General features: G+C 41.5%; 1 protein-coding gene across 1 annotated transcript; it reads right to left on the bottom strand.

The window, feature by feature from the left end:
• Positions 1-26,826: 26,826 nt before the first annotated feature.
• LOC118968537 (tyrosine-protein kinase Lyn-like) lies at positions 26,827-50,592 on the bottom strand. Its single transcript, XM_073220349.1, is given in 11 exon segments — positions 26,827-26,938; positions 27,156-27,239; positions 29,136-29,316; positions 40,489-40,641; positions 41,709-41,723; positions 41,726-41,836; positions 42,343-42,446; positions 42,570-42,668; positions 44,143-44,248; positions 46,637-46,651; positions 50,502-50,592. Coding segments are annotated over 11 exon segments (1,071 nt in total).
• Positions 50,593-72,089: the final 21,497 nt, after the last annotated feature.

Raw genomic sequence — 72,089 nt, 5'->3', positions numbered from 1 at the left:
TCTGGCTGCAATGTTACAAATGGGCTCTGGAGGCAGCAAGAGCTGACGCACAGGACTGACCTATCCTGAAAGCGTGTCCCATGTCCCACTTGAGTGAGCACGACAGCAGTGTGGAGGAATCGGGAGCATGCAGCCAACCAGGTTTGCTGAAAGATTGGATGTGCAATGCAAGAGAAAAGAGTCAAGAATGACTTCCAGGTTGGGTCCTGATGACTAGGATGGAGTTAGTGGAACAGGAGAAGACTTTGGGATGGAGGGTGGTTTTTGAAGGGGAAAAGATAGGCACTCAGATTGGGAAGCACTGAATTTGATGTGCCTGATTCACATCCACGTGCATATGCTGTGTAAGCAGTCAGCTCAGGGCAGCAGTTCAAGGCAGAGACGGAACTTCAGAGTGGTCAGGGTCCAGACAGCTGTACTGGGATCAAACTGTCTACCCCCTCAAATTCATGACCACTGGACACTCAGAATGCTATCTTATTTGGAAATAGAGTCTTTGCAGATTTAAATATCTAAGGAGCTCAAGAGGAAATCACATCCTGGACTTAAGGTGGGCCCTAAAAATAATGACCAGTGTCTTTATAAGAGAACAGCAGAGGTGGAGCCAATATGGCGGCGTAAGTAGAGCAGCGGAAATCTCCTCCCCAAACCACATATATTTATGAAAATATAAAAAACACAACTCTTCCTAGAATAGAGACCAGAGGACACAAGACAACAGCCAGACCACATCCACACCTGTGAGAACCCAGCAACTCGCGAAGGGGGTAAGATACAAGTCACAGCCCAGCGGGACCTGTGCACCCCTCCCCCCAGCTCCCAACAGGAGGAGAGGAGTCAGAGTGGGGAGGGAGAGGGAGCCCAGGACTGCTAAACACCCAGCCCCAGCAATTCGGACGAGAGCACAGACACAGTGCATGCGTGGGGTCCTGGATACTAGGAAAACAGGGCAGCAAGACCTGTGAGCGGGTCCCGGAGGCTGGTGCCTGGGGACATAGAAAAGTGAGTGGCTTTTTTTTTTTAATTATTTAATTTTTTTTTCTTTTTGCGAGTGCTTTTTGGAAGTCTTAAAGGGACAGGGACCTCAAAACTGGATGGAAGTGTCCCGGGACACTTAGTCCAGCAGCAGGGAATCTGGGGATCTCTGGGCACTCTAACCCCCAGGGCAGCAGGGAGCATGGAGGCCCCTCATGGAGATAAATAGCCTCCCGGCCGCTCCCCCTCCAACGCGGCTCCACCATACTGGAGCAGCAGCCCGAGGCAAGCAACGCCCACTGCAACAGCGGAGATAAACTCCATAGCAGCCGGGCAGAAATCAGAAGCCCCGTCTGCGTGCACCTGCCCAGCACAAGCCACTAGAGGTCGCTGTTCTCCCAGGAGAGGAAGGCCACAAACCAACAAGAAGGGATGTTCTCCCAGCCGTCACTTGTGCCAGCTCTGCAAACTATCTCTATCACCATGAAAAGGCAAAATTACAGGCAGACCAAGATCACAGAGTCAACACCTGAGAAGGAGACAGACCTAACCAGTCTTCCTGAAAAAGAATTCAAAATAAAAATCATAAACATGCTGATGGAGATGCAGAGAAATATACAAGAGCTAAGGGATGAAGTCTGGAGGGAGATTACAGATGCCAGGAAAGAGATTGCAGAAGTGAAACAAACTCTGGAAGGATTTATGAGCAGAATGGATAAGATGCAAGAGGCCATTGATGGAACAGAAACCAGAGAACAGGAACGCATAGAAGCTGACATAGAGAGAGATAAAAAGATCTCCAGGAAGGAAACAATATTAAGAGAACTATGTGACCAATCCAAAAGGAACAATATCTGTATTATAGGGGTTCCAGAAGAAGAAGAGAGAGAAAAAGGGATAGAAAGTGTCTTTGAAGAAATAATTGCTGACAAGTTCCCCAAACTGGGGGAGGAAATAATCAAACAGACCAAGGAAATACACAGAAATCCCAAGAGAAAGGACCCAAGGAGGGCAACACCAAGACACATAATAATTAAAATGGCAAAGATCAAGGACAAGGAAAGAGTTTTAAAGGCAGCTACAGAGAAAAAGGTCACCTATAAAGGAAAACCCATCAGGCTAACATCAGACTTCTCGACAGAAACCTTACAGGCCAGAAGAGAATGGCATGATATATTTAATGCAATGAAACAGAAGGGCCTTGAACCAAGGATACTGTATCCAGCACGATTATCATTTAAGTATGATGGAGGGATTAAGCAATTCCCAGACAAGCAAAAGTTAAGGGAATTTGCCTCCCACAAACCACCTCTACAGGGCATCTTACAGGGACTTCTCTAGATGGGAGCACTCCTAAAAAGAGCACAGAACAAAACACCCAACATATGAAAAATGGAGGAGGAAGAATAAGAAGGGAAAGAAGAAAAGAATCTCCAGACAGTGTATATAACAGCTCAATAAGCAAGCTAAGTTAGGCAGTAAGATACTAAAGAGGCTAACCTTGAACCTTTCATAACCATGAATCTAAAGCCTGCAATGGCAATAAGTACATATCTTTCAATAGTCACCCTAAATATAAATGGACTGAATGCACCAATCAAAAGACACAGAGTAATAGAATGGATAAAAAAGCAAGACCCATCTATATACTACTTACAAGAAACTCACCTCAAACCCAAAGACATGCACGGACTGAAAGTCAAGGGATGGAAAAACATATTTCAGGCAAACAACAGAGAGAAGAAAGCAGGGGTTGCAGTACTAATATCAGACAAAATAGACTTCAAAACAAAGAAAGTAACAAGAGATAAAGAAGGACACTACATAATGATAAAGGGCTCAGTCCAACAAGAGAATATAACCATTCTAAATATATATGCACCCAACAAAGGAGCACCAGCATATGTGAAACACATACTAACATAACTAAAGGGGGAAGTAGACTGCAATGCATTCATTTTAGGAGACTTCAACATGCCACTCACCCCAAAGGATAGATCCACCGGGCAGAAAATAAGTAAGGACATGGAGGCACTGAACAACACAGTAGAACAGATGGACCTAATAGATATCTATGGAACACTACATCCGAAAGCAACAGGATATACATTCTTCCCAAGTGCACATGGAATATTCCCCGGAATAGACCACATACTAGCCCACAGAAAGAGCCTCAGTAAATTCCAAAATATTGAAATTCTACCAACCAACTTTTCAGACCACAAAGGCATAAAACTAGAAATAAATTCTACAAAGAAAACTAAAAGGCTCACAAACAAATGGAGGCTTAACAACATGCTCCTAAATAATCAATGAATCAACGAACAAGTTAAAATAGGGATCAAGGAATATATGGAAACAAATGACAACAACACAAAGCCCCCACTTCTATGGGATACAGTGACAGCAGTCTTAAGAGGAAAGTATATAGCAATCCAGGCACACTTGAAGAAGGAAGAACAATCCCAAATGAATAGTCTAGCATCACAATTATCAAAAGAATGGAATTCTTTTGGATGAACCTTTCCAATGGAAAAAAGAAGAACAAATGAGGCCTAAAGTCAGCAGAAGGAGGGACATAATAAAGATCAGAGAAGAAATAAAAAAAATTGAGAAGAATAAAACAATAGCAAAAATCAATGAAACCAAGAGCTGGTTCTTTGAGAAAATAAACAATATAGATAAGCCTTTAGCCAAACTTATTAAGAGAAAAAGAGAATCAACACAAATCAACAGAATCAGAAATGAGAATGGAAAAGTCACGACAGAGTCCACAGAAATACAAAGAATTATTAAAGACTACTATGAAAACCTATATGCCAACAAGCTGGAAAACCTAGAAGAAATGGACAACTTCCTAGAAAAATACAACCTTCCAAGACTGATCAAGGAAGAAACACAAAAGTTAAACAAACCAATTATGAGCAAAGAAATTGAAACTGTAATAAAAAAACTACTCAAGAAGAAAATCCCAGGGCCGGACGGATTTACCTCAGAATTTTATCAGACACACAGAGAAGACATATTACCCACTCTCCTTAAAGTTCTCCAAAAAATAGAAGAGGAGGGAATACTTCCAAACTCATTCTATGAAGCCAACATCACCCTAATACCAAAATCAGGCAAAGACCCCACCAAAAAAGAAAATTACAGACCAATATCCCTGATGAACATAGATGCAAAAATACTCAATAAAACATTAGCAAACCGAATTCAAAAATATATCAAAAGGATCATATTCCATAACCAAGTGGGATTCATCCCAGGGATGCAAGGATGGTACAACATTCGAAAATCCATCAACATCATCCATCATATCAACAAAAAGAAAGACAAAAACCACATGGTCATCTCCATAGATGCTGAAGAAGCATTTGACAAAATTCAGCATCCATTCATGATAAAAACTCTCAGCAAAATGGGTATAGAGGGCAAGTACCTCAACATAATAAAGGCCATATATGGTAAACCCACAGCCAACATTACACTGAACAGCGAGAAGCTGAAAGCTTTTCCTCTGAGATCGGGAACCAGACAGGGATGCCCACTCTCCCCACTGTTATTTAACATAGTACTGGAGGTCCTAGCAACGGCAATCAGACAAAACAAAGAAATACAAGGAATCCAGATTAGTAAAGAAGAAGTTAAACTGTCACTATTTGCAGATGATATGATACTGTACATAAAAAAACCCTAAAGACTCCACTCCAAAACTACTAGAACTGATATTGGAATACAGCAAAGTTGCAGGATACAAAATTAACACACAGAAATCTGTAGCTTTCCTATACACTAACAATGAACCAATAGAAAGAGAAATCAAGAAAACAACTCCATTCACAATTGCATCAAAAAGAAGAAAATACCTAGGAATAAACCTTACCAAAGAAGTGAAAGACCTATATCCTGACAAGTATAAGACACTCTTAAGAGAAGTTAAAGAGGACATTAACAAATGGAAACTCATCCCATGCTCTTGGTTAGGAAGAATTAATATCATCAAAATGGCCATCCTGCCCAAAGCAATATACAGATTTGATGCAATCCCTATCAAATTACCAGCAACATTCTTCAACGAACTGGAACAAATAGTTCAAAAATTCATACGGAAATACCAAAGACCCTGAATCGCCAAAGCAATCCTGAGAAAGAAGAATAAAGTAGGGGGGAATCTCACTCCCCAACTTCAAGCTCTTCTACAAAGTCCTAGTAATCAAGACAATTTGGCACAAGAACAGAGCCACAGACCAGTGGAACAGATTAGAGACTCCAGACATTAACCCAAACATATATGGTCAATTAATATTTGATAAAGGAGCCATGGACATACAATGGCGAAACGACCGTCTCTTCAACAGATGGTGCTGGCAAAACTGGACAGCTACATGTAGGAGAATGAAACTGGACCATTGTCTAACCCCATACATAAAAGTAAATTCAAAATGGATCAAAGACCTGAATGTAAGTCATGAAACCATAAAACTCTTAGAAATAAACATAGGCAAAAACCTCTTAGACATAAACATGAGTGACCTCTTCTTGAACATATCTCCCCGGGCAAGGAAAACAACAGCAAAAATGAACAAGTGGGGCTATATTAAGGTGAAAAGCTTCTGTACAGTGAAAGACACCATCAATAGAACAAAAAGGAACCCTACAGTATGGGAGAATATATTTGTAAATGACAGATCCTATAAAGGGTTGACATCCAAAATATATAAAGAGCTCACCCACCTCAACAAACAAAAAACAAATAATCCAATTAAAAAATGGGCAGAGGAACTGAACAGACAGTTCTCCAAAAAAGAAATACAGATGGCCAACAGACACATGAAAAGATGCTCCACATCGCTAATTATCAAAGAAATGCAAATTAAAACCACAATGAGATATCACCTCACACCAGTAAGGATGGCTGCCATCCAAAAGACAAACAATAACAAATGTTGGCAAAGTTGTGGAGAAAGGGGAACCCTCCTACACTGCTGTTGGGAATGTAAATTAGTTCAACCATTGTGGAAAGAAGTATGGAGGTTCCTCAAAATGCTCAAAATAGACTTACCATTTGACCCAGTAATTCCACTCCTAGGAATATACCCTAAGAATGCAGCACTTCAGTTTGGAAAACACAGATGCTCCCCTATGTTTATCGCAGCACTATTTACAATAGCCAAGAACTGGAAGCAACCTAAGTGTCCATCAGTAGATGAATGGATAAAGAAGATGTGTACATATACACAATGGAATATTATTCAGCCACAAGAGGAAAACAAATCCTACCATTTGCAACAACATGGATGGAGCTAGAGGGTATTATGCTCAGTGAAATAAGCCGGGCAGAAAGACAAGTACCAAATGATTTCACTCATCTGTGGAGTATAAGAACAAAGGAAAAACTGAAGAAACAAAACAGCAGCAGAATCACAGAACCCAAGAATGGACTAACAGTTACCAAAGGGAAAGGGACTGGGGAGGATGGGTGGGTAGGGAGGGATAAGGTGGGGGAGGAAGAAAGGGGGTATTATGATTAGCATGCATAATGGGGGGTGTGCGGGAAAGGGGAGGGCTGTACAACACAGAAGACAAGTAGTGATTATACAACATTTTGCTATGCTGATGGACAGTGAATGTAAAGGGGTTTGTGAGGGGGACCTGGTATAGGGGAGAGCCTAGTAAACATAATGTTCTTCATGTAATTGTAGATTAATGATAAAAAAAAGAAAGAAAATGGGGATTACTCTCTGATAGGATAAAACTTACTGCAAATCACCGATTAATGCTTGCTTTAAATATCCCTAATTTTGATCATTTAAAGGGTGTCAGATGATCAGCTATAGAAGTACATTTTTCTGATAATATTCCTTTCTCTTAAAAAAAAAAAGAAAAAAAAAGGCAGTTCCTGTGTGGTGATCTCCAACAGGTTCTTCACAATGGTATAAAGGGCATATCAAAGTGTGGGCAGGGTGTTTGTTTGTGTTTATACAGAGGATCGAAGCCTAATTTGGCTACCCAGGAAATGAATTAAGATAGGATATGAAGAACTTCCAACATCAACATTCTGTGGAAGAGTCAGTCCAGAAGATGATCATCAAAAAACCTCAACAAAGATCCTGGTGCTGTTGCAGTTGTAGCTGCATTCATTCCACCGGTTCCTGGACTTGCCATTGGAATGAAGAAGGAGATATCTAAGCTGGCCTGTGCATACAGTAAAACAACAAATTTGACTGGATCTATACTGTCAGAACTCAACCAAGAATTAGGAGAAGTGCAAGTTGCAGCGCTCTAAAATCTTGCGACTATAGACTATCTACTGTTAAAAGAACATATGGGATGTGAACAGTTCTCAGGAATGTGTTGTTTTAATTTGTCTGATTTTTCTCAAAATATTCAAATTCAGTTAGAGAATATCCATCATATTGATAAGTTTTCACAAATGCCTAGGGTGTCTAACTGGTTTTCTTGGTTTCACTGGATATGGCTGGTAATTGTAGGTCTGCTTTGGTTATGTAGCTATATTCCTATTATGTTAATGTGTGTGCACAATTTAATTAGTAATTTAAAACCTATACACGCTTATGTTACACTACAAGAAGATATCTCAAATAAATAATCAATCTTCCCATGTTTTCTTCCATCTGCTACTTCTATAGCTTCTCTTCTTATTTCATAATTACAACCCCTAAGTAGAATTCATGCCTCATATCAAAATTACCGAGTATCATAATTCTTCCAAGTGGTAAAGATACCTCAAGACAAATGCTGGGCATAGAAGCCACAGGGCATAAATCTGCAAAAAAGTAAAAAGCTAACCTTTTCAAACAATATTGCTTCTCTCTCACTTGCCAACTTTACATTTCCCTGTATGGCCCCAGAAGATGACTGATTAGCCAGAGACGGGTAAGATTCCTCAAGGGAGGAACAACCTAAGACAGGCACAGGTGAGGCTTAGAACCTCATCCAGCCCTGTTTTGAGAGAAATCTTCTGCATCCGTGGATGTTTTGTTGCCCTTGTCTAGCTTGGATTAATACTTAGTCTATAGGCACACACCTGATCATCTACATTTGCCCTCTTACAGCACAAAACTATGTTTCCTACCTTTATCTTGCATCTAGCTACCACTTCAGCAATTTATTTAAAATAATAATAATAATAATAAGGGAGAAATGTGGGATTCACATATAAATCAACTATAAAAATCAAATGAATAATCATAATTGACCTGATTGTTTATAGTTCATGATGCGTGATCAAAACCGAAAGTTTCTGTGATATGACTGCCCTTGCACTGTTCACCATGTAAGAACTATTCACTATGTAAGAACTTGTTCACCATGTAAAAACTTGTTCATTATGCTTCAGAAGATTGGAGCCTGTTGAGAATTAGGAATGGGGTTGATCGATGGTTGTGCATTGAGTCCCCTATATAGAATTTTATTGTTGTTAACAACCATATGATCAATAAGTATGAGAGATGCCTTCTAAAAAAAAAATCGCATAGAGCTACACACACAAAGCAAGTATATGTGTAATGTGAAATCTGCATATATTAATGTTATTTTCCTAGGTCAATACTGTAGCATAGTTAGGCAAGATAGAAACATGGGAAACTCAGAGAGGGTACACGAACTCCCTGTACACTTTTTGGAACTTCCTGTGCATCTGTAATTCCAAAACAACTTTTTTAAAAGTAATTTTATTTAATAAAAGTTTTAATAAAAGTTTATTGCAAAAGAAAAAAAAAGAGAACGGCAGAGGGGGTGAGTCATACAGATACACAGCCAGGTGGAGTAGGAGGCAGGTACTGGGGCGATGCTGCCACACGCTAGGGCGCTCAGGGGCACCGGGCAGGAGGGGCAAGGCAGGATTCTCTTCTAGAGTTTTTGGAGGGAGCGTAGCCCTGATGATGATAACTTAACTTGGCACTCTGGGCTCCAGAACTCTGAGAGAATAAATTCCTGTTGTTTTAAGGCAGTTTGCAGCAATTTGTTATGGCAGCCCTAGGAAAGGAGCGATGCTTTGGCTGAGGACAGTGTGGAGACAGCGGAGGTCCAAGAACTAAGCTCTGGGACCTTCCCACGTTCAAATGTTGGTAGGTGAGAAGGGAGCGGCGATGAGATGGGAGAAAACCAGAGGATGGTGTCCCAGAAGCCAAGTGAAGGGAGCATGTCTGGGAGGAGGGAGAGATCAACTGCACCACACACTGCCGGGGGCCCCCGAGGATGGCCTGAGGGACGGCCCTGGGCTGGGTCCTGGGGCTCTGGTGACCCCCTGAGGATGGGCTGAGGGATGGCCCTGGGCTGGGTCCAGGGGCTCAGGTGACCCCCTGAGGATGGGCTGAGGGACGGCCCTGGGCTGGGTCCAGGGGCGCAGGGTCCTCCCTGAGGATGGGCTGAGGGACGGCCCTGGGCTGGGTCCAGGGGCTCAGGGGCCCCCAAGGATGGGCTGAGGGACAGCCCTGGGCTGGGTCCTGGGGCTCAGGGCACCCCCCTCACGAGGAGAGACTGAGGGACAGCCCTGGGCTGGGTCCTGGGGCTCAACCCATCACTTGTCAAGATCTGCTGGGTTGAGGGATGGGGAGCCCCAAGCAGGATGGGAGGAACCGGGAAAAGTGAGTATAGCCCTTCCAGGATGTTGGATATAAGGGGAGGAGAAAAATGGAGGCGTTGGTAGTTGGAGCGGGATGTGGAGGAAAGGGACAGGGTTCTTACAGTTGCTGTGGGAGCAGGGCAGGAGAGGGGAAAATGCCAGCTCGGAGTTCCTAGAGCAGTGCCTTGAATGGTGAGGGCGCAGTGCAGGGCGACTGTCACATTGGTGAAGAGGGGTGTGGGGGTCTCTGGGCTGGTGCTTCCCCTTTCCCAGTAGAGACAGTGCGGAAAGCACTGAGCAGAAAGGGCAGGAGGACTTAAGGTTTGAGGACCAAGAAGGAGAAGGAGAGGAATAATTATCTTGGAGAGTGTGGTAGGGTTAGGAGGCACCTTGGTTCCTGGTCTGACTCAGAAATGCAAAAAGCCAGCACACAGCATCAGCACCCGGCGCAGCTGCTGTGGGGGTGTGGGGGCAAAACAGGTAGAGCTGGACTCCAATGGGGTACAGATGACAAGGGCAGAGGGCAGTGGGTCTACAGGAGCCGGGTAAGGAGGGAAGAGAGACACGGGTGGGTGGAGGTGCGGGAAAAGGTGGGTTTGAAGGGCCGGAAGTGCTGGGAAGGGGCTGGGATGGGTAGAGGTGGAGGGTGAGCCAGACAGGTGGGCGCTGGGACTGGAACGGGGGTTAGGAGGGGTAGAGCTCTTGGCCGCAACCAGGCTCTGGGGACAACACAGTCCTGGAGGAGAGTCAGTCAGGAAACAGAGAGGCCTGAGTTTCAAAGTCTACTGCATGGATCCCTGTGAAGAACGGTAAGGTCTCCAGGGCTGGAGACAGAGTGAGCCGGAGCAGGAAGGCTGCAGGGTAAAGTGTCAGGGATCTGAGGACACAAAGGCAGGAGCCACAGCGGCCCAGCGGGCCTCAACGCTGGAGTCCTGGCGGGGATGTGGGGGCGGGGTCAGGGGAGATGGAAGGTCTGACTCTTCCATGGATAGAAGGTATGAATATGCTCTTCATCAATAAATGTGCAGGTAACATACAGCATCGCCCAGATAATTACTCTGTAGATGCTGAAGGAGAGGTGAATAGAATAATTAACAGGAGCTGGAAATCCCGACTTTTGAGGAAGAATCTGCCAGCCCAGTGGCCTTGAATCCCAGTATTATTGCTTCTGCCAGCAAGTGCAGGTGCAGATCAGGAGGCTTCCCCAGACCCAGGGAGAGGCCACGAAGGGCCTGAATGACACCGTGGGAGGAAACACCTGTGCAGTCTTTCCCCCCAAATTAAATGCATCCACTGCTGGTGTCACCGTTAAATATTTTATTTATAGTTTCTTATTCCTCCTGGCATTCCTTAGCCTGCAGAGAATGCAAAACAAAGCGGCTCTCTGTCTTTTCATAAAGACCCTGATACTTATATTCTACTTCCTTCTTCTTTGCTCACTTTCATTTAGACCGATAAGGTAAGCTTTGTGCAGGAAAGTAGTCACAGAGGAAGGGGAAGAAGAAATGTATCAGGAAAATACTTTATGGTTAAATACACCTGAATTGTGACCCAGAAAACATTATAAAACACATGTTCTTCTCATTACTTGTTCAGAGTTGTATGAAGCTAAGAATTTACTGTTTTAAACTGAATACAGTCAGTCCCCACTTTGGTCCTTATAGTCATTCACCAAATATTACTAGCACCTACTATATACATGGTGCTCTGCCAAGTGCTGGGGATACAAAGGTAAACAAGGATTTACCAAAATATCCAAACTGCAGGACCGGTTATGAAAGAATCAGGCAGGAGCCAATATAGGGAAGAAGGCAGTGGGTGGTGACTTGGAATGGAATTATTTTAGGAGAGATGGTCGGGGAAGGTGTCCTTGCGCAGGCGGTGGGGCAAGGCATGGGGTAGAAGTTTGTTTCTAGCGGTGGGCTTGGAAGAGGCACTAAGATAGGAAGGAGAAGGTTTCAAAGAAGGCAGATGTTGGGGAGTTGTGCCCACAAGTCATCAGGACAATTTGCAGGTGTGATGGGAATCCTTTGAAGGTCCAAGTCATCCAACTGGTGAGATCACAGGCATAGAGACAGAGAGTAGAACATGGGCTGCTAGGGGCTGGGGAGTCAGTGTTTAGCGGGTGGGGACTTTCAGTCTGGGAAGATGAATATTGGGGCCGGGTGCACAGCAGTGTGAATGTATTTAGTGCCACTGAACTGTACATTTAAAAATAGCTAAAGTGCTAAATTTTTATGTTACTTATAAGTGACCACAATAATGCAAAGGATAGATTTACGCAGTTGGCTCTGGCCACCTGTGGAGCTTGGAAAGAAAAAAGCCAAGGAGATGTGGGTAGGGCGGTGAAGAGGAAGGTTGCCTGACAAAATACAAAGGGAGCACTTCCACTGGTGAATCATTTGTTGTTTATCCAAAATTCAAAGGTAACCCGGCACTCAGAATTTCTACTGGCCCAATCCAGCAACACCAGTTAAGGGGCACAGGGTTTGCTTGCCAGTTGCCCATGGCAGAGGGTGCTCAAGGAGATGCTCACCTCCTGGGGGCTGCAACCTGCTGGCGGATGGACAGGCCCCTGCACCTGTGGGCTCGTGTGGTGCCCGGGCAGGGCTCTGGGGCCTGGAGGATGAGCAACACCTAGGAAGGGGTCTTGGTGTGGGGAAGGGAAAAGTGGCACTGTGGCAGGGGCCCCAGGGGGCCTTGGGCACCCTTAGCCACCATCTGGTGGCCCATGGTCGCTATGGTGTCCCTTGGTCCCTTGGCCAGGACCTCAGGCTGGCTGCTGAGCAAGAGTGGAGATGCCTCGCATGCCGCAGCTGGGAGGTCAGACACCAAGTCACAGAGGAGGACACCTAACATGCTCCATCTGCGGGGCGGAGGCTGTGAGCCCACCACAATGACACCAGGGAAAATGCGTTCCAGGCACCACAGGGCCCCGGAAAACTCTGAAGGCCACAACAAACAAGGCTTACATTGGGGAGGAGGTACTTTCGACGACTCAGTTTAAACCATGATTAATGTTGTCTGTATAAAACCCCATAAGCAATGTAACAATACAAATGTCTTAAAGCACATGTGCCAAGGATGGGGGAAAAAAGTGTTCTTCTACGGAACTGTATTTTTTAAAAGACCATTTAAAAGTCAGTCTTCAGGCAATTTTATTTCATTTTTTTCTTACACAGAAAAAAAATCAGTATGAATTTGCTTTTAAAAATGAGGACTATACAATTCCAGTCATAATAATAGAAATAAGTTGCCTGAGGTGTGTTGTAGGGAAGGACGGAGCGGGAAAGAGGAAAGAGGAAAGGGGGAAAGGGGTGCAGAGCCAGCCGGCACGGGGAGCAGGGGAGCAGAGCTGAAACCAGGAAGGGAAACAAGCCAAGCGTTTGGCTTCCACCTAAAACCTTCACCCTGCAAACGGCCCAACCAAGCTCTCCAAGGCTTCCCTCTTGCAAAACCCCAAAGGAAGCTCCTCTGCACCGACCAGATGCTACCCCTTACTCACAGAGCCGACCCCAGGACAGGTTCCCCGTGCTCCAGGCTGGCCTTCCTGGGTTCTGCACCCCCCCCCCCAATCCCCCACCCCCGTCCTCTCCAGGAAGTCACCAAGCCCCCACTGCAGGGACTCTCCCGAGCCAGCCTCCCAAACTCAAGTCCCCCTTCCAGGCCCCAGACCCCGAAATGAAAACACGTGACCCCCTAGGGTGTCTCCGCCTGGGTGTCCAATGCGTGTCACACCCAGCACAATAAAAACGATTTTGTCAGTCAATAGCCCACCCACTGACCTGATGCTCACAATGCCAATCTCCCTGCTGCTCAATCCAAGCATCTGGGTACCATTCTCCACGTTCTGTTCCACTACACAGTTTTATGATGCGGAGCGCCAACTCCGTTCGGCCCATCCTCTCTCCCCGGGACCACCGGCCGCTTGCTTTGCCCCTTGCTTTGCCCCCTCCTCGTCGTGTTTGCACACTGCAGCCAGGGCAATACTGGAAGTACAGATCTCACCATAGCACCTTCCTGCTTAGACGTTCAATTGCTCCCCATTATTCTCAGGAAATACGGAAAACCCCCACCAAGCAATCGGCCACAGATTCATGACTGAGCCTCTCACACCTGCTCTGTGGGCAACACGGGGAAGCCACTTGGTTGAGAGGTTTGATTCTCTCCAGACCCAGTGTGGACTCCCTCAGCTTTCAGTCCCCCACCAAGGCACTCTGCGGCTTTGGGGAGGGGGAACACGGGCTGCTGAGGAATCTAACTCCGGACTGAAAAATTTTATAAAGAGTCCGTCTGTCTCAGGGTATCCTTTAAAGGTGAGCTGTGGGCCGGAACAGACTCTGCTGCTCCTACTGCATTCTGCCCTCCCTAGTCTCAGGTTTGGGAAACTAAACAGCAGTGAAACAAAAGTGTGGGCGTAGAGAAGCAGAGAGCCCCATGGTTCCCCATAGAGTCTGAATGGGCCCCTTCCTACAGGGAGCACCTCGATGTGCGCAGGCTGGCTGGGGAGGCACCGACACACATCACAGTCAATGTGCACAGTCCCCACTGATCACCCATGAGTGGCAGCCAGCTGAGAAAGTACAACTCTCACTCCTGTGATTCTCTCTGCTGAGCATGACCATTTTTTGTTTTTCTCAAACACATTTTTTTCAGAGTTCTCTATAACACAGTTAACTGTTCCTCCTGTGTCATAAGTGTTGGCTATACATCTAGTTTCCTTAATGCTCATGTCTGTGTCTTCCCTCCCATTCTCTCCACACACCCCTACTTGCACCTCCTTGCCCCCTTTTCTGTGTCTTTATGCACCAAATTCCCTCGAAGACTCCTGCCTATATGCAACCCCTTCTCAGGCTAGCAGGGCTAACCTGGCTCTTAGGTCTCACCTTCTAGGAAGCCTGAAAGGGGGATGTTCTGGAGAAGTTCCTAGAGTACTTTCCAGTACCATCAGATGAGAATCCCCTCATTCGCTCTTTGTAAAGAACCTAAGAAATAGTTAGGTTCCCATTTTCCAGCTCATTTTCTATCCTCCATCCCACCCCCATAATATCATAATGAAGCAACTAAACTTTTATTAATCAGCATCAGCTCAGATTGTTTTATGGACTTAATGCATTATTTCTTTCAGTGCTGCCGTTTTCCTCCTCTGAGAAGGTTTCAATGCTTGTAAGAAGAATTAGGAATGCAGGGCCTCAACACAGAGTCCTGCATGCGAATGGCCGTGTGAGAGGTGAGATTAAACTTGCAGTGCAGAGAGCATGTGGTGAAGTGCACACAGAGCCTGTTTGATCTGAGGTTTCCACTTATCACTGAACCTGATCCAATAACTCAACACAATTCTTCCTCCAGTTTAAGGAAACTGAATGTGATTGACTCAAGGATTGAGCGTAATCATTAGATGCATGTGACAGAAGCATCTTGGCATGGCAATAGAGATTTTTTGGAAAAAATAAAAGTGGAGGCTTTCATTAATTTCTGATAAGCAAAATCATAAAGGGGGAAAAATGCATCTCATCATAGTGTCAGGTACAAAATGATCACAGGAGAAATTCTAATCCTGGAATGACTGTGGGGTGCAGAGGAGAGAATCAGTTATCTAGACTCAGAAGACCCAGGATCGAATCCAGAAGTTCCACCTATTAGCTCTGTAATCTTGGACAAATCCAAGGTCATTTTGTCATTTGCAAAATGTATTAAACAACTATCAAAGTGCTTTCAAGGTTGTTGGGTTCAAATTAGATGATGGAGTAGAGGTGCTTTACCAAATGGAGGAGTTAAAGAAATGTTACTTGTTACTGTGATTTTAACAACACTGGTTTTTCAGTTTTTATTGAAATTTTACTCACTCATAATAGTCCATTTTATTTTCGGTACTTTATGCACTTCATGGATGTGGCCACCAAAGAGCAAGAAAGCTTTGATTTACTTGGCCTGAATTACAAGATGATTTATCTGACCTCCATATTGCAACTGGGCATTTCTCATTCTTTTTTCTTCAGTATTGCAAATCTGTGACTCCATTTCCACTTCAGATGAAGGAAATGTCCACAAATTTTAACCCCTTATCTTTCCAAGTTCATCTTTCATTTCTCACATGAGGCCAGGCTGGAAGGGAATGGTGCAAGGTCTCTGTGCTCTGGGAATAACAAACTTCCTTTGCAAAGGGGTCATTTCCCCATTTTAGCACAAAGAGCACAAAATTGCTTCATTTATTACAAAAGGAAAAGCAATGAGTAAAGCTGTTGTAGTTGAGATTATCTGATCTCTGCTAGTTAAGTGGAGAGGAGGGTGAGTGGGCTGAGAGAGGGGTTGGAAAGGGTGAATTACTCCTGGACTCAGAGGAGCCTTTAGAACTCATCCTGAGACAGGAAGTGATGAAATTAGCTCTCAGACGAGCTGAGAGTGTCATGTGCACCCACACCACCTCCTGCCTCAGCTGGCATAAGGGGGAACTGGTGACGAGACAGTAGAGCATGGGGAAGTAGGTCATGGGGAGTGGGAAGCAGAGGCTGGAGAGAGATGGGGGAAAAGCCCCACTGCTGCCCCTCACCCTGTTCCCATATTCCTCTGGGGCTGGGATGAAACACACTGGCTACTTCTACTCTCCATCTCCCATTGTGAAAAACTGCTGAAATTAACTATATCCTCTGTGAACACTCAACTTCCCAACTCAATTCTACTCACAGTGCTAACAGAAGAAGGAAGGTATGAAACATTTTATCACCCGGAGTTCAACTACCAGATGGACGTATATAATTCCTCCACTTTACCCTGGACTCCCCTAAGTAGTCCAGTGGAGGAAAGGTACAGAAAAGGCTAGAGTATTCAGTATCTGGCACCAGGTATCCTCTGTCACCTTGGGCCAGCTTTCATAATGTTTACTGATCTCATGTTCTTCACAATGGAAAAGTGACAAAGTTAATTAGTGGCACATGATAGACAGGAAAAGGGGATAAAATTCAGAGATGACTTTTTTTTGTATAGGGAGAGAATTTTACATGTGACAAAATAAAGTCTTTCTCCAGGTATAGTTCACACCCTGATGGGCATGACCTCTACCCTACAGACCTGTAGGCACAGATCGGGCCCACGGACAGAATGGAACTGTGACCATACAGGCCGTCAGGCCACCAGTCCCTCTGTCCAGGCCCTGGTCAGCTCCTTTCCCTTCCTGAGAAGCAGGTGTGCAAAGCTGTACTGCTCTCCTCAAGTCTCCTGTCTGATAGGGGATGCCCAGTCACAGCTCTGAATAGAGGGCCTCGTTTACCTGTGGCAAGTGTGACATAGTTTATCAGACTTCTGCTTTCTCCATGTCCTGACTACCTAAGTGGGATGCAGAGCTGCACGTGTCCAAGTCACCTTGCCTCCGACAGGTTTTCACCCAGGGGGCCGGCACCCTGTTTGTCCCATTGAGCCTCTCAGGGCAGCTGAGACAGTGTGAGTAGAAGGTCAAAAAGTTAGGGCTGTTGGACTCCTCCCCTCCCCCAAGTTCCATCACAGCAGTTCTGCTTCTTTCCATAGTAGCATAGGGGTTCCAGAACACATTTGAATTTCCCTCTCAGAAAAGGAACTTGCCAAGTTCTGGGAAATGAGATGAGGGCTGAGCAGGGTGACACCACTTCACACCTTTACTGGAATGCTGGGCACTGTCACCCCACTGCTTTCTCAGCCTCCACCCGCAGGCCCTGAAGTGCTGTGTCCATGCCAGTTTGTGTGACCTGACCCTCAACAGCATCTCCGTAAAGTAGGAATTACCATTCTTTTTTTTTTTTTTATTTTTTTTTTGAGAGGGCATCTCTCATATTTATTGATCAAATGGTTGTTAACAACAATAAAATTCAGTATAGGGGGGTCAATGCTCAATGTACAATCATTAATCCATCTCAAGCCTAATTCTCGTCAGTCTCCAATCTTCTGAAGCATAACGAACAAGTTCTTACATGGTGAACGAATTCTTACAGAGTGAATAAATTCTTACATGGTGAACAGTACAAGGGCATTCATCACAGAAACTTTTGGTTTTGATCATGCAATATGACCTATAAACCATCAGGTCAAATATGAATATTCATTTGATTTTTGTACTTGATTTATATGTTGATCCCACATTTCCCCTATTATTATTATTATTTTTATTTTTAATAAAATGCTGAAGTGGTAGGTAGATGCAAGATAAAGGTAGAAAACATAGTTTAGTGCTGTAAGAAGGCAAATGTAGATGATCAGATGATCAGGTGTGTGCCTATGGACTAAGTATTAATCCAGGCTAGACAAGGGCAGCAAGACATCCACGGATGCAGAAGATTTCTCTCAAAGCAGGGGGGGTGAGGTTCTGAGCCTCACCTCTGTTGATCCCCAAATTCTCACCTGATGGCCCCCCTGCGACTGTGCCTGTCTTAGGTTGTTCCTCCCTTGAGGAATCTTACCCGTCTCTGGCTAACCAGTCATCTTCCGGGGCCATACAGGGAAATGTAAAGTTGGTAAGTGAGAGAGAAGCCATATTGTTTGCAAAGGTTAGCTTTTTACTTCTTTGCAGATTTATGCCCTGTGGCTTCTATGCCCAGCACTTGTCTCGAGGTATCTTTACCACCTGGAGGAATTATGATACTCGGTAAATTCGATATGAAGCACGAATTCTATTTAAGGGTTGTAATTAGGAAGGAAGAAGAAAAGCTATAGATGTAGCATATGAAGGAAACTTGGGAGGATTGATTATTTCTTTGACATATCTTCTTGTATAGTACCTTAAGTATGTATAGGTTTTAAACTACTAATTTGCACACACATATTAACATAATAGGAATACGGTGACATAAACAAAGCAAATCTATAATTACCAGCCATCTCCAGTGAAGCCAAGAAAACCATTTAGGCACCCTAGGCATTTGTGAAAATTTATCTATGATATGATGGATATTTTCCAACTGTACTTGAACCATCAGACAAATTAAAGCAGCCCATTTCTGGGATCTGTTCACATGCCATATGTTCTTTTAACCATAGATAGTCTATAGTCATGAGATTTTGGGGTGCTACAACTTGCACCCCTCCCAACTCCTGGTTGAGTTCCAACAGTACAGATCCAGTCAAATTCGTTGTCTCACTGTATGCACATGCCAGCCTAGACATCTCCCTCCTCCTTCTTATGGCAAGTCCAGGAGACGGTGGGCTGGATGCAGCCACAACCGCAGCATCGTCCGGATCCCTGTGGAGGCTTTTTGATGATCATCCCCCGGCACGAGTCCTCCAGAGAGTGCTGATGCCGGAAGCTCCTCCTCATATCGTATCTTAGTTCATTTTCTGGGTATCCAAGCTAGGCCTTGATCTTCTGCGTAGAAACAAACAGACCCTTTGCCCACACTTTGACATGCCCTCTATACCACTGTGCAGAACTCATTGGAGGTCAGCACACAGTAACTGCTTTTTTTTTTTTTTTTTTTAATTAAGAGAAAGGAATATTATCAGAAAAGAGTACCTCCATAGCTGATCATCTGACACCCTTTAAGTGATCAACATTAAGGATATTTAAAGCATGCGTTGATCTTTGATTTACCAATAGTTTTATCCTGTTAAGGAGTAATCCCCCTTTTCTTTCTTTCTTTCTTTTTTTTTTAAAATTTTTAATCTACACTTACCTGAAGAATACTATGTTTACTATGCTCTCCCCTATATCAGGTCCCCCCTAACAACCACATTACGGTTACTGTCCATCAGCTTAGCAAAATGTGGTAGAGTCACTACTTGTCCTCTCTGTGTTGTGCAGCCCACCCTCCCCTTTCTCCCTCCCCCCCATGCATGCTAATCTTAATACCCCCTTCTTCTCCCCCCCCACCTTATCCCTTCCTGCCCACCCATCCTCCCCAGTTCCTTTCCCTTTGGTACCTGTTAGTCCATTTTTGGGTTCTGTAATTCTGCTGCTGTTTTGTTCCTTCAGTTTTTCCTTTGTTCCTATACTCCTCAGATGAGTGAAATCATTTGGTATTTCTCTTTCTCCGCTTGGCTTATTTCACTGAGCATAATACTCTCCAGCTCCATCCATGTTGCTGCAAATGGTTGGATTTTTCCACTTCTTATGGCTGAGTAGTATTCCATTGTGTATATGTACCACATCTTCTTTATCCATTCATCTACAGATGGACATTTAGGTTGCTTCCAATTCTTGGCTATTGTAAATAGTGCTGCGATAAACATAGGGGTGCATCTGTCTTTCTCAAACTTGATTGCTGCGTTCTTAGGGTAAATTCCTAGGAGTGGAATTCCTGGGTCAAATGGTAGGTCTGTTTTGAGCATTTTGATGAACCTCCAAACTGCTTTCCACAATGGTTGAACTAATTTACATTCCCACCAGCAGTGTAGGAGGGTTCCCCTTTCTCCACAGCCTCGCCAACATTTGTTGTTGTTTGTCTTTTGGATGGCAGCTATCCTTACTGGTGTGAGGTGATACCTCATTGTAGTTTTAATTTGCATTTCTCTGATAATTAGCGATGTGGAGCATCTTTTCATGTGTCTCTTGGCCATCTGTATTTCTTTTTTGGAGAACTGTCTGTTCAGTTCCTCTGCCCATTTTTTAATTGGGTTATTTGTTTTTTGTTTGTTGAGGCGTGTGAGCTCTTTATATATTCTGGACGTCAAGCCTTTATCAGATCTGTCATTTTCAAATATATTCTCCCATACTGTAGGGTTCCTTTTTGTTCTATTGATGGTGTCTTTCGCTGTACAGAAGCTTTTCAGCTTAATGTAGTCCCACTTGCTCATTTTTGCTGTTGTTTTCCTTGCCCGGGGAGATATGTTCAAGAAGAGATCACTCATGTTTATATCTAAGAGGTTTTTGCCTATGTTTTTTTCCAAGAGTTTAATGGTTTCGTGACTTACATTCAGGTCTTTGATCCATTTTGAGTTTACCTTTGTATATGGGGTTAGACAATGGTCCAGTTTCATTCTCCTACATGTAGCTGTCCAGTTTTGCCAGCACCATCTGTTGAAGAGACTGTCATTTTGCCATTGTATGTCCATGGCTCCTTTATCAAATATTAATTGACCATATATGTTTGGGTTAATTTCTGGGGTCTCTAATCTGTTCCACTGGTCTGTGGCTCTGTTCTTGTGCCAGTACCAAATTGTCTTGATTACTATGGCTTTGTAGTAGAGCTTGAAGTTGGGGAGTGAGATCCCTCCTACTTTATTCTTCTTTTTCAGGATTGCTTTGGCTATTCGGGGTCTTTGGTGTTTCCATATGAATTTTTGAATTATTTCTTCCAATTCATTGAAGAATGTTGCTGGTAATTTGAGAGGGATTGCATCAAATTTGTATATTGCTTTCGGCAGGATGGCCATTTTGACGATATTAATTCTTCCTAGCCATGAGCATGGGATGAGTTTCCATTTATTAGTGTCCCCTTTAATTTCTCTTAAGAGTGACTTGTAGTTTTCAGAGTATAAGTCTTTCACTTCCTTGGTTAGGTTTATTCCTAGGTATTTTATTCTTTTTGATGCAATGGTGAATGGAATTGTTTTCCTGATTTCTCTTTCTATTGATTCGTTGTTAGTGTATAGGAAAGCTACAGATTTCTGTGTGTTGATTTTGTATCCTGCAACTTTGCTGTATTCCGATATCAGTTCTAGTAGTTTTGGAGTGGAGTCTTTAGGGTTTTTTATGTACAGTATCATATCATCTGCAAATAGTGACAGTTTAACTTCTTCTTTACCAATCTGGATTCCTTGTATTTCTTTGTTTTGTCTGATTGCCGTGGCTAGGACCTCCAGTACTATGTTAAATAACAGTGGGGAGAGTGGGCATCCCTGTCTGGTTCCCGATCTCAGTGGAAATGCTTTCAGCTTCTCGCTGTTCAGTATAATGCTGGCTGTGGGTTTATCATATATGGCCTTTATTATGTTGAGGTACTTGCCCTCTATTCCCATTTTGCTGAGAGTTTTTATCATGAATGGATGTTGAATTTTGTCAAATGCTTTTTCAGCATCTATGGAGATGATCATGTGGTTTTTGTCTTTCTTTTTGTTGATGTGGTGGATGATGTTGATGGATTTTCGAATGTTGTACCATCCTTGCATCCCTGGGATGAACCCCACTTGGTCATGGTGTATGATCCTTTTGATATACTGTTGAATTCTGTTTGCTAATATTTTATTGAGTATTTTTGCATCTACATTCATCAGGGATATTGGTCTGTAATTTTCTTTTTTGGTGGGGTCTTTTCCTGGTTTTGGTATTAGGGTGATGTTGGCTTCATAGAATGAGTTTGGGAGTATTCCCTCTTCTTCTATTTTGTGGAACACTTTAAGGAGAATGGGTATTATGTCTTCTCTGTGTGTCTGATAAAATTCCGAGGTAAATCCGTCCGGCCCCGGGGTTTTGTTCTTGGGTAGTTTTTTGATTACTGTTTCAATTTCTTTGCTTGTAATTGGTTTGTTTAACTTTTGTGTTTCTTCCTTGGTCAGTCTTGGGAGGTTGTATTTTTCTAGGAAGTTGTCCATTTCTTCTAGGTTTTCCAGCTTGTTGGCATATAGGTTTTCATAGTAGTCTTTAATAATTCTTTGTATTTCTGTGGAGTCTGTCGTGATTTTTCCATTCTCATTTTTGATTATGTTGATTTGTGTTGACTCTCTTTTTCTCTTAATAAGTTGGGCTAGAGGCTTATCTATTTTGTTTATTTTCTCAAAGAACCAGCTCTTGGTTTCGTTGATTTTTGCTATTGTTTTATTCTTCTCAATTTTGTTTATTTCTTCTCTGATCTTTATTATGTCCCTCCTTCTGCTGACTTTAGGCCTCATTTGTTCTTCTTTTTCCAGTTTTAATAATTGTGATGTTAGACTATTCATTTGGGATTGTTCTTCCTTCTTCAAGTGTGCCTGGATTGCTATATACTTTCCTCTTAAGACTGCTTTCGCTGCATCCCACAGAAGTTGGGGCTTAGTGTTGTTGTTGTCATTTGTTTCTATATATTCCTTGATCTCTATTTTGATTTGTTCATTGATCCATTGATTATTTAGTAGCATGTTGTTAAGCCTCCATGTGTTTGTGAGCCTTTTTGTTTTCTTTGTAGAATTTATTTCTACTTTCATACCTTTGTGGTCTGAAAAATTGGTTGGTAGAATTTCAATATTGTGGAATTTACTGAGGCTCTTTTTGTGAGCTAGTATGTGGTCTATTCTGGAGAATGTTCCATGTGCACTTGAGAAGAATGTATATCCTGTTGCTTTTGGATGTAAAGTTCTATAGATGTCTATTAGGTCCATCTGTTCTAGTGTGTTGTTCAGTGCCTGTGTGTCTTTACTTATTTTCTGCCCGGTGGATCTATCCTTTGGGGTGAGTGGTGTGTTGAAGTCTCCTACAATGAATGCATTGCAGTCTATTTCCCTCTTTAGTTCTGTTAGTATTTGCTTCACATATGCTGGTGCTCCTGTATTGGGTGCATATATATTTAGAATGGTTATATCCTCTTGTTGGACTAAGCCCTTTATCATTATGTAGTGGCCTTCTTTATCTCTTGTTACTTTCTTTGTTTTGAAGTCTATTTTGTCTGATATTAGTACTGCAACCCCTGCTTTCTTCTCACTGTTGTTTGCCTGAAATATGTTTTTCCATCCCTTGACTTTTAGTCTATGCTTATCTTTGGGTTTAAGGTGAGTTTCTTGTAAGCAGCATATAGATGGGTCTTGCTTTTTTATCCATTCTATTACTCTATGTCTTTTGATTGGTGCATTAAGTCCATTTACATTTAGGGTGACTATTGAAAGATATGTACTTATTGCCATTGCAGGCTTTAGATTCGTGGTTACCAAAGGTTCAAGGTTAGCTTCTTTAGTATCTTACTGCCTAACTTAGCTCGCTTATTGAGCTGTTATATACACTGTCTGGAGAGTCTTTTCTTCTCTCCCTTCTTATTCCTCCTCCTCCATTCTTCATATGTTGTGTGTTTTGTTCTGTGCTCTTTTTAGGGGTGCTCCCATCTAGAGCAGTCCCTGTAGGATGCCCTGTAGAGGTGGTTTGTGGGAAGCAAATTCCCTCAGCTTTTGCTTGTCTGGGAATTGTTTGATCCCACCATCATATTTAAATGATAGTCGTGCTGGATACAGTATCCTTGGTTCAAGGCCCTTCTGTTTCATTGCATTAAGTATATCATGCCATTCTCTTCTGGCCTGTAGGGTTTCTGTTGAGAAGTCTGATGTTAGCCTGATTGGTTTTCCTTTATAGGTGACCTTTTTCTCTCTAGCTGCCTTTAAAACTCTTTCCTTGTCCTTGATCCTTGCCATTTTAATTATTATGTGTCTTGGTGTTGTCCTCCTTGGATCCTTTCTGTTGGGGGTTCTGTATAATTCCATGGTCTGTTCGATTATTTCCTCCCCCAGTTTGGGGAAGTTTTCAGCAATTATTTCTTCAAAGACACTTTCTATCCCTTTTCCTCTTTCTTCCTCTTCTGGTATCCCTATAATACGAATGTTTTTCCTTTTGTATTGGTCACATATTTCTCTTAGTGTTGTTTCATTCCTGGAGATCCTTTTATCTCTCTCTATGTCAGCTTCTATACGTTCCTGTTCTCTGGCTTCTATTCCTTCAATGGCCTCTTGCATCTTATCCATTCTGCTTATAAATCCTTCCAGGGATTGTTTCACTTCTGTGATCTCTTTCCTGACATCTGTGATCTCCTTCCGGACTTCATCCCACTGCTCTTGCATTTTTCTCTGCATCTCATCCCATTGCTCTTGCATTTTTTTCTGCATCTCTGTCAGCATGTTCATGATTTTTATTTTGAATTCTTTTTCAGGAGGACTAGTTAGGTCTGTCTCCTTCTCAGGTGTTGTCTCTGTGATCTTTGTCTGCCTGTAGTTTTGCCTTTTCATGGTGATAGAGATAGTTTGCAGAGCTGGTACAAGTGACCGCTGGAAGAGCTTCCCTTCTTGTTGGTTTGTAGCCTTTTCCTGGGAGAATAGCGACCTCTAGTGGCTTGTGCTGGGCAGCTGTGCGCAGACAGGGCTTCTGCTTCCTGCCCAGTTGCTTTGGGGTTTATCTCCGCTGTTGCTGTGGGCTTGGCCTGGCTGGGGCTGTTCCTCCAAAATGGTGGAGCCCCGTTGGAGGGGGAGCAGCCAGGAGACTATTTATCTCCGTAAGGGGCCTCTGTGCTCCCTGCTGCCCAGGGGGTTAGAGTGCCCAGAGATCCCCAGATTCCCTGCTTCTGGTCTAAGTGACCTGTCCTGCCCCTTTAAGATTTCCAAAAAGCACTCTCCAAACCAAAACAACAACAGCAACAATGAGAGAGGGAACAGAAAGAAAGAGAAAATAAAAAGGAAAAAAAAGGAAAAAACAAGCGATTTTTTTTTTTTTTTTTTTGTCCTCAGGTGCCGGTCCCAGGCACCCGCTCACTGGTCCTGCTGCCCTGTCTCCCTAGCACCAAGGTCCCTGTCTTTTCAAGGCTTCCAAAAAGCACCCACCCACCGGTCCCGCAGGGAAGGAACGCTCAATATTCTTTGTCCTCAGGCACTGGTCCCACGCACCCGCTCACCAGTCCCGCCGCCCTGCCTCCCTAGCACCGGGGTCCCTGTCCCTTCAAGGCTTCCAAAAAGCACTCGGCAAAAAGAGAGAAAAAAAAGGGGAAAAACGCGCGATTTCTTCCGTCCTCAGGTGCCGGTCTCAGGCACCCACCCACCGGTCCCACAGGGAAAAATGCGGGATATTCTTTGTCCTCAGGTGCCGGTCCCAGGCACCCGCTCACCAGTCCCGCCGCCCTGCCTCCCTAGCACCGGGGTCCCTGTCCCTTTTAGGCTTCCAAAAAGCACTCGCAGAAAAGAGAAAAAAAAAAGGGGAAAAACACGCGATTTCCTCTGTCCTCAAGTGCCGGTCTCAGGCACCTGCCCACTGGTCCCGCAGGGAAAAACGGGGGATATTCTTTGTCCTCAGGCGCCGGTCCCAGCCACCCGCTCACCAGTCCCGCCACCGTGCCTCCCTAGCACTGGGGTCCCCGTCCCTTCAAGGCTTCCAAAAAGCGCTCGCCAAAAAGAGAAAAGAAGAAAAAAAAAAAGGGGAAAAACGCGCGACCTCCTCCGTCCTCAGGCACCGGTCTCAGGCACCCGCCCCCAGGTCTCGCAGGGAGAAACGCGGGATATTCTTTGTCCTCCGGCGCCGTTCCCAGGCACCTCCTCACCGGTCCCGCCACCCTGCCTCCCCAGCAACGGGGGCCCGTCCCTCTAAGGCTTCCAAAAAGCGCTCGCCAAAAAAAAAAAAAAAAAAAAAAAACCGCTCCTGTTTCTCTCCACCCGCCGGGAGCCGGGGGGAGGGGCGCTCGGGTCCCGCCGGGCTGGGGCTTGTATCTTACCCCCTTCACAAGGCGCTGGGTTCTTGCAGGTGTGGATGTGGTCTGGATGTTGTCCTGTGTCCTGTGGTCTCTATTTTAGGAAGATTTTTCTTTGTTATATTTTCATAGCTCTATGTGTTTTTGGGAGGAGATTTCCACTGCTCTACTCACGCCGCCATTTTGGCTCCGCCCCCCCCATTCTTTTTTGATCAGTGAATAAACTAACCCAGAGGCAAAGGACTCCCTGAGCGTGGCGTGTCATTGAGCTGGCACACTCTGGTCTCCAGATGGTGAGCCCCGTCAGCTCCGGCCACACGCCTATGGCGGAGGATGTGTGCTGATTCCGTCTTACTTCAAGTACTGTACCTGTGTGCAAATTCAATCCTTTGAGCTCATCTTCCCAAGAAGTCCTCTCGATTTCCCAACTAAAAGAGGGTCTGAGGGAAGAAGTGGGAGTAATGAAATGAAAACCATGAAGACCACCCTTCCGTAGAACTTCTAGAAATCTCCTGTGCTACTTCCAGCTTTATTGTACATGGCTTCCGAACATGAGCCACCCATGGCAGTACTGAGAAATAAAACATGCAAATTCCTGAACACAATTAATGGACACAAGGAAACTATTAAAAGTCAGTAGCTGGCATCATTCAAATGTACATTTCCTTGATACACCAGACATATTATTGGATTTCTGTGCACTTCCCTTGAGCTTAAATATACTTCAGGAAACATGAGATTCCAAAGTAAAAAAAGTCACAACCTCCAGGCTAGTACTACAAATCACATAAATGAATAGTTCTCAGAATCCTGAACTTATCCAACAAGAAGGAATTCAAGGGGGTGGGGTAGAAAGAGAATATAGTTCCTGTGTTTTCAAGAATACAAAGACTTAAACGTATCAGCACATTAAATTAGTAATTTAAACACCACGTACATATCACATATAAGGTGCTATGCTTACACTGCATGGGACGGCTTCTCCAAAATGCAGCGCAAAGTGGTCAGTTCAGCTGCCTTGTTTCTAACACTCGTGTGGACATGACAATAGAAGAGGTTGACGTTGACTTGTCTTAGAGAAGATGACATGCACGTCAAAACTCAACACACCTGCGCACATTCGTGTGCATCACCTGATACTGTCTCCAAGCAAGTGCACTTTGGAAAGCCTTTTTCTCAAAGCCACTACTGAGAAACAGTCAACAGGAACGTGTTTTTCCCGAAACAGTTTTGCCGTGAAGCAGAGGCAGGGAGTCTTTGCAGCTGTACATACACTGGCTTTGTGGTACTTTACCTGAGCAGAAAAGTCAATTAGCTTTGGAAGTAGCACTTTGCTCCCTTTGTCACTCCTCAGGAAATCCAGCAAACTACCTGTTGATAAGGAAGAACAAGTTAGTGCAGTCTAAACACACTACAAAGCAAATCAAGCAAAATTCAATAATCATTACTATTAGTGGTGGGGGAAGGGGGTGGGGATCCCCACAAAATGACTGGCTTTTTAATTTTGTATGCTTACAGTGCCTTTTCCTGAGGTCAGTCAAATCCAGTCTCCTACAGCCTGTTATTTTTGACCTGATGTAAACAGAGCATGTGCTCCAGGTGAGGAGGGTCTGGGTGGGTACTGCCGGCAGACAAACTCTCCTGCTTCCATGGCTTTATCTCAACCAAGACATGCTTGTTCCCAAAAACCTTAGAGTGCCAGCCCAAGGATAGCTTTGGCCATTACTTATCTGAGTCCCTGTAAAATGCACTTGTCCTAGTAGATATATAAGAGTCCTTGTGTGGATAGATTTAAAACATGGGCCACTGCGCGTAGCGAGTAGTAAGTACTCCATAAATATTCTGCTACCTCATCCATACATGGAACAATGGTACCTTGCCCTCAGATTGAGGAAAAGATTGAGATCATGCAGGCAAGACATCAAGAACAGTCTGGTGTATAGTAAGTGATCAATAAATGCTGGGCACTGTTATCAGGAGAAACTCATACTTGCATTTATGATTAAGAATACTATTAAAATGATTTCTCACATCTGTGAGATATAAATAACAACAAACTAAAACTGAAGGAACAAAAGAGTAGCAGACTCACAGATTCTAAGAAGGGACTAGCAGTGGTTAACAAAGGGAAGGGGTTGGGGAGGGTGCGGGGCAGGGAGGAGTTAAGGGGCATTAAGATTAGCACACACAATATAGGCACGTCTCGAGGAAAGCAGTATAGCACAGAGAAGACAAGTAATGACTCTGTAGCATCTTACTATGTTGATGGACAGTGACTGCAATGGGGTGGGGGTGGGGAGACTTGATAATATGGGTGAATGTTGAAACCATAATGTTGCTCATGTGAAACCTTTATAAGATTGTATATCAACGATATCTTAATTAAACAAAAAAAGTCCCTTGGGTGGGGGGAAGACTACTATTAGTTAATTAATTCAACAAGTGTTTATTGAACTCCTACAAAGCATCTGATCCTGGGCCTGGTTTCTGGGCTATAACAACCTAAGCCATGGGGACAAGGTCTTTTTTTTATTTCTGTGTCCTTTTTTTGGAAGGACTGAGTGACTAATATTCAAAATATTTACATATATTAAATAAGAAAATGCAATATTCATCTTTCTAATATATTCAGCTGTGACATCACACTATAGTCTCCATGAGGAGATTACTGGATTACTGCTTACGATTCTTTCTTTCCTGCCTTCATTTCTTCTGATGATTTTGAAAAATTTATTAGTTTCTCTACTGAATTGGAGGAAAGAGTGTGATTCAAACCCCTTTATCTGAAGGTGGTAACAGTGGGAGAAAATATGGTTGCTTGAATCCTCTTCTGTGATTCTATGATTACACAGGAATTTCACCTCAAGGAGTTTTTTAAATGCTGACATTTTAAAGTGACAGGCTGAACATTTAGACAATACTACAGAGGAAAATGAACTAGTTTTAGGATTTTGAGAACTCACATTTTAAATATGTAACAAAAATACACTTATTTGAAATATATATTCATTTGTTTAACAAATACTTATACTTATTGGGGCCCTATAGATATTGGGTACTATTCTTGAAGCTAATATGTATAGGCACAAATGCGGAGAAAAAAAAGACTATATATTAATTTTATAATACTGATTTCTTCCAGTGAGGTGGTTTATGAAAATGCTCTGTTTTCCCATACTTCCTGATTCTTTGGTAGCGAGCACAAACTTATTTGAATATTCCTGAACATTCAGATATTTTACTTTTTGAGCCTTCAGGCTTTTAAAGCCCTGGCCATGTACTCGGTGATGATATAGATGGGCTCCTCTTTGGTGACCACGGCATACAGCCTCACCAGCTTGTCGTGCTGAAGGGTCTTCATGAGGTTCGCCTCTTCCAGGAATGCCTGCACTGACATAGTGCCTGGTTTCAGGGTTTTTACAGCCACTTTGGTACTGTTGTTGTAGTAACCTAGGAAGAAAGCACAGAGAGGGCACGCTTTACCCCAGTGAAAGTCCGAAACTACATGCAGAGTTAGAAGAAAATTTAGTTTACACACAGAACAAAACTTATCTAAAACTCTACATGATGCCAATATTAGGGGACCCTGAATGAAGGGTATATGAATTCTCTGTACCATCTATATAAAAACATCTAAAATTATTCCCAATCAAAAGGATTTTATAAAACAGTAGTTAAAAAAAACAACTCTATATGCACTTCATCATACTAAGATTATTCACTAATTAAGGAAATGTTCTTTATCCAAGACCCCCTGCCCCCCCGCCCGCCACCACCATTCAAAGCTCTGTATACTTTTACACACACACACAATGGTCTGGAAGAAAATATACCAAAACACACCAAATACTAGCTATCTTCAATGGTGCAATTATGGGTGATTTTAATTTTGTTCACCATTCTTCTAACTACCTACCGCTTTTTCTACAATGAATATGTGCTATTTTTATAATCAGAAAAAAAGATTTGCACATTAAAAAAGTACTTATATGTATTAACATTACAGTACAATATACAAGTGTCAAATAAGCATTCCCCAAAGTCTTCAAAGACTTGGGTGATTCCCCACGAACAAAGGGTTCTGCATTGAATGTCTGGGAACCACTGCCTGTCACCACCTCCTCCACCCAGCAGATGCAGCAGGAATATGAGAGCCCTTCAGGGAAGAAACCCATCTGCTGGTTAACCTCAGCACTTCCTACACTTTCCTGACCACAGAACACTATGAAAAACCATACCTTTTCACACCCCATGGAATGCACTTTGGAAATGCTGACTCCTAACATAGCTCTCCCAAGGCACCACTTTTCTGGGACCTGCCTCGGTGATACGCTTAATTCTGAGCCAGGTTTTGTCCTAGGAAAGCATTTTCTCAGGGGTTTGACAAAGCAGAACTATAGATAATCACATTCCCCCTTTCTTCCCTCTGTCCCCATACTTCTCTTGGAAGTACAAAGAAAAAGGTGAGGAGATAGTGACATCTGGTTAGGACCATGAGCCTCCCAGCAGATGACATCTACCTGTACTTGCCCTGAGGAAAATACAACTCTAAGAAATAGTGACAGAGTGTCCAGTCCCCTTGTTTAGGTCACATAATTATCTGTATATGTACAGCATAGAGAGCTGACAGCACACTCAGTAAAACACCAACAGTGATGATCTCTGGGTGGTAGAATTTGGGGTGATGGTTAGTTTCTTTTTTTAAAATTTGTGAATGAGTACTTATCTTTTTTTTAACCAAGGAATTATTTTTAATGGAAATGTTTCTATTTTCACACCTTCAAATGGGCAAGAGAAAGTATAAGTTTACAGTTAACAGTCAACCCTAGCAGTTTTTCTTCTGATCATTAACACTGATTTCTGTTAAAACTTTTCCCTTTACATTCCACCTTCACTTGCATTTGTAGCTTGCAGTGCCCTGTAGAAAAGTGAAGAATCAAGTATATAAAATAAAATGTGTTAGAACCTATGGATAAGATAGTAATAAAAAGCTAAGAAAATACTATCCTAGGTCATTCTCAAAAGTTGCAATCTACACAAAATTGGATTATGCATATATTAAGTTGATTTTCCACCTAAATGCATAATTGCAAACAATGTAACCTTTCATGACTCTTAACAGGAAAGTTAGAGTAAACTCCACCACCAAAAGTCCTTTAATATTACCCTTGAATCAAGGAGATTCCACTACATTCATTAGAGCCACAAAAGACCCTGAATAGCCAAAACAATCTTGAGAAAGAAGAATAAAGCTGGAGGTTTCAAATAGTACTACATGGCTATAGTAATGAAAACAGTATGGTACTGGCACAAAAATAAACACACAGATCAATGGAACAGAATAGAGAGCCTAGAAACAAACCCACACATGTATGGTCAATTAATGTATGACAAGGAAGGCAGGAATATACAAGGGGGAGAGGCCAATCTATTCAATAAATGATGTTGGGAAAATTGGACAGCTACATGCCAAAGAATGAAACTGAATCACTGTCTCACATAATGTACAAATATAAACTCAAATGGATTAAAGCCCTAAAAATATGACCTGAAACCATGAAAATCCCAGAAGAAAACACAGGCAGTACACTCCTGAAGAGCAGCATGAGTAATTTTTTTCTGGCTGTTTCTTCAGGCAAGGGAAACAAAAGCAAAAATAAACAAACAGGACTACATCATACTAAAAAGCTTCTGCACTGGAAAGCACACCACCAACAAACTGAAAAGGCAACCTACTGAACAGGAGAATATATTTGCAAATGATAGATGTTAAGGGACTAATACCCAAAATATATAAAGAACTCACACAACTAAACACCAAGAAAAAAATAACCCAATTAAAATACGGGCAGAAGACCCAAAATATCATTTTTCCAAGTAAGATATCCAGATGGCCAACAGTCAAATGAAAACATGTTCAACAGCACTAATCATCAGGGAAATGCAAATCAAAATGACAATGAGAAGTCACCTCATACCAGTCAGCATGGCTAGTATGGAAGAAAATGGAAGAAAAAGCAAGTGTTGGCGAGGATGTGGAGAAAAGGGATCCCTCATGTAAAGGGAATGCAAACTGGCACAGTCACTATGGAAAGATGTATGGAGGTTCTCAGAAAACTAAAAATAGAAATACTGTATGACCCAACAATTTCACTTCTTGTATTTACCCAAAGAAAACAAAATCCTTAATACAAAAAGATACATGCACCGTATGATTACTGCAGTATTATTTACAATAGCCAAGGTATGGAAGCAACCCAAGTGTTCATCAATAGATGAATGGATGAATAAGAAGCGGTACATACACACAATGGAATATTACTCAACCACAAAAAGAATGAAATCTTGCCATTTGCAACACCATGGATGCCCTTAAAGGATATTATGCTAAGTAAGTCAGACAGAAAAAGACAAATACCATATGTTTCACTTATACGTGGAATCAAAAAAATGAATCAAATAAAAAAACAAAACAGACTCATAAGTGCAGAGAACAAACTAGTACTTGACATAAAGGATGAATATAATAGGCAAAGAGGATAAAGAGGTACAAACTTCCATGAAAAGTACAGCAAAGGGAGTATAATCAGTAATATTGTAATAACTTTGTATGGGGACAGATGGTAACTACACTTATCATGGTGAGGATTTAGCAATGTATTTAATTGTAGAATTACTATGGTGTACACCTGAAATCAACACAAGATTGTATTATCAACAACACTTCAATTAAAAAAAGGTTTTGTTAAAAATGTGATGACAAGTTTATAAATAGATCCTCAACGACATGAATATTATTAGCAGCAAAGCAGAGCAAGAAAACGTACTCTTTGATACATGTAACTGACAAAGAAACAGTGTCTGGAATATATAAAGAATTACTACAAATCAATAAGAGAAACAGAAAAATAGATGGGAATTTCAAAAAATAAATCCAAATGACAAACAATATGTGAAAGGAACTTGACCTCATAGTAATCAGAGACATGCAAATAAGGCTGTAGGGAGAAACTACCACCCAGCTTGAAAACAATTACATAGTCTGACAGTACAACTGCAGGTGAACATGTGCCCCCTTGGTAGAGAAACTGGGGTGGTGTTCTTTTCTGAGCAATATCCCGGGGACCCACGAAGAATGTTGACAGAGCAGCCTCCTTGCATGTGCAATAAGCTTGAGTGACAGCAGACACACACACGGGCTGTGCTGACCCGGGACCCACATCCTTCCAGGTACAACTCTGGCGGTCAGGAAGTGGGATGCTGAGAACTTCCGTACTTCGCTGCTCAGAGTCTGAACTGGGACAAGCACTTTGGAAACTTGTTGGCACTATTAAGTAGAGTTGAGATTCCTATTTTTATGATCCAGCAAATCCACTCTTGGTCAACCTAGGGAAACATGTGCCCTTAAACCAGCACAAAAACGTTCACAGTGGCATTGCCCACAGTAGTCAAAACCTGGGAATAACTCCAATACCATCAATAAATAGTGAAATCAATGGATAAACTCTTCGCATCTTGAATACAAACATAGCACACACTGCTATGGAGCAATGAAGGTGAATGAACAGCAACTACACCCCAAAGCATGGATGAATCTCACAAATGCAACATTGAATCAAAAAGGGAGGACATAGTAAAGGAGTTCATTTGGTACGATTCATTTATGCAATGTTCAAAAATAGACAAAACTAAACTAGAGTGTCTGCAGGTGCATATCCCCATCTACACAAGTAGTAGAAGTATAAAAAAAAGCCAGGAAATTATTACAAAAGTCAGAATAGTAGTTACCTTTGTGGTTAGGAAGGGGTAAGTGGAAGCTTCTGGGTGCTGGCAAGCTTCCAGTGTGTGATCTCAGGGGTCTCCACACAGGTTTTCATTTTGTAAGTATTTATGATATTGAATATTTGTGTCTTACAACCTTTTCTGTTTGCTTGTTGTTACAGAGCAATAAAACAGAAAGAAACAAAATGATTCCCCTTTTCTCATCATAAAAGCAATGGAACTTATTGAGACTTTTACATAATATAAAATTATGGTAAAGGATGAAGAAGAAAACAATGCTTTCCAAGTGTAGGGGGGAAAGTCATCAGGAAATCTACTACAGCTGCTAAAGATATAAAAAATGCTGATAAGGAGTTCAAATGAACAGTGAATAAAACAGCTGTGTAGGACACAGCTGAAGAATGGCACCAGCTTTTTTTAGGGCTGTGGCACTTAAACAACAGGGCAGGTTTTCATCTTGCACTAAAGGCATGATTTTTATTCAGCACTAAGTATCAAATTGTACTTTATGAAGATACATTCTGTAGTGTGAAGATTCAGTTAACCTAACCAGGGGGTTTATGTTGACATTACAGAGGGAAATGATCTTTTAAAATAAATCTTTGGAAAGTAGTAAAGAATTTTTTGTGGAGTGCTACTTGCCACATTTCAGGGAAGCCAGTGTAACAATTTGAGAAAGTTCCAAGTCCAGGTATGACTAATGCTAGAAGTGTGTGAGTATCATAAGGGAGGTGGTCTTTAAAGAAGATGCATGTAGTTAATTTGGGAAGTTGGCTGGTGATGAATTTCAATGCAGTTGGCTCAAATGAAAATTTACCATGCAAAACTCAATTCCAAACAAGTTTCCCTTCTTCCACAAACTCTTTTCACAGACCAAGAGGTAACAGGAAACACCATCCTTAGTTTCACTGATCAGTGAGTTCCCTTGGAATCCAACAATCCACAGAGGAAAACATGTCACCAAACCAGATGTCAAGAGGATCATGTGGGCAAGAGGAAACAGTTTGAGGGAGGAATTCCTCTTTCTTTCACCCCCTCCCTTCTCCCACCCAGAATAGGTCACTTCCTAGTATTTATTCACTGTATTTCAGAACAAAAAATTCAGACTATAGAATGGGACTGGTAGTCTATGAACCATTCCTCATGCTTTGCAAAAATACTTAGTTAACTGACATAATTTGTAATGTGTTTTTCTTTGTCTACCCATGAGAAAAGCTAGCCTGCTGTCCCTTGAGAAACCAAAACTAAATTCTGGCAGCTCGAAGGTGCAAACCTTGGGTCCTACCAGCCCCAGAACAGTCAGAATGAGAAGCACAAACACATGGGCGAGGTGCCAGCCCTTGACCGCTGATACATTATTCTTTTGGTTTTATTCCCAGTATTTCTCTGCTAAATGCATTCAATGTATTGATGTTATTTCCATAGCTAAGGGGATGCTCCCTGCCTGACAGCCAAATTCACAGAACCTATCCACAAAAGATCCCAGATCAAAATTTTCTATTATTTCTTTTCTCTTCTTTCTTTCCCTCCCTTTCTTCTTTCCTTTCTTTAATATAAGACTAGAAGGAGAAAAGCACAATAAAAAAAACTATCAATTTCAAAATCCTGGCAATGATACTATGCTATAGCTTTGCAAGAAGTTACTATTGGGGGAAACTAGATAAAGGTTCCATCTCTTTGTATTATTTATTTTATATATATGATAGCTTTACTGAACTATAAGTCAAATGCCATGCCACCTACCCAATTAAACTATATATTCATTGGTTTTTGTATATTCAGAGTTGTGGGACTATCACCACAATCATTGGGACGTTTTCTTCACCCCCAAAAGAAGCCCTGTACCCATTACAGTCACTCCCCCATCCTCCCAGCCTCTCAAACCCCCCAAGCTGAGGCAACCACTCTTCTACTCTGTCTCTACAGATTTGCCTATTCCAGACATTGCAGACAAATGGAATCATGTAATTCCAACTGTGTCCTTTGTGTCTGGCTTCTTTCATTTAACTTGGTGTTTTCAAGGTTCATCTGTGCTGTAGCAAGTGTCAACCCTTTGCTTCTTTGCACTGCCGAATGATATCCCATTCTGTGGGTACACCACATTTTGTTTATCCATTCATTCACTGATGGATATTTGGGTGGTTTACACCTTTTGGCTGTTATGAATAATGCTCTTATGAAAATTTGCATAAAATTTCTTTTACACATTTGCATGGACATATGTTTTCATTTCTATATTATTTCTTACAACTGCATGTGAATATGTAATTATCTCAAAATAAAAAAGTTTAATTATGAAAATAAGAAACAACCTGTGTGCATGGGGAAATCCTGGGTCATCTCTCCCCTATTTCATAGCCTATACATTGATGTTACCATACTTTATAATAAAATTAAGTATTTAAAAATAAGAGTGGCTCTTTGAGTGCTCTCAACTGAGCTAAGAGCTAGCCTGTATCATCTCCTTCACTCCTTACACCATTCCTGCAAACCAGGTTCTATTGTTAACTCCATTTCAAATAAAACATTATCAGCAAATCTATTCAAATGATGAATTTTCACAAGATTTTTACCTTCTTTAAAATAGTGTAAACAGAAAGTAACACTCTGGACAGGACAGTTGCATATTTTCCAATGCCCTCTTCTCTCTTCTAAACCTTAGATTCTTCCAGGTACCACCTGGATACATGCCAAATAAAAATTCTCTAAAATTGGTGTGAACTTTAAGCACATGGCTCAGTGGAAGCCCATGAACAGGAAAGGGTGAGAAAGGGCAGGAGGATCTAGTGTATCTGAAATTGGAAGCAAAGAGGTTGTCTCAGTCCCAGAAAGGTCCAATGTGCTTGAGCTCCAGGGGACAAATTTCAGGACAGGGTTGAGCCTCTCGCGATGGCACCGTGCTGGGCAGGTCTACTCAGGCATGTGCCCCCTGCTGCTACCTTCCTCTTGGCTTCCACTGGCTTACACGCTCCTCATGAGCTGGGCTGGCAAATGGCACCCATGGGCCGCACCGTCGTGGAGCTGGTTCCCATTCTACTTGCTAACAGCCCTCAAGAAAATTTTAAGAAAATACAAGAGGACTACTGTGATCTCTTCCCCCCTCAGTGATAACTTCCCAGAGCAGCAGATCTGACCTCTTGGGTGAAAAGAGCACACAGTGTGATGCTTTTGTCCTGACCTCACAGTTGGACGAAGGAGACGGGAAGCATACTCCACACCATCACTTCACACATGTGGCCGCTGCCTTGGAGCAGACAAGTACACCCCAGCTCAGCTCCCTCTACTTTTCTCTGCATTATGGTATGCGATTTCTTTTCCTGGCAAATCTCCATAGGAAGGTCTAACTGGATTATCTACAGTTTGGAATCATGACTAAAGTTGAGAAAACTCCATTGAAATACAGCTGCCAATGACTATAGTCAAACACAGTAAAATGAAAATAATGATAAAAATAGAGAGCACAGAGCTAGGCTCTCCAGGAAACATCTCAGGTGCATCGTCCCATTCCTCCTTTCAGCAGCTGATGAGAGGGTTGTTTGCCCACTTTCCTGATGAGGAAACTGAGGCTAGGGAGGCCAAACTAACTTGCAGATTGTTGAGTGAGTGAGAGAGTCCAGTTCTCTGGGCTGCCTGGCAGCTGGCATCCTCACCGCCTTGAAGGACTTCGGGCAAGTTGCTTATCTGATTCTCAGGGTCCTCATTTATCAAGTGATGACTAGAATTCCTCTTACAGTGTAATTGCAGTGAGTATAAGAGGTAACTGATGAAAATGAGCCTGGGGGGTGGGGGGTGGGGGCAGTGACACTATAGCTGAGACAGTCCTTTCTCCCTCCCCCATTCTCCTTCCTCCCCCTCCACACTTGTCATCGTCTCCCCTCTCAGGGTCAGGGGCAATGCAGAGAAGGGTGAGCAGGCAGATGGCCTGAGAGACCTAGAGGACAAAGCAAGGTCACAATGAACGTGTACTTGCCGGCCAATCTTCTCAATGAGGAGACAAGGCTGGAACGGGGAGGCCAGAGAGGGAGGGCAGAGTCCCTGGCTCCCAGAGTGAGCCCGTGGGGCCGGAGTAGACATGTTTAGGGGAGTGTGGGAGGGACACAGGGACAACTGCAGCTTCTCAGAGAAGCTGCAACTTCTAAGGGGGAAGAGAATTCAACATGAGCACAGCACGCTGAAACCACTTGGGGAAGTTCTTTTGGATCACAGCGTAATTACACAGGCTTGAAAATATCCCCACAGATTATCAATTAGCTACAAAAGGGAATTAAAAGTAATACTTACAGTGGGAAAATCTGGTGGACTTCCTTAAAATCAAACAAACATCAGCAATAATGGGACCGGCGAATATTTCGTGCCTCCCATGGATGCACTGGGGACCCAGCATTGCTTTATACTTAGATGCTATTTGTGCACAAGGGCATACTCTGAGCCAAATCACAAGAAACATCAGGAAAATCCAAGTGAGGGACATTCTACAAAACAACTGACCTGTGTCCTACAAAATGCTGTCATCGTAAAAGGTGAAGATGGGCCAAGGAATAGTTCCTTATTCAAGGAGACTAAAGATGTATTTGGCAAATACATGATCCCAGAGAGTTGTGAGGTCATGACTAGGAAAATGAGGGTCTACACTAGATGATACTATGTATCAACATTTAATTTCCTGAATGTGATCATTGTATTATATAAGATAACAGCCCTGCTCTTAGGAGACACATGTATTTAGGAGCCTTAAGCATTTAAGGGTGAAAAGTCGTCACATCTGCATTTACTCTCAAGTGGCTCAACAAAATAACAATATATACATGTGTATGTGTGTGTGTATGTATAAAAAAGATAAACCATATATAGAAAACTATCAATTAGTGAATGTAGGGGAAAGGTATACACTGTTTATTATACTGTTCCTGTCCCTAGTCTGTAGATTTGAAAAAATATATTAGAAAATAAATGTAAGTATATTGGGGGAAGAAAAAAGGGATCATTTTTTTTAATGAGCAGATAATAGCTTGATGGTTCCTCAAAAAGTTAAACATAGAATTTCAATATGATCTAGCAATTCCACTCCTAAAATAATGTATATGACCCAAGACAAATGAAAACTTTTGTCTTCATAATGATTTGTACATGAATGGTCGTAGCAGCATCATTCACAATTGTCAAAGGTGGAAACAACCCAACTGCCCATCAACTGATGAACAAGTAAACAAACTGTGGCACAGCCATAGAACAGATGTGATTCAGCCATGAAGAAGAATGAAACTCTGACACCCGCTACCACATGGATGAACCTTGCAGGCACTACACTCAGTGAAATAAGCCAGACGTAACAGGACAGACAAGGTATGATTCCCCTAAGCATAGCCACATTCACAGAGACAGACGTCAAATGGTGGGTGACGGGGGTTGAGGGGGAGGAATGGGGAGTTGGCCGCTCAGTGGGCACAGGGGTTCCTTCTGGGGTGATGACAATGGCTTGGACCTAGAATGAGGAGCTGGTTTCACAGCAATGTGAATATAATAAATGTCACTAAATTGTTCACTTTAAAATGACTGATCTTATGTTACATGAATTTTTCTTCAATAAAAAAGAAAAGAGCAGAGAGAGAAAAGAAGGAGGAGGGTATCATGACACAGGCAGCAGCGTGTGAATGGGAAGAGGCCACACTGAGAGCGAGCACTCGCACCGGCGAATCTGCCGACGGGAATGGAAAGAGAGCTGATAGGCATTCTGACTAGTTCTGAAATCCGCCGACCAAAATGGAGAATGTGAGGTTGTATTGATTATAGCTGTTGACCTGAATTCCGTAAAAACGTTCACAGAGGCTTACAGTGCAGTAAGGGTTAACTGCCTGCTGGGTCAGGATGTGCCATATTGAAAGGACACCGGCTGAAGCAGCACCAACAGGAGAAAGTGGGCAAAGCTGTGATCCCAGGGGCAAAGATTTTAGAGGAAACATCTCTGCCTCATAGACCCCTAGACGGGGAAGTGCAATGACCATGTGGCTTCAGGGGCTGCAGAGTCTTCAGTTCCCACTCAGCTGGATGCACAGAGTTTTTGTAAGCCGGGTACCACCCCCCAACCTTCCTGCTCCTTAGAAATCATGTTTGCTCTCACTCACACAAAGCTGGCACAGAAAAAATGATTCGGGAAGATATGTTTGACCTAATATGCTATCTTTTCCAGAAGTCACTGCATTTTCAATTAGATCATGCAGAGAACATGATTTTTTCTTAAAAAAGGTTTTTAAAACTTGTTATCACAAAAGAAAAGGAAATTCACATTCACTGTAAAAACTTTCAGAAAGACAGATGGGCAGAAAGAATCCCCTGGAGAAAGTTATTGCCATAATTTTGGGGTGACTCTTGCCAGCCTGAGAAGGCAGTACTTAATGGTAAGGGGTGATTCATTAAGGATGGCACTTTGAAAATTTTTGGAAACTTCCTGGGTGAGAAATTACAGTAAATGTGAGGCTTCCTATTAAGCCTATGAGCAAGGATGATCCTAAACCCAAGTGTATCTTTCCCTGAGATGGAAGTAAATGTCCCTCACTTAAAATACAGACCAGAGAGTCTAGTAATGAAGGAATCAAGAAAAAGTAGGCAGAAAAATTGGGATACACACCTGCTACCGGCGTCCGCATGAACGTTCATTCTAAAGGAGAATTACGAAGTCAGAGGAAGAGTCTCATCAAGTAATTGGTGGACAGAGAGACACAAAGGAAATAGCTTCTGATACAGGTTAGCATTTGGCTAAGAAAACAAACAGATATCAACTTGAGCCCTTATTTCTCTTGTTGTCACATCTGGAGTGGACTGGCTACAGAGCCACACACTCACCCATCCAGACTTCCCCAAACTGTCCAGCACCCAGCCTCTTCACCAACTTAATGGACTCCCACGGGATCTCCCAGGCATCTTTATCCCACGGCTTTTGTGGTTTGGGACTGATACATGCCTTCTCCAGTCTTCTGCACAAACCATCCGACTGCTCTAATTTGAAAGAGAAGAGAAAGGACAAAAAAGTCATACTTTTATGTTTTCCCGGTATCTTTGAGGAAGTTTTGACTATTAGTCTTATAATTTCCAATTTGCCAGAGTCTATGAACTCAAATGTTTATGGGGTTATCTTTTGTATAGTCATGACTTTGAAAGTCTTAAGTGAAACACAATTTAAAACATACTTGATTTTATTCATTAGCACTGCTAATCTATTTAAAACAAACAACACCAGTAGATAAAAGCTGACATGTTGTCACACTTAGTAAAATGTATTTTAGATTACTGAGCCCATGTAAGCACCTCAGGGCACAAAAATGTGGACTTGGTGATGTCACCAGGGACCCTCCAGCCCAGGAAGGCCAGAGAAACAGTAAACACTCACCACACATGCTCTAAGTGAATAGAGATGACAGAGAGGGAGGGAGGATGCCACAAAATCTGAGGTATATTGCTCTTTCCATATTTTAGGGTCTAAGCAAACTTGTAAGGGTGTATTCCCTTGGAGCAGGCTGTAGCTGTAAGCAGTAACAACTGCCCACTGCAACCAACTTTAATCACACTGGGAATGAACTGAACGGCTGGTCACAGGCCCAGTTTAACAGGCCGGTGGGTGGCACTGGAAATGGACCATGGACTTGCCACTTCTAAATATTTTGTTTTTGTTGTTATTTCTGTTTTCTTTTACCAAGAGTATGTATTACTTTTACATACACACACAGAGATCCGCAAATCTGTATTCCTATTCCAGATGTTTAAGATGTGTTGTAAAAACACATGTGATGTTAAAACAGTATTCATTTTTCTCTTCATAGCATTGGAGCATTAACTGTCCAGCAGCAAGGCCAGAGTGGGAAGGACTGGGATATGTATTCACAATGATCAAATCTGACTTTGTACATTTCAGTGTACATTAACTTGGAATTAATTTAGAGTATGATCCTTTGGTTTTTATGGTAAAGAAATGTGGCCTATAAAAAAGTTTAATGTAAGAAAGTGTTTGATATAATATATTTTCATAGTAAGTATTATGTTTTGTCCAGTCCTCAGTATTTACTTACTCTGGTAATGCTTAATGTGATTCGTGGAGAGATGTAATAACCCCCATTATCCAGACTTCTAATTTTGTAGTGCTTAATGACATCACCGTGCACAGGGTCATAATCTCTGACGGATAGAGAATAGCTTCCTGTGGGGGAAAAATACAAGTAAAGATCACGCTTGTATTTATAAATAAGATCTGGATTATACAACATTGCAGTACACACTTGGCCATAAAAATGTATAAAATATAAATTACGTATACAGTCCATAATTTTAAAAGTCCTATAAAAAGTCTACTTGACAAATGAAGCTAGCATTTGGTTTGCCATGAAGTTTACCAACATGCCATTTTCCTTCTTCATGATGATTATTATTTTACTAAACAGAAAAATTATTTGATTTTCTTTCTCTTAAGATGTCAGGGTTTAGCCGAAATAATAATGTAAGAGGCTCCGCAAACACAAAGCTGATAAGAAATGGCCATAATTGCTTTCTGTGTTACTTTTAGTAGCAGAATTAATCATTTCTGCTTATTTGTTATCAAACTATAAAAGTTCACTACCGGAACATAACATACATCCTTTTTACAAAGAATTCTAAGAGCGATTCCGTAAACAGTGCTTCAGTAAGAGGGCTTAAGCCACTTCCTACCTTTTAATGTTTCACTTTCTCTGATGAGAAAAGATCCAGCGCTGTTCCCTGGGGCCAGAAGCTGCCTTTCTGCATCTTTCCTGGTTATACCCTTGAAAAACCACCTGAGAAGACATTTTAACACTCCATGGGTGTTAGGTTCCAGGGAAGGAAAAAGACAAAGAATAAACAAAAAACTCCAACAGGGCAAACAAAACCATCAGAGGTGAGGACATGTAAGGACTCACTCTTCTGTTTCCAAGGTGTTGACTTTGGCTACATAGTTGCTGGGGATGAAGCCCTCTCTCTTTGTTGAAAGGGATTTGGCTTTCCACCACTCCCCATGCCTGGAAGAGAAACAGCATCAAAGTATCTGTATCCAGTGCCTCAGGAGCTACAACAGCAATTGTCTTAAGGTGTTTTGGGGAAAGAGTCCCAGAACCCCAGAATCCAGTGGCAACGTTCACTCCTCTTGCTGAAATAAAAACATGTTTAGAGACTGAAGCAAAGGGAAACAGTGCAGCCATAAGTGGGGTCCTTGTGCTCAGTGCTGCACTAAAAAGAGTTGGGGTGAAAATGGTCAACTTGCAGAAGCAAAACATTTGTAATCCCCTTCCAGCATCGCTAAGAAATGCTTTAGGAAAGGGGAGTCGAGAGGATAATAAGCCATGGTCTGTATATTACAAAATACTATGTTAAAACACCTAGTTTCTACAGATAAACACCACCGAAAGCCATGAAGCAATTCCCAGCAGGTGGGCCTCATCAGCATGTTCTGCTCCCACGTGGAGCAGGGGAGCTGGGGACAGTGAAGGAGGGAGGAATGGGTGGGTCCCTGTGCGCCTCAGCCATGTTCCCCTTCACATTCCCACAGGCAGACGGGATCCTTGTCTGCAGGACATAAGGACAGCTACAGCTGGCACCAAGCTGCTGCCCCCGGTGTGCCCCTCCTGCATTCACGCATACGCACAAACACATAACCCTCACATCAACCCCGTGACAGAAGCTTCGTGGTTCCCGTTTTATAAGTGAAGAAGCTGTACAGTCGAACTGACTTACCAAGGTCACACAGCTATCAAGTGGCAGGGCCAGGACTAAGTCCGAGGTCACACTCAGCCAGTGACAGTCACTCTTACCTCAGCGATAACTGCTCTCAACTACGGAACGCCTTCTACTTACTCAGAGGTCTCCCTCCTCTACCCTGGTTGGCCGGCCAGGGTGACTATGCGTACGGTTAGTAGTAGCGAACTAGGATTCAGATACCTGAATTCCTCCTCCTCAGTACTGTTCTGAGCCCCGGTGGTCTGAGCAGAGCCACAGCTCTGTGAGTCCGCATGGAGAGGGTCAAGGAAATGATGTCTAAGCGTTTTCACAAAAGGGTTACAAGCTCTGAGTAGGGACTTTTCCAAAATGACTGCTGCTTCAGTCCAGTGCTCTTAAAACTCAAACCAGTCTGGCCCCATAAACCCAGTACAAATGTGAGGAATAGAGCTAAACAAAAAATGGCATTAAGATAGTGTGCAAATGCCACACAGACCCAAACTTTTTAAGATGGCACAGATGGACACAGAAAGAAACTGGTGTCTGTCTTCAAAGCACTCCTGGAGAGTGCTCACAGCCAGGCATATGAGGAAAATTCCTTCCGATCTACTCCTGCTGCTCCCGGAGCCCTGCTGGCCTCAAGGAGGTTGGGGGCCTCCTGCCCACCACCAGAGGGGGGTCTGGCTATAGCTGTGCCAAGGGAAGCAAAGAGTGGGAGGGCTGTCTGCAGGACTTGGGCCTGAGTAAGGGGCAGCGGGCACTGTGCCTAGTTGCACTTACTCCTCCAGGACCTTCATCCTCTCTCCTTTCTTGAAAGACAAGTCATCTGGATGGATGCCGTCATAGGGGTACAAGGCTACCACAATGTCTCCTTGCTCCTCTGGATCTAAAAATGAAGGATGGAAGCAAAGACCTTCAAGAATCCATCAGCAGAAGCATTTTAACAAAAGCTCATCAGGCACAAAAGGCAAGAGAAAGGCAACGGGAAGAACGATGTGGGCTTCCCTCCCAGTGGGGCTCAGGGCCGCCATGGTTGACAGGAAGTAGCACACTATCCATGCTGGGTACCGCGTTTGTTATCTTAAGTCATACAGACCGACAGCTATAGTTAATTCCAAGCCTATATTTAAGAAATGCTACAACGATGTTAAATTTCTGATGAAAGTCAACCCATAAAATCTCCAACTGTAAGGTTGGTGGGGCAAAGGGGATTACTACACTCCCTGGCATCAGGAAAGCTTGGGTCCATATTATCTTCAAATCTTATTTCAAGAAATTTTATACTGACTTCTAAATCATTTATATTTGCACAATTAGGTATATGATCAATTATAAATAATTTAGAGGAAATAATTGAGAAACCAGTTAAATCATTTTTAAGCAGCAAGCTGATTTTCAAATATCAAAGAGTCCTTAATTAATAAATATTTTAATATACTTTTTATAAGACCAAAACACATCTATGCAACTCATCTACCATAACTCTTTCTCCCTAAAATGTCCTTACAGCATTGTTGAATATGCATGGATTCAACTTCATCATCTCATCAGATCACCGCCTGGAGTCAATCCAGGGCATGCATTTTGGCACGTGTGGCACAGAGCGGAGAGTGTTATCCGCAGCCAGGAAACAAGGCGTTTATGACCATGGAAGACACAGACTGTACTATACCTGAGGGCATGGGAAAGTCTCAGCCATGTCTACTGCTTCTGCTTTCTGACCTCATCTTTAACCTCCTTTACTCTTAAGAAGATGAAAAATGATGTGGAAGTTTGACTCTTTTCCTTTGTTTTTCTGAATAAAGGACATCTTGGCTCATCATTAAAAACAAAGCAAAACAAAACAAAAACTTGGGTTTTAAAGCATGTAAAATCTATAGCATGTGATGCCAGAAAAGGTCAGATCCCATTTATGAGATCTTTGAAGTCTATAACAAAACTATTTGTGGCTTTATTTTCTTTTAATCATATTTAAATAATACAGTTCTATATCTGTACCTGTTTATGTAATGTTTTAATATTATATTTATATATACTTGTTATCACTAAATTATTAAAGCTATTAATAATCTTACATATTTTGAGTTTCTGTATGTAAAATTACATTAATTTGTCTGCCTAAAAATATGTGTATAATTAATTAATAGCATAATGTATTTACTCTCCATCTCCTTTTCATAAGAAGGCCAGTGGTGAGTTATCAATTTCAATGACATGCAGTTATGACATATGTCACACCTGAAGGATAATGGGGAATGGTGGAGAGAGGGCTGGCAGAAGGACTTGATTATAGTAATGCACTTGTAGAAGGCCAAGGCATTTACAAGCATGACAGACTAGAGACACTGTGAAAACCCTTAATGGCATAGATGAAACTGGAATAAGCTGCATTCAGAGTAAGTGCTGAGGAATTCCCTAAAGAGCAGACTATAGGAAGATAAACCTATGTATAGTGAGAGAACAGATGGAAAGGATAGAAGATCTGAAATAAAGTACATTTAAGGTCGTAATTTTTCAAGTTTCTGTTTCTCTTTTCCATGAAATACAGTACAGTATTAATTCCTCTTTTGCCAAGCATTCCCCAAACACACCAAGGAGCACATCATTGATATAAAATTTCTGGTACAGATATTAGTCCAAGTTTAGGGAGCAGAATTAGCTGTGTTTTCTAAAATCTTTTAATGCTCTATAGAAACTCATGACAACTTCAGTATCGGTACTATTTTGAACTAATTGAATGTCAAGATGGGATAAAGTATGATATGCCAAAGGTCATATTAGCACCTATCTTGGCTTCTGACTTGAATCAAGCAATTCTTTCTGCTTCCAGACCACTGCACTGATCTCATTACTTATCCTAAGCCACACAAGCTCTGATAGATAAATATCTGTATGTATGAGTGGGTCTTTGCACCAGTGATATGAAAGATGATTGTTTTCACCTATAAAAAGGTGGACAAAGGCCCTTTTATTGTATAATAAGTGGCCTGGTTATCCCTAAACTGTTTACAAGCTCTTTAAAGGATTAAGTTATAAAGGCATTATCAAAAAATATTTGAGGCACAAGTAACTGATGTGATTTTTTTTGCATGCACATGTTCCAGATTTGGTGTTTAAATTATGCAGCCATTCTTTGATCCTGCTGTGGGAATTCTTTCCTGAGACTTACTGGCCTTTGCTGTTTATTGGACACTGGATCTCTCACATAAAGAGTTTGATCATTACCTAATATTTAAAGGATGAAGGAGGAAGAAAAAGGAGGGAAAAAAAGAACCTTTAGACTGTATTTGTAATAGTATACTAAATGAGTTTAATTAGACTCAGATAGTAAGGGAATGACCCTGGAACCTTTGGTAACCATGAATCTAAAGCCTGCAATGGCAATAAGAACATACCTATCAATAATCACCCTAAATGTTTGAATGCACTAATCAAAAGACATAGAGTCACTGAATGGATAAAAAATAAAACCCATCTGTATGCTGCCTACAAGAGACTCACTTCAAACCCAAAGACATACACAGACTGAAAATAAAGGGATGGAAAAATATATTTCATGCAACTAATAGGGAGAAAAAAAGAGGAGTTGCAGTACTTATATCAGACAAAATAGACTTCAGTAAATTTAAAAAGATTGAAATTGTACCAACAACCTTCTCAAAACACAAAGTTATGAAACTAGAAATAAATTACACAAAGAAAATGAAAAAGCCCACAAATACACAGAGGCTTAATAACATGCTCCTGAATAATCAATGGATCAGTGACCAAATAAAAATAGAGATCAAGCAATATATGGAGACAAATGACAACAATAATTCAATATCACAAAATCTATGGGATGCACCAAAGGCCATGCTAACAGGGAAATATATTGCATTACAGGCTTACCTCAGGAAAGAAGAACAATCCCATATAAGCAGTCTAAATTCACAATTAATGAAACTAGAAAAAGAAGAACAAATGAGGCCCAAAGTCAGTAGAAGGAGGGACATACTAAATATTAGAGCATAAATAAATAAAATTGAGGAGAAAAAAACAATACAAAGAATCAATGGAAGCAGGAGCTGGTCCTTGAGAAAATAAACAAAATAGATAACCCCCTAGCCAGACTTATCAAGAAAAAAGAGAGTGTACACACATAAACACAATCAGAAATGAGAAAGCAAAAATCACTATGGACACCACAGAAATACAAAGAATTTTTAGAGAATACTATGAAAAATTATACGCTAACAAACTGGATAATCTAGAAGAAATGGACAACTTTCTAGAAAAATACAACTTTCCAAGGCTGACACAAGAAGAAACAGAAAATCTGAGTAGACCAATTACCAGCAGGGAAATTGAACTGGTAATCAAAAAACTACCTAAGAACAAAACTCCTGGACCTGATGGTTTCACCACTGAATTTTATCAAACACTTACTGAAGACCTAATACCCATCCTCCCTAAAGTTTTCCAAAAAGTAGAATAGAAGGGAATACTTCCAAACTCATTCTTAAGGGCAGCATCACTCTACTACCAAAACCAGACAAAGACACCACAAAAAATGAAAATTACAGACCAATATCCCTGATGAACATAGATGCAAAAATACTCAACAAAATATTAACAAACCAAATTCAAAAATACATAAAAAAGATCATCCATCATGGTCAAGTACGATTTATTCTAGGGCTGCAAGAATAGTACAACATTCAAAAATCCATCAACATCATCCAGCAACATCAATAAAAAGAAGGACAAAAGCCACTGATCATCTCCATAGATGCTGAAAAACCTTCAACAAACTTCAACATCCATTCACAATAAAAACTCTCAACAAAATAGGTATAGAGGGCAAGTACCTCAACATAATAAAGACCATATGTGACAAACCCACAGCCAACACCATACTTAACAGCAAGAAGCTGAAAGCTTTTCTTTTAAGATCAGGAACAAGACACGGATGCCCACTCTTTCCACTTTTATTCATCATAGTTCTGGAGGTTCTAGCCATGGCAATCAGAAAACACAAAGAAATAAAAGGCATCCACATTGGCAAGGAAGCAGTTAAACTGTCCCTGTTTGCAAATGACATGATATTGTACATAAAAAACCCTAAAGAACCCACTCCCAAACTACTAGATCTAATATCTGAATTCAGCAAAGTGTGGGATACAAAATTTATACACAGAAATCTGTTGCATTCCTATACACTAATAATGAACTAGTAGAAAGAGAAATCAGGAAAACAGTTCCATTCACAATTGCTTCAAAAAGAATAAAATACCTAGGAATAAACCTAATCAAGCAAGTGAAAGACCTATACTCTGAAATCTACAAGATACACATGAGAAAAATTAAATAAGTTACCAATAAATGGAAACACATCCCATGCTCTTGGCTAGGAAGAATTAATATTGTCAAAATGGTCATCCTGCCTAAAGCATTCTGCGGATTCAATGCAATCCCTATCAAAATACCAACAGCATTCTTCAACGAACAAGAGCAAATTGTTCTAAAATTCATATGAACCAAAAGAGACCCCAAGTAGCCAAAGCCATCCTCAGAAGGAAGAATAAAGCTGGGGCAATTATGCTCCCCAACTGCAAGCTCTACTACAAAGTCATGCTAATCAAGACAATTATGGTACTGGCACAACAAGAACAGACCCATAGACCAATGGAACAGACTAGATAGCCCAGATATAAACCCAAGCATATATGGCCAATTAATACATGGTAAAGTAGACATGGATATGCAATGGGGAAATGACAGCCTCTTCAACAGCTGGTGTTGGCAAAACTGGACAGCTACATGCAAGGGAATGAAACTGGATTATTGTGTAACCCCATAGACAAAAATAAAATCAAATTAGATTAAAGACCTGAATATAAGTCATGAAACCATAAAATTCTTAGAAGACAACATAGGCAAAAATCTATTGAGCATAAACACGATTGTCTTTTTCCTGAACACATCTCCTCGGGCAAGGGAAACAAAATAAAAAATGAACAAATGGGACTACCTGATGCTAAAAAGCTTCTGTACAGCAAAGGACACCATTAGCAGAACAAAAAGGCATCCTACAGTATGGGAGAATGTATTTGTAAATGACATATCTGACAAGGGGTTAACATCCAATATAAAGAATTCACATGCCTCAACACCCAAAAAGCAAATAAGCCTATTAACAAATGGGTGGATGATATAAACAGACACTTCTACAAAGAAGAAATTCAGATGGCCAACAGGCACATGAAAAGATGCTCCACATCGTTAATTATCAGGGAAATGCAAATTTAAACCACAATGAGGTATCACCTCATACCAGTTAGGATGGCCAACACAGAGTAGACTGGAAACAAATGCTGGTGAGGATGCAGAGAAAGGGCCACCCTACTACACTACTTGTGGGAATGTAAACTAGTTCAACCATTGTGAGAAGCAATATGGAGGTTCCTCAAATAACTAAAAATAAGAATACCATTTGATCCGGGAATCCCACTCTTAGGAATTTACCAAAAGAATACAACTTCTCAGATTAAAAAAGACAAATAGCAGCACTATTTACAATAGCCAAGATAAGGAACAACCCTAAGTGTCCATCAGTAGAAGAACTGACAAAGATGTGGTATATATACACAATGGAATACTCTTCTGCCATAAGAAAGAAACAAATCCTACCATTTCCAAAAACATGGATGGAGCTAGAGGGTATTATGCTCAGTGAAATAAGTCACGCAGAGAAAGACAAATACCAAATGATTTCCTTCATTTGTGGAGCATAACAAGGAAGCAAAACTGAAGGAACAAAATAGCAGCAGACTCACAAACTCCAAGAAGGGACTGGTGGTTACCAAAGGGGAGGGGTGGGGGAAGGCGAGTGGGGAGGGAGGGAGAAGGGGATTGTGGGGTATCATGATTGGTGCACATGGTCTGTGTGGGGTCACAGGGAAAACAGTGTAGCTCAGAGGAGACAAATAGGGACTCTGGGACATCTTACTACACTGATGGACAATGACTGCAATGGGGTATGGGGGGGACTTGATAATAAAGGTGAATGTAATAACCACATTGGCTTTCTTGTGAAACCTTCATACGAGTGTGTATCAATGATACCTTAATAAAAAAATGAAAAGTAAAATAAAAATTAGTTCCATCAGTATTATGTACTGGTTGAGTATTCAGATCTATTCCATCGTCATTCAGATTGTCTTTCCTTTTTGATTTTATACATCCCATATTTCCTGTTGGAATATAAAAGCAATGACACTGTTTTACCTTTCTAGAATTGGCTTGAAGCCACCAAACTTTCTCCATTAATAAAGAATAAAACAACACACTTTTACCCATTAGCATAGTTTAACAAATTCAAAACTTGATTTTGTTTACAAACCAGTTTGCTTGTTGATTCATTTGCTCATTCATTCATTCAGCAACTATTTACTGAGCATCAATTTTATGTCACCAGGACATAATTCTTGTGGAAAGATGTGTGAATTAAAATTACAGTACAGTGTAGATAGTCAGAGATAGTGGGTGCACAGGACCTAGGAAAGGACATCTAACTCAGGCAAGAGGAAAGGATGTGGTCAGGGGTTGCATCCAGAAGGGAACACTGAGTCCAATGGGAGGGCCCAGGTGCAAAGGCAGTAAAGGGTTTCCAGGAAGAAGGAACTTCACTGCAAAGTACTGAACTTGAGATGACATAGCCTTTTGAGGGAACTCATTCAAGCTGATCCTTTCAGGGCATTAGTTCTATAATGCAAATCCCTTTAGCCAAGGAGCAGGAAGGGGTGCCCAGGAGTGGATGGACAGGGGGCACACCCTGGGTGCAATGCTGTTTTTCTTTACCCTGGACTAATGACACAACTGTAAGGTAAAGTGAAGGGGCTGGAAGCCTCAAAGGCAAGCACAACTGGGAGCTACAGAGCACAAAACCTGACTCCAGTGCAATGTGGCCTAGGAAAATGGTGTGGCCTTCACCAAGCCTGGTAGAAAATGAGGAGACAGGTATTGGAGAAAAGATGCTTGTAGGAACATCCAAATGATCAAATCCAGCAGGCTTCCCAGTAATGAGATATGCGAGTGTGGAAACCAGGAGAGATGGCAGAGCTGGAGGCACCAACGATGGCCTCAGCAAGCCAAGACCAGGCAAAAGAGTTAGGAGAAAGAATGGATGGTGGAAGGGGACTTGTGCTTTATGAGCACGGAATTACATGACCTTGCTTCTAATGGACAGCACACCTCCTTCTGAAACTAGCAACTGTAGTTCCCAAAATAAAGGGGAAGCAAAAACTTTGATTCAAAAGAGCTTTTATTTCATATGCTAAGGTTTCTGAAATAGAAAAGGGCTTGAAAGTTGATCTATAAATAAACAGGGAGAGTTCTTTTTTACCAGGTCCCTACACCTTCCCCAACAGCTCTGGCTGCTGCACAGGGGGCTTCCTGCATGCTCAGCCGGACCCCTATTGCCAAAAGTGGACAAGAAGGAAAGAAGGCAAAACCCACCTCAGTCGTTGCTGCTTTAAAAGACACTGAAAGAGACCTCTACAACTAACTTCTGGTTTGTGTGAAATACAGAGGTTAGAGGTACAAAATGATCACACATATCCATAATAAGCGCCAAAGACAACTAGTCTGAATACTTCAAAACCCACGGGGATTAAACAATTCCCAGACAAGCAAAAGCTAAGGGAATTTGCTTCCCACAAACCACCTCTACAGGGCATCCTACAGGGAGTGCTCTAGATGGGAGCACTCCTAAAAAGAGCACAGAACAAAACACCCAACATATGAAGAATGGAGGAGGAGGAATAAGAAGGGAGAGAAGAAAAGAATCTCCAGATAGTGTATATAACAACTCAATAGCGAGCTAAGTTAGGCAGTAAGATACTAAAGAAGCTAACCTTTAACCTTTGGTAACCATGAACCTAAAGCCTGCAATGGCGATAAGTACATATCTTTCAATAGTCACCCTAAATATAAATGGACTGAATTCACCAATCAAAAGACACAGAGTAATAGAATGGATAAAAAAGCAAGACCCATCTATATGCTGCTTACAAGAAACTCACCTTAAACCCAAAGACAAGCACAGACTAAAAGTCAAGGGATGGAAAAACATATTTCAGGCAAACAACAGTGAGAAGAAAGCAGGGGTTGCAGTACTAATATCAGACAAAATAGACTTCAAAACAAAGAAAGTAACAAGAGATAAAGAAGGACACTACATAATGATAAAGGGCTCAGTCCAACAAGAGGATATAACCATTCTAAATATATATGCACCCAATACAGGAGCACCAGCATATGTGAAGCAAATACTAACAGAACTAAAGAGGGAAATAGACTGCAATGCATTCATTTTAGGAGACTTCAACACACCACTCACCCCAAAGGATAGATCCACCGGGCAGAAAATAAGTAAGGACACACAGGCACTGAACAACACACTAGAACAGATGGACCTAACAGACATCTATAGAACTCTACATCCAAAAGCAACAGGATATACATTCTTCTCAAGTGCACATGGAACATTCTCCAGAATAGACCACATACTAGCTCACAAAAAGAGCCTCAGTAAATTCCGAAATATTGAAATTCTACCAACCAATTTTTCAGACCACAAAGGTATAAAAGTAGAAATAAATTCTACAAAGAAAACAAAAGGGCTCACAAACACATGGGGGCTTAACAACATGCTACTAAGTAATCAATGGATCAATGAACAAATCAAAGTGGAGATCAGGGAATATGTGGAAGCAAATGACAGCAACAGCACAGGGCCCCAGCTTCTGTGGGGCGCAGCGAGGGAGGTCTTGGGAGGAAAGTATATAGCAATCCGGGCACACTTGAAGAAGGAAGAACAATCCCAAATGAGTGGTCTAGCATCACAATTATCGAAACTGGAAAAAGAAGAACAAATGAGGCCTGGGGTCGGCGGAGGGGGGGACATAGTAGGGATCAGAGGAGAAATGGACAGGATTGAGAAGAATAAAGCAATGGCAAGGATCAACGAGACCAGGGGCTGGTTCTTTGAGAAAATAGACAAGATAGATGGGCCTCTAGCCAGACTTATTAAGAGAAAAGGAGAATCAACACAAATCAACATAATCAGAAATGAGAATGGAAAAATCATGACAGACTCCACAGAAATACAAAGAATTATTAAAGACTACTATGAAAACCTATATGCCAACAAGCTGGAAAACCTAGAAGAAATGGACAACTTCCTAGAAAAATACAACCTCCCAAAACTGACCAAGGGAGAAACACAAGAGTTAAACAAACCAATTACGAGCAAAGAAATTAAAACAGTAATCAAAAAACTACCCAAGAACAAAACCCCGGGGCCAGACGGATTTACCTCAGAATTTTATCAGACACACAGAGAAGACATAATACCCATTCTCCTTAAAGTGTTCAACAAAATAGAAGAAGAGGGAATACTCCCAAACTCATTCTATGAAGCCAACATCACCCTAATACCAAAACTAGGCAAAGACCCCACCAAAAAAGAAAATTACAGACCAATATCCCTGATGAATGTAGATGCAAAAATACTTAATAAAATATTAGCAAACAGAATTCGACAGTATATCAAAAGGATCATACACCATGACCAAGTGGAATTCATCCCAGGAATGCAAGGATGGTACAACATTCGAAAATCCATCAACATCATCCACCACATCAACAAAAAGAAAGACAAAAACCACATGATCATCTCCATAGATGCTGAAAAAGCATTTGACAAAATTCAACATCCATTCATGATAAAAACTCTCAGCAAAATGGGAATAGAGGGCAAGTACCTCAACATAATAAAGGCCATATATGATAAACCCACAGCCAGCATTATACTGAACAGCAAGAAGCTGAAAGCATTTCCTCTGAGATCGGGAACCAGACAGGGATGCCCACTCTCCCCACTGTTATTTAACATAGTACTGGAGGTCCTAGCCATGGCAATCAGACAAAACAAAGATATACAAGGAATCCAGATTGGTAAAGAAGAAGTAAAACTGTCACTATTTGCAGATGACATGATATTGTACATAAAAATCCCTAAAGACTCCACTCCAAAACTACTAGAACTGATATCGGAATACAGCAAAGTTGCAGGATACAAAATTAACACACAGAAATCTGTAGCTTTCCTATACACTAACAATGAACCAATAGAAAGAGAAATCAGGAAAACAATTCCATTCACCATTGCATCAAAAAGAATAAAATACCTAGGAATAAACCTAACCAAAGAAGTGAAAGACTTATACTCTGAAAACTACAAGTCACTCTTGAGAGAAATTGAAGGGGACACTAATAAATGGAAGCTCATACCATGCTCATGGCTAGGAAGAATTAATATCATCAAAATGGCCATCCTGCCCAAAGCAATATACAGATTTGATGCAATCCCTCTCAAATTACCAGCAACATTCTTCAATGAATTGGAACAAATAATTCAAAAATTCATATGGAAACACCAAGACCCCGAATAGCCAAAGCTATCCTGAAAAAGAAGAATAAAGTAGGGGGGATCTCACTCCCCAACTTCAAGCTCTACTACAAAGCCATAGTAATCAAGACAATTTGGTACTGGCACAAGAACAGAGCCACAGACCAGTGGAACAGATTAGAGACTCCAGAAATTAACCCAAACATATATGGTCAATTAATATTTGATAAAGGAGCCATGGACACACAATGGCAAAATGACAGTCTCTTCAACAGATGGTGCTGGCAAAACTGGACAGCTACATGTAGGAGAATGAAACTGGACCATTGTCTAACTCCATACATAAAAGTAAATTCAAAACGGATCAAAGACCTGAATGTAAGTCATGAAACCATTAAACTCTTGGAAAAAAACATGGGCAAAAACCTCTTAGACATAAACATGAGTGACCTCTTCTTGAACATATCTCCCCGGGCAAGGAAAACAACAGCAAAAATGAGCAAGTGGGACTACATTAAGCTGAAAAGCTTCTGTACAGCGAAAGACACCATCAATAGAACAAAAAGGAACCCTACAGTATGGGAGAATATATTTGAAAATGACACATCCGATAAAGGCTTGACGTCCAGAATATATAAAGAGCTCACAAGCCTCAACAAACAAAAAACAAATGACCCAATTGAAGAATGGGCAGAGGAACTTAACAGACAGTTCTCTAAAAAAGAAATACAGATGGCCAACAGACACATGAAAAGATGCTCCACATTGCTAATTATCAGAGAAATGCAAATTAAAACTTCAATGAGGTATCACCTCACACCAGTAAGGATAGCTGCCATCCAAAAGACAAACAACAACAAATGTTGGTGAGGCTGTGGAGAAAGGGGAACCCTCCTACACTGCTGGTGGGAATGTAAATTAGTTCAACCATTGTGGAAAGCAGCATGGAGGTTCATCAAAATTCTCAAAACAGACCTACCATTTGACCCAGGAATTCCACTCCTAGGAATTTACCCTAAGAACGCAGCAATCAAGTTTGAGAAAGACAGATGCACCCCTATGTTTATCACAGCACTATTTACAATAGCCAAGAATTGGAAGCAACCTAAATGTCCATCGGTAGATGAATGGATAAAGAAGATGTGGTACATATACACAATGGAACACTACTCAGCCACAAGAAGAGGGCAAATCCTACCATTTGCAGCAACATGGATGGAGCTGGAGAGTATTATGCTCAGTGAAATAAGCCAAGTGGAGAAACAGAAATACCAAATGATTTCACTCATCTGTGGAGTATAAGAACAAAGGAAAAACTGAAGGAACAAAACAGCAGTGGAATTACAGAACCTAAGAATGGACTAACAGGTACCAAAGGGAAAGGGACTGGGGAGGATGGGTGGGTAGGGAGGGATAATGGGGGGACAAAGAAGGGGGGTATTAAGATTAGCATGCATGGGGGGGAGGGAGAAAGGGGAGAGTGGGCTGTATAACACACAAAGGACAAGTAGTGATTCTACAACATTTTGCTAAGCTGATGGACAGTAACCTGCCGGAGACCAAAGAGCCCCCACCCACAAAATGGCAAACTCCCTGCTTCTCTTCTGGGTTCTCTGCTCCCACTGGTGCCAACCAAAGCCCAATCACCCCTTTACACCTTCCCGCCAGCGTCACCTAAGGTCCAATTGCCTTTTGAACCACCCCTTCCTTGCTGACCTGTATAAATTAAGCCTACAAACAATAAACTGGGCCAGCTTGATCAGACATCCTGTCTTGCTGGTCGTTCTTTGTGTCCCTTGCTTGTTTCATTTCTGCAGGTGTCTCCGGCTACACCCCATGTTCATCCCACGGGCCGGGACAACTGGCGCCCAACATGGGGCCCTGGGACTCCTGCTGAAACATCTGCTCGGAAGCCCTGGCCAGGCATTCTTCTGAGTCATCACACAGGTATTCACCTGATGTCGACTCTGCGTTGAGGATCACTGCGGATCACCCGTCTGTAATACAGATCCCGGAGAGGTGAGTAGACGCATCACCCAAGCAAGCATCTTAAATACCTCTTGTGAGTTCTCACTGATCCCCTCCCTCTAGTTTGCTGCCGCGATTTATTCCTTGTTTTGTCCTCTGGTTGTTCCTCTCTGAAAACCTTGTGCTTACTTTAGGCTAATAGTCGTTCACCTCTAGGGCCTGCACAAGGGACTCTGACTACAGAGTCCCTGCCTTCGAGGGTCTGAGCAAGCGGATTATACTTGCCGACTGTCCTACGTAAGCAAGGGCTCGCCTGAGCTGATGAGAGTGCCTCCAGTAGTTCAGAACATTGGCGTGGTTGTGGCTGCATTAGTATAATTCCAAGTTACATAGAGTTGAAATCCCAGCCGTCCTAATGGGCAACTCACTGAACTTCCACGAGGTATTTCTTAGCGGACTCAAGGAGTCCCTCAGGACACGAGGAGTAAGGGTTAAAAGAAAAGATCTTAGACAATTTTTTTCCTTTATTCATGAGACTTGCCCCTGGTTTCCCCTCAAAGGCACTATCAATCATAAATGTTGGAAAAGAGTTGGTGATGCCCTCCAAGACTTTTATCAGACCTTTGGCCCTGAAAAAGTCCCTGTTTCAGCATTTTCTTACTGGAACCTTATTCACGACATACTTGAGGTTCATTCTCAAGATCCTGACATTAAAGATATAATTAAAACAGGAGAAATAGCCCTTAAAGAAAACTCCTGACCACCCTCTGCCTGTCCTTCAGTATCCGTAGATATCCCTGAAGACCCCACCGCTCCTATTAAAGAATCTCCTAAACCTCAACCTAATATAAAATCTCCAGACACTCACGATAAACCTGATCCTCCTAAAATCCCAAATATCTATCCTTCACTCACATCTTTAAAACACCAAACAAATCATTTAAACATAAACAATGAAGAGTCCTTAGAAGAATAAGCCATCCATTATCATGCAAATGAAGACCCCTGGCGCCTTACGGCGCCAGCCCTTTATAGTGCCTCTAATAAAAGCTTCAGACCCCCTCCATATAAACCTATTTCCCCTCAATGTGCTCCTATATTTCAAATCCCTGATCTAGAGTCATCTCACAAATTCCCCCTTTCAATTGACCCCATCCGACAAGCAAAAATTTCTCTAACCAAAGAAGTTTCTTCACTTAAAGACATTTTGCAACAAAAACGTGAACATGTTCAGCTCATTAAAGAGATTAAAGCCCTTGACGCTGAACTAACCTCATTAAACCCCATGCAGACTCCCTCACTCCCCCAAAAACCCATAAAGAAAGTGAAACCTAAAAGCCCAATCCTAGCCTTCCCAATCACTCGTGGTCGCCCGCTCACCCGCGGTCGCCGCCCAGAAACCCCCCCCGAAGTCAGATAGGAGAGCGAGGATGAGAACGCCCCAGACTCCCAAGACCCAGATATTCCAAACCAAGAGCAGAGTTCTGAGGGAGAGCCCTCAGACAATGAAGAGTCTGGTGATCGTATAGAAAAATCAGCTAAAGCCCAAAAATACCCGCTTCACATATTCCATTACAACCCATGCAGTCACCAAAGTTAGTCAATACCATGCTCTTCACCACGTGAATGCTCACACTCTCCGACTTTTATTTAAACTCACCAGAGAACAAGCTAGGCAAATTGTTAAAGACTGCCCAGGGTGTGTAACCTTACTGCCCCTCCCTCATTTAGGAGTTAATCCGAGAGGCCTACTCCCTAATGAAATCTGGCAAATAGATGTCACCCATATGCCTGAATTTGGAACTCTTAAATACACTCATGTAACTATTGATACCTACAGTGGTTTTATATTTGCCACCCTCCATAGTGGTGAAGCCACCAAAAATGTCATAGCCCATGTTCTCCAATGCATTACTGTTATTGGTAAACCTCAAACTATTAAAACAGATAATGGGCCTGGATACACTTCACAAGCATTTCAAAATTTCTACCATCAATTCCAAATCAAGCATATCACAGGTATCCCTTACAACCCCCAAGGGCAAGGAATAATCGAACGAGCCCATCAGACACTAAAGAATACAATTAATAAGCTTAAGACCAACACTGTTTACCCTATAAAAGGCTCCCCAAAAAACCTCCTTAATCATGCACTATTCACACTTAACTTTTTACAAATAGACAACCACAACAGGTCTGCTGCTGACAGGTTGTGGCACCAAGAGACAAAAAACCAATTTGCAGAAGTCTTATGGAAAGATCCTCTAACCTTTAAATGGCATGGTCCCGACCTAGTTCTTATCTGGGGTAGAGGCCACGCCTGTGTATATGATACACAGGGAAATGGACCTCGGTGGTTACCTGAGCGCCTTGTCAAACCCATTAATACCCCTTCAAAACACATTAATAATAACCCAATACATTCCAGGGAGGAGAATCCTCCCTGAGAACAGTTTTTCCTTGCCTTTCAGGGAGAAGATACATATTCATCATCATTGGACAAGGTAAGCCCACCTGACCTTTGCTAGCACAGTTGTAGGCCCACTACCAGTGATCTTGCCTATTTTCATTGAACCCTAAAAAGTCATCATGTCTACTATCCATTCCCTTATCGCTACTGTAATAGTCACTGTTGTCCTGGGAGGATTTGGACTCCCTCCAAATAAGGAAGAACTCCTCATTCAGTTGTATGGAAGCCCTTGTGATTGTAAGGGAGGAGTGATGGATTTAGAACCTAGTCTGAGAGGACATACTCAAATAACATCTCAAGGGGAAAAACCAATAGCTGGACCTCAGCTTACTACCAGAGGACCTGTAGACTGCCAAGACAAAATAGCATACCTCACAGCAGATATCTCTGCAGGCGGATTTTCATCCGGAAGAGGTTGGCAGCCCCAGTCTTGGAAATGTGTAAGAAAGCCCAAAATTATACCTACAATTAATGGCAAACCAGGGCCTTGTCCCAACCCCTGCCAAAAAGCCACTGAATTACACTCTACCTGTTACCGCACTGTCCAACAGTGCACCGGTGCCGATGGCAAAAAATATCTAACAGCCATCTTACAAAATGGTTATACTGGTTCCTTTGGAGGCGAGTATGATTATAGCAATCCCCGAGGACATTCTAAATATGCACAAGCCTCCTGTCATGGCCAAATTGGCAAGGCGATTTGCTGGCCACCGCAAGCCCCAATCCACATATCTGATGGCGGTGGACCAACAGACAAAGTAAGACAAGCCCAAGTTCAAAAGAAAATTGAAGAAATTATCAAAGAAATATACCCTCCCTTAGAGTATCACCCTCTAGCCTTGCCCAAGTCTCGTGGCATAGATCTTGACACCCAGACTACTGATATCCTAAAAGCCGCCCATAGCGCACTAAACGCTACTAACCCCAGCCTTGCTGAAAATTGCTGGCTATGCATGACCCTTGGTACACCTATGCCCCTCGCAATTCCCACTAATGCTACTAATACACTGCCAGAACAGAATTGTACTCTTAACTCACCCTTTAGAGTACAGCCTATAGGATTTAACTCATCTGTATGCATACAAAAGCAGCCCCAGAATAATAGTAATGACGTAAATGTAGGATTTGCCTCTTTCACAGATTGCTCCCAAGTTTTCAATTATTCCTCATCTCTTTGCCCCGCTGTTGGACAAGTCTTTGTCTGTGGAGGAAACCTTGCCTTTACTGCCCTACCCACAAATTGGACTGGGTTATGTGTGCAGGCCAGTCTTCTCCCAGATATTAATATTATCCCAGGAGAAGAACCTATCCCCATACCCAACCTTGAGTATATAGCAGGGCATCCATGCTCTAAAAGAGCCATCCAGCTTATCCCACTCCTAGTAGGCCTCGGGATTACTACCGCAGTAGCCACAGGAACGGCAGGAGCAGGAATAGCCGTACATTCCTACCATAAGTTGTCTCATCAACTAATCAACAACGTCCAAGCCCTCTCAGGAACAATTAATGATCTCCAAGACCAAATAGACTCTCTAGCAGAAGTAGTTTTGCAAAACCGTAGAGGCTTAGACCTCCTCACAGCAGAACAGGGAGGCATCTGTTTAGCTTTACAGGAAAAGTGCTGTTTCTACGCCAACAAGTCAGGCATCATCTGAGACAAGATAAAGACCCTTCAAGATAATCTCGAAAGAAGGCGGAAAGAACTCCGTGACAACCCTCTCTGGACGGGACTAAATGGGTTCCTCCCCTACCTTCTCCCCATTTTAGGCCCGTTCCTGGGATTAATACTAGTACTTTCCTTTGGCCCCTGGGCTTTTAAAAGACTCACCCAGTTAATTAAAAAACAGATCGACTCCCTCATAGCAAAGCCCATCCAAGTTCATTATCATCACCTTGCATTAGCTGATCAAAATATAGATACTTACATAAAGCCTTGTGCCAAGAGAGACCCAGCAGTAACTTGGGAATAAAAAGAGCCACGTCAAGGTTTTTTCATCCTGTTCCTTGACAATGTTCCTGGGCAACTAAGACGGGTAGTCAATGACGGGTAATTAAGAGGATATACCTGCAAGAACAGAAATAAGACCTCTAGTTAAAGGGGCCGATCTAATACTGGGGCAAGCTCCTATATGTATAGGCCGATCCAGTATTGGGGCAAGCTCCCCTGAATATGCCAGGCTGACTCCGAAAGGAGGCAAGCTCCTGGAAACAGAGGCCAGGTATAAGACCTCTAAACCTAAGACAGGCACCGTCTACCCAGAAGATAAGTGGCTCAAAGCACCCTAAGTAGTGCTCCAACCCCTCCTAAAAGAACAGAAAGGGAGGAGATGCCGGAGACCAAAGAGCCCCCACCCACAAAATGGCGAACTCCCTGCTTCTCTTCCGGGTTCTCTGCTCCCGCTGGTGCCAACCAAAGCCCAATCACCCCTTTACACCTTCCCGCCAGCGTCACCTAAGGTCCAATTGCCTTTTGACCCACCCCTTCCTTGCTGACCTGTATAAATTAAGCCTACAAACAATAAACTGGGCCAGCTTGATCAGACATCCTGTCTTGCTGGTCGTTCTTTGTGTCCCTTGCTTGTTTCATTTCTGCAGGCGTCTCCGGCTACACCCCACGTTCGTCCCGCGGGCCGGGACAGTAACCGTAATGTGGTTTTTAGGGGGGACCTGATATAGGGGAGAGCATAGTAAACATAGTATTCTTCATGTAAGTGTAGATTAAAGATTAAAAAAAAAAGAAAGAAAGAAAGAAAAGGGGGATTACTCCTTGATAGGATAAAACTATTGGTAAATCAAAGATCAACACATGCTTTAAATATCCTTAATGTTGATCACTTAAAGGGTGTCAGATGATCAGCTATGGAGGTACTCTTTTCTGATAATATTCCTTTCTCTTAATAAAAAAAAAAAAAAAGCAGTTCCTGTGTGCTGACCTCCAATGAGTTCTACACAGTGGTATAGAGGGCATGTCAAAGTGTGGGCAAAGGGTCTGTTTGTTTCTATGCAGAAGATCAAGTCAATGGATCTTCTAGGATAGAAGATCAATGTCAATGGATTGGCAAGCTAGGATCTTGCCAATCCTAGCTTGGATACCCAGAAAATGAACTAAGATACGATATGAGGAGAAGCTTCCAGCATCAGCACTCTCTGGAGGACTCGTGCTGGGGGATGATCATCAAAAAGCCTCCACAGGGATCCGGACGATCCTGTGGTTGTGGCTGCATCCACCCCACCATTTCCTGGACTTGCCATTGGAATGAGGAGGGAGATGTCTAGGCTGGCATGTGCATACAGTGAGACAACGAATTTGACCGGATCTGTACTGTTGGAACTCAACCAGGAGTTGGGAGGGGTGCAAGTTGTAGCACTCCAAAATCTTATGACTATAGACTATCTATGGTTAAAAGAACATATGGGATGTGAACAGATCCCAGAAATGGGTTGCTTTAATTTGTCTGATTTCTCTCAGACTGTTCAAGTACAGTTGGACAATATCTATCATATCATAGACAAATTATCACAAATGCCTAGGGTGCCTAAATGGTTTTCTTGGCTTCACTGGAGATGGATGGTAATTATAGATTTATTTTATGTTACCATATTCCTATTATGTTAATATGTGAGCGCAAGTTAGTTAGTAGTTTAAAACCTATACATGCTTAAGGTACTCTACAAGAAGATATGTCAAAGAAATAATCAATCCTCCCATGTTTTCTTCCATATGCTACCTCTATAGCTTTTCTTCTTCCTTCCTAATTACAACCCTTAAATAGAATTCATGCCTCATATCAAATTTACCGAGTATCATAATTCCCCCAGGTGGTAAAGATACCTCTAGACAAGTGCTGGGCATAGAAGCCACAGGGCATAAATCTGCAAAGAAGTAAAAAGCTAACCTTTTCAAACAATATGGCTTCTCTCTCACTTACCAACTTTACATTTCCCTGTATGGCCCCGGAAGATGACTGATTAGCCAGAGACGGGTAAGATTCCTCAAGGGAGGAACAACCTAAGACAGGCACAGTCGCAGGGGGCCATCAGGTGAGAAATTGGGGATCAACAGAGGTGAGGCTCAGAACCTCACCTCCCCTGTTTTGAGAGAAATCTTCTGCATCCATGGATGTTTTGCTGCCCTTGTCTAGCTTGGATTAATACTTAGTCCATAGGCACACACCTGATCATCTACATTTGCCCTCTTAGAGCACTAAACTATGTTTTTTACCTTTATCTTGCATCTACCTACCACTTCAGCATTTTATTAAAAAAAAAAAAAATAAAATAATAATAATAATAATAATAAAGGGGGAAATGTGGGATCCACATATAAATCAAGTATAAAAATCAAACGAATATTCATATTTGACCTGATTGTTTATAGTTCATAATGCGTGATCAAAACCGAAAGTTTCTGTGATGAATGCCCTTGTACTGTTCATCATGTAAGAATTTATTCACTATGTAAGAATTCATTCACCATGTAAGAACTGGTTTGTTATGCTTCAGAAGATTGGAGACTGACGAGAATTAGGCTTGAGATGGATTAATGATTGTGCATTGAGCATTGACCCCCCTATACAGAAGTTTATTGTTGTTAACAACCATTTGATCAATAAATATGAGAGATGCCCTCCCCCAAAATAAAAAAATCAAATGAAAAAAAAAAGTATCTACATGTAGTAATAGCCATTTTATAAATATATGTATAGATATACGTGCTTAGAAAAAATATGGAAGGGAAAGTAATTTTCTCTGGGTATCAGGTTGAAGGATGGTTTTAATATTCTTTTTGTTTATCTGTGTTTTATGATTTTTCTACAATGAACATGTATTACTTGTGGAACAACAACAACAACAAAAAAAACCCGCGGGGCCGGTGGTGGGGGAGGAGATGGGCGGGGCAGGAACAGGACTGTTCCACCTTAAGAGACGAGAGACACACGAAGCTTGAGCCTTAAGGAATCCTGGATGGGGCTAAGTGGGTTTGCGAGGATAATTGGGGAAATCTGAATATGTTTGAACAAGAAAGTAGGGAATTGTTCAACTCTAAAGGCGTAAGGTGTACTGGGAGGATAGAGTTATGGTTAGAGTTGGGTACAGCTTTAATGTTAGGGTGAGGGTGAGATTGAGGTTTAGGATTATGGTGAGGTGTGGGTAACATTGATGGTGAGAGTGAGGGGTTAGGGCGAGGAGCCAAGATTAGGCTGAAGGTTAGGTTTTTGGTAAGGGGTACAGGGAGGATAGGGTTATGGTTACAGTTAGGGTCCGGGTGTAATGTTAGGGTGACTGCAAGATTGAGTTTTAATGTCATGGTGAGGTGTGGGTGATGTTGATGGTGATGGTGAGGGCTTTGTGTCCGGGGCCAGGGTTAGGATTATAGTTCGGTCTTGGGTAACATGTATGGGAATGATAGGGTTATGGTAGAGTTAGGTCTAGCTTTAATGTTAGGGTGAGGGTGAGATTTAGGTTTAATATTATGGTGAGGTGTGGGTGACATTGATGGTGAGGGTGATTGGTTAGGGTTAGGGGCCATGGTTAGGGTTAGGGTTAGGTCTTGGGTAATGTGTATGGGGAGGATAGGGTTACATTAAAGGCATTAATCTAATAAAACTCAAACACATATAATATTTTGAGTTTTATAACCTGCTTATGTACTTAACAATATATTGCAAATATATTTCCATGTCATTTGTTATTTTTCCTAATTCTTATTGTCTGCATAAAACCACATTGTGCAGTTCTTTCATCTTTTTTGTACTTCTTTCATCTTTTTTTTAATCTTAATTTTCTTTTATTGGTTATTTAGGTCATTTTCCTCCCCCTCCTATTTTTACTGTTATTGTCAGCAATACTGATATACCAGACTTTGTACCTATCATAAGTATTTCCCAAGGATGATAATTCTAAGAAGTGGAATTAGTTAGAAGTTATAGATTCTAGGTAATTGGACATGTATTGGTACATCTATAACTTTACATTACACTTTTCATCTGCCTCGATGTTGATGTCAGATGGCCTGTGGTCTTACAGAGTCTCAGAAGGAAAACACTTCATTGTGTTCATTGAGATTCCTCCCCTCAACTTTGTCCCCATTAACTATTGCTGTGTCAGGGAAATGAGGCACAGAACTACAAGGTGTTCTAGTTCAGACCTTTCACAATTTAGTATTTAAAATATTCATGCTTTTGCTAGTTAGCCCACAGAAAGAAATGCATATTCCAGGAAGTATTATGAAAAAGTAATTTTGACGAGTTCCTCAGTTGTTTAAACCAATCAAATTCTCTATAATATAATCCAAATTATATACAAATGCAGAAAAATAAGAGGCTGGACTAGCTATAATTTTTAATGTTAATACTCATTGTTCAGAGTTTGTTGTTGATTGTTCATGGCAGACATTTTTAGGCTAAATTTGTTTCTTAGAAAAAACATGGAGATCTCCCTTCTCATTCTGCCTGTGTAATTTTTTTTGACATTAATGGGTTACTACATAAAGATCAAGTGAAGTACACAAAGTATCAGCTAATAAACTGATAGCAATAGAAATAGCAATTTGCACAAATAGAATTTACATGAATTCTTTCTGTCAGGTTTCCAACAAATTGAACTATAAAGTATCCCATTGCTGAGGCAATCTGATTTATTGAAGGAAAGCAGATTACCATAAAGCAGGCTATTCTCTCTGCCTCTTTAGGTAATTCCTTTTGAGATTGAAAAGAGCTCTATAATACTTTTAAGAAAGGAAGTGCTTCCTTTTATAAGGTATTTATCTTTAAATGTAGTGAGTGACTTTTTCAAATTATCAAATTCATTCTGAAGATCACAACATGCTCAGAATTAGAATACCCTGCTCACCATCAGAAAACAGTAATGCTAGGTGATGGTAGTCAAATGTGCTAGGAAAGCCACTTCATACCAGTTCAGGGGCCTTGTCATAAGTTTCTTATCCCCATTCCCACAACCCACACTGTATTTTTCTAATCTAAAATGAAAGCCTTAAGAGTCACTGAGAAATATGACCTTCTGTAAAATCCACAAAGATCATTCTATTTTGAATATGGCAATCTACTCTCAGTGGATAAATAGGAAATAATTATCAGAAAAATGCAATTTTTCTTTAATGGCAGTCTAACTCTGTCAGTTATATTTCTCCATCTTCACATCTTCTTAAGCTTAATGATCCCTGGTAATAATCATTTCAACACAGCAATAATTATTTCTTTACTAAAACTGTTATAATTAAAAGTATTATAGACTGGTTGCTCCTAGAAATCTCTCTCTCGCCATTATTCAAATCATTACTTTCAGTTATAGGTTGTATGCATTTATAAGCTGAGTGAATTTAGGCTATGTTTATAGTAGATCTTGTATGCTAGACTACGAAATTTAAAAATTATATCCTAGTAATTCCTCTAACAAGGTGAGTTAGACCTTGTATTCATTATATATATATGATGCCAAAGAATTCAAAGAACGTTTAAGTTCATTTGATTTACTCGCTTATTAAAAAGACAAATATACATGTGATGGTGATATTGCTCTATTGACTATTTCTGAGTATCTTTGGGTGGGCTGTCATTTCCTGATTCTATCTACCCAATGCCTGATTTGTATCAGTTGGGATGCTTTGGCTTCAGGGAAGAGAATACTGAATTAAAGGTGCCTATAATAATAGAGGTTTTAAAATAAAACTAAAGCAACAATTTAGTTACTTTTAGTTAAAAATTTTCAGCAGGTAAGCAATGCACAGCTCTCAGCAGGCTGAGTGCACTTCCCTCGGGTTCTGCTGCCCATGGTCAGACAGCTGCCCCAGCGCAGGGCTCCTCACCCCCATTTATCAAATTCAAAGCTTGCAAGACAGGAACAGGAGCTTCTTTTTGAGTATCTCCCCCTCATAAAGGAAGAAAATATTTCCAAGAACAATCCTACTGGGCCCCTCCCTCCTAAAGTGGATTTTTCCTCAGGTCTCCTTGGCCAAAACAGGATTATGTAAGCAAAGCCTTACCTGAAAAGGAAATAGGAAAGTTAGTTTCTAGAATTTCAGCCTCCAGTAGTTGGGGAAGCTCAGGTCTAAAAAGGAAAAAGGGCTGGAGAAAGGCCATGGGCCAGGCAGCCGCAGCACTTTCTGAGTAAAGAGAAAAGTACAGTAATCTCACTTGTGACTCTTGCTATTGGGTTTTGGTAGAGGCTGCAGAAAGAGAACAAAGCATTTTCCATGTTAATTTATTCTTACTGTCCAAGACAACTATTTCATCAATTCTTCTTTCCTCAGACTTCTAAAAGCCTCTTCATTGTTCCGTCTGGCTGTGGTCCTTATTTCAGTTACAAACTGAAGCATTCTGAAGAGGACTTCCAGCTGCCCCGCCATCAAGCCTTCTATGGCACTGGGACCTGAACACATGGATGTCTGCAATCCTGATGCTGCTAGTGACGCTCTTTTCCTGCTAATCCGTAATTTACACATGGGCTCCACCTTCTCTCATCATCCCAGGTCCTCACTCTCCAAATGATCTCATCTCTCCTGCATAGTCGATAATTCTGCTCTCTGTTGAAGTAATCTTGTCAGTATGTCGATCTGCTGTGACCTTTCCTTTCTTAATAAAACAAAACAAAAGAAAAACCACCCTTGGCTCTTAATACCCCCTCTTAATACCCAGTCCATTTTCAGAGTAAAACATTTTGAAAGAGTCAGCTCTTATTAGCTGCTGCTTCTTCCCTATTTTCTCCTTCACTCATTCTAATCATAGGTTTTGAACATATAACTTCGCTAAAACCATTCTTATTATTACTGTTTACTCTAACCAATTCAATACCACATCCAATTATTCTGAACATACAGCTGTTGGTACAGTTCTTTTCCTGTTGACCCCACGTCTGCTGCTGGCCTCCAGGGCACTGTATTTTCCTCATCTGCTTCCACCTCAGTTGGCGCTCCTTCTCAGCCTCTCAATATGGAAGCAGCCTAGGGCTCAGTTTTTGGCTGTGTTCTTTTTTATTTCTCTACTCAAGCCCTGGGTTACCTCCTTGAAGCTCCTGGATTTAAATATCCTGACTTCTCACTGGTTTTCACTGATTAATCTATCTGCCTACCTGAAGGTAACGTCCAAAGTAGAGCTCCTGAGTGTTGTCCATAATTGACACGTTCCCTAGACTCCCCCATCTTGGCAAATGTCATCTAGATTCATTCTTGATTTTTCCCTTTCCTCACTCAACAGCAAATATTTTCATGAGTTCTGTCATCTTGGTATTCAAAATATACTCCAACATGTCTACTTTTTCCCCACCTCCATTGCTACTTGCCACCAGTGTCTTTAGCTTTGATTATGCATTGACCTTCTAGCAGTTCTCCCTGCTTCTGCATATCTATAATGTAGTGTCCTAATGACTTCCTATTTCACTCACAATAAAATCCAAAATCATACCTTTGTCTACAAGACCTGCATGAGGTGGCACCTGTCTGGCTCTTGGAACTCATCTCCTATCTGCTTCCTTTCAACTATGTCTGGAATGTTGTCTACTGACTGTTCTTCACATGAGCTACCCTACTGTTTTATTCTGTAACTTTCTCCTGTTGCTGTTCACTCTTCCAGGAATAATGCTGTTCCAGAAGATCCTCTCATGGCTCATTCCCCACTGAATGCATGTCTTTATTCAGATGTCATGTCAAGAAGTCCTATCTAAAATAGCATTTCTCAGAGTTACCACACATCAATTTCTGTTTTCTTACTCAGCTGTATTTTTTCTTGTCACTTGTCTCTACAAGACATTATATTAAATGTTTATTTGATGAATATATATTATATTTTCTTGTTTACTGGAACATAAGCTCTATAAGGCAGTCATTTTTACTGCTGTCTGTCCATCATCTAGAACAGTGATTACACATAGTACTATATCTCTTTTGAGTGAATCAGTGGATTAATGAATGAATGAATGAAAATACTGGAATCTCTTTTTAACATGGTGACATAGAAAAGGATGGCTTCTAAGGGTATGAAAGCCCTGCATTACATGAGATATTTTATTTTAAATGATAATTACATTTGGTGTTATAATAGGGCCAGAGTTGTGGAGATGTCAGGGGGACTGTTATATTTGGTATATCTAGATTACCAGCAATAAGTAGATACAGATTCAGATTATAAACTTCTAGGGGAGCAGGGATGGTATATATTTTATCCAAATTGCTAAGCCATTGAAGAAATAATTATCATAGAGTCTTGGGACTATTGTATGAAGGACAACATTGTTTTATGGTTGATTACCATTATTTCTTAAAAATTTTATTCAAAGGTTTTTCCTGATAAAAACATATTGAAAATAAATGAGGAAATATACAAATCTGTGTATAAAAAAGATCACATGTACTTTGTTGTAAAAGCTTATACCAAATCCAACCATTGAACTCCAACATGATAAGAAGTTGAATCCAAGGGATGTTTTATTGGCCTGACTATGGGTTCCACAAGCATCTGGGGTAATGTAACTCTGCAGTGTCTGGTACATGGGGGTGAAGCCTCTGGACACCCACCCCTGAGATGCTTCCTCCCTAAGCCCTGTGGTCCTTTGAACAGCATCTGGCCCCACCCCAAGTGCTCAGCGTAGGAAGAGGGCCTTTCTTGCAGCTCCCAGCACCTCCCAGCCTTTGCAGAGGTGGGCTGCACAGCATGGAGGGCTTTGATCTTCACTTGAGGAAACCTGTCCTTCTCACTCCTTGTCTCTAGTCCTTTGTTTCCTTTCTCCCTGTCAGGTAGAATTTGATTCAGGCCAATTTGCTTTCTTCAGTCACAGAGCCTCTGAGATCCAAACCCTGAGACTTTTAGAGTCATTTCTAAAATGAAGGCTCCTAACTCTATCCTAAAGGCAAGGATTCAAAGCCTATCCATGTCATGCTTCCCAATGGTCTTACATGGGAGAGAACATTCCACTTATCTACAAATTAACATCTCCATCAATTTTCCTCTCACATGGACAAAACATGCACATTCTCTCCTTGGACAAATACATCGGGTGCCACATATATATTGCATGTAGTCCTGGGGCACCAAATTCTATAATGACCAAGGCATTGATGATAGTGTGAAAAGACTCAGTGACAGGAAAGAACAATGTGCAATTGTTACCATTGCTACCAAATCATAAGGCTGTAATTATTACATACCATGTCTTTGCAAATCTGTTTAATATGATTGAAGTGTTCACAGTTATCTAATTATGAAGTATAATTTGGTGTTGGTATGAATGCAACTCATAGAGAAAGCTATTCTATTAATAAAGTGGTTTTAATTAAATAATTATTGAGCACTTACACACTGTAGGTCTATGTCAGTGGCTGAGGATATGAAAATGAAAAATATACACTCCCTTCTCAAAGAGTTCACAGCTCATGACAATACCCCTTTGATAAGAAATGTGGCAATTTATACATTATATTTTGCCCTCAGTAAGGTACATAGCACCATGTTCATCAAAGAAATATCAATTATCTGTCATCCTTAACCATCTAGGGAGTTAGCAAATAAATAATTTACAGAATTCAATTCTGTCAGTAAGGAAATGGTAGCAAAAGAAGCAGTAGCTGAATATCATACCACTTCAGTTTCTTATCTTTAGAATGCAATTAAAATATAATTTTCACATTGTTAAAATCTAAATGTCCAAGTAAAAATTAATATAGTTTTACAGATATCTTACTCCTGAAGTGTATATTTTACAAGAAACAGAAGGAAACTTTGTATCTTCTCATCATGAGGATATACATAACTAATTATAAATATCATCAAATGAATCTTACATGTGTTTCCCATGATATTTTTTGTATTATGCATCCTACTAAGTGAGCAACATGACCAGTTAAATGAGATTTTGTTTTTGCTTTGTAGATTTTTCTTTTTTTTTTGAGCCACAGTAGATTTGCTAATAAGAGTATTGTCATACTTGCTGATGATAATAAGCACATGTTAGAGGTGCAAAATATTCCCATTTCTAATTTTATAGATCCTACCAGATAGCTGTGATAGAGAAGGAAAGGAGATACATCTGTAATAAGTGGGTTAAGGAAACATCTTGATATTCATCCAGTTGAACAGAACTTGTTATTGGAAATCTATTTAAATATATGTCTTATATTTATATATGTGGTACAAGTACAGACACAAATATTTTTGGATTTTTCATACATTTAGACTGACAATTTTGTTTCATGTGAGACAGTATTTCTGAACCCAATGGATGGATGAACTTGAAATAATTCTAATACTGTTTTAATAGCATGTATTATTGGCTATGGGATTTTTTTAAATTTTTTTTTTAGCAAAAATGCTTCTAGTAAATCCGCTAATAGCTAAGCCAGAGTTTTGGTTCTGATTCTTCTGCAATGTTTCTACAGGTTTCTAAAATGGAGGATGCAATGCATGAGCACCAAGAATACCATGAATATATTTACATTTGAGTGAGAATTTAGAGGAAAAGCATAGTATTTTACCTTGCTGTTTCATTTAAATAATTTTTGAAAAATGCTAAATTTTTCTTGGATTTGGTGCAGGAGGTGCTATAAATAATAGGAGTGTGGGGTTAATTACCTGAGTCATAGACCATTGCACTTACATTCTCTCCTGCAGAAGTACACAGAGATGTCTTTAAGCTGCTAAAGAGGCTGCAGAGCTCTGATTCAGCCAGAGCAGCTCTGTTTTTCTTCTGTTTTAAATATTGATCCACATATGATTTGGTCCTGAATTTTAAAAAATGTTTTGAAACTACTGCTTTCACTTTTCAATACCTATGACTTGGTTAAGTGAAACCATGTTTGGGATGGAGTATGGAAGATGAAAGGTGCAT

Source organism: Manis javanica, chromosome 2, assembly GCF_040802235.1.
Source record: "Manis javanica isolate MJ-LG chromosome 2, MJ_LKY, whole genome shotgun sequence".
In the NCBI taxonomy this organism is placed as follows: Eukaryota; Metazoa; Chordata; class Mammalia; order Pholidota; family Manidae; genus Manis; species Manis javanica.
This window is presented reverse-complemented; position numbering and strand designations above follow the sequence as displayed.